The following is a 60,948-nucleotide window of genomic DNA, read 5'->3' as shown; positions in this document are numbered from 1 at the left end:
TGAAACATTCTCAGCAGTTTGGGTGTGTGACGCTAAAATACGGGACAAACCGCATGGCGTATGGATTTCATACGGAATGCAATGTTTTCCCTTGATTACGGGACGATTCCTTATTTTACAGGATGTTTGGCATATTTTGTTAATTAATTTGACCTGATACTGCTTCATCATGTGGGTGACTCTCTCTCTCTCCACTCACTGTCATAAATCCCCTCAGTCGATGATGGCGGCAACAATGGTTATCAGGAGTGGGGAATGGCAAAATTCAAGTGATAATGCACCAATTACAACAAAGAATCTCCAGTTTCACAAAACAGCATCCAATACAGTTACTGTAAAGGGAAACTGTGAAGAGTTCGAATCCAGGGCGTGCTGAGTGATTCCAGCCAGGTCTCCTAAGCAACCAAATTGGCCCAGTTGCTAGGGAGGGTAGAGTCACATGGGGTAACCTCCTCATGGTCGCTAGTATGTGGTTCTCGCTCTCCGTGGTGTGATGTGCCTGGATGCCTCCACATGCGCTACGTCTCCACGGTAACGCACTCTACAAGCCACGTGATAAGATGCGCGGATAGACGGTTTCAGACGCGGAGGCAACTGAGATTCGTCCTCCGGCACCAGATTGAGGCGAGTCACTATTCCACCATGAGGACTTAGAGTGCATTGGGAATTGGACATTCCAAATTGGAATTTTTTTTTTTTATACAAAAATGAAATCAATTAATTAATGCTTAATCTTAAGGCACTTCTTAACCTCTTGCTCCAATAATTAAATCAACATTAATTCATATTTTATTCAGGCAACGTTTAACTACTACTATAGTAGAATAATAAGAACTATAACAGATGTTACATTACAAGGGCATTTTTTAACCCGACATTTTGGATTTCGATTTTTGGATTTTCGATTGCATTTTTATATAAGTAGGCTATAGCAAAGTAAGTATACACACAATCGTTTTTTTATTTTTTATTTTTAATTTATTTATTTATTTATTTTGTTTGTTTGTTTTTTTTATCGATAAAAAAAGAACATTAATCGCCGCAAAATAATTAAAGAACCAATATATATACAAAGGCTATGCATAAGGGCATATTAAGTTACTGATAAAAGAAGAGATAGCAGTTGTAATCAAAGTGTCGTTTAAAGACAAAATAAAGTATAATATATCGTTTACTATAATGTATAATGTATAACAGACATGCACAACTAGAAAATAAGACGAGGTCAAAAGGCCATAGAAATGTGTTATTTTATAGCATTATTTACACAAGTCAAAGAATCAGAGAAACACACAAACACGCACTCTGCGTAGCGCTCGTGACACGCGATGGGAGGAGACGCTTGATAGGCATCTCAAATGACTGTAGTTTCTTCTCGGGCTTCCGTATTCTTTCGCTACTACCATCAACCAACCGGCCGAAGCAGAGGAACAAGCAGAATGTCTCATCAAACCGGCATCCAGGGTAAAATCCTTTGCCATCTTTTATTAGCGATTCAAATAAGCCGGACGTATCTTATTGCATGATTGATGTCACGCACATTTCTGTATTTGATGGTAGTTTTAAAATACAGAAAAGCTGTTGTGTTCGTCGCTATAGACTGAAGTACCTCAAAGAGTTTTATTGGAAGCTCGCTATAAACAAACCAGAGCCAGACACTGAATCTGTGTCAAGTATGCTCCGCTTTTGTTGCTCTAATATGGGAATGCAAATAAAGCCAGATTGGCTGTGTGTATTTTATCATCATACTGCAATTCAGGATTGTGCACTCATAAGGAAGGCAGCATGTCTCAAAGGTCTATTGGTATTAACTGTGCCACCTTAATTCGAAGCTATTTACATTCGGATTGAACTGCAGTGGCATTGCGTTGCCAAGACAACAAGAGTATGGGATGCACAGAATCAACCATGCTTAAGGTTTGATGATACATCCATAATTATGCTTGTGATTTCAGTATAATTTTTGAGAGAACATACCCGAGGAATGGACTGAGGTCTCCAAAACTTCGGTCTGTTGTCCTAACAATGCCTCTTTAGATTGGATTCATCAGCCAAATTTTACTTCACTCATCCAGAGATGGTCCACTTTGTCTTGGACCAGAATAAATGGTCTCATTGTCTTGCAATATTCACTCTGTGCTTTCTGTTCTCAGCTACCGGGGAAGTGAAAGAAATCTTTGCAAAGGCTCGGAATGGTGACTATCGGCTGATCAAAGTAGCGATTGAAAATGGTGAGATGACAGTTTTACATACAGTGGCCTCAGAAAATGTTTGGACACTTAAAGGGATAAAATGAAAATTCCCTCATCATTTACTCACCCTCATGCCATCCCAGATGTGTATGACTTACTTTCTTCTGCTGAACACAAATGAAGATTTTTAGAAGAATATCTCATTCTCAGCTCTGTAGGTCCATACAATTCAAGTGAATGGTGACAAAAACTTTGAAGCTCCAAAAAGGCATAATAAAAGGTAACAAAATGTAACTCCTTTTCCCCCATAAATCTTGACATCTGTAGTCTCCTTGGCGATCATGATTTCAAGCTCGATGACACTTCCTACCGCTGTCTAGCGCTTTGCGTGTGCGTCAAGCGTTAGAAAGTGTAATCAAGTTTGAAATTATGATCGTACCTAGAGACTGCAATGTCAAGATTTACAGTAAAAAAGGAGTTATGTTTTGGTCTGATCTCACCCAAAACTAATTTGGATCACTTCAGAAGACATGGATTAAACCAATGGAGTCTTATGGATTACTTTTATGCTGCATTTATGTGCTTTTTGGAGCTTCAAAGTTTTAGTCACCATTCACTTGCATTGTATGGACCTACAGAGCTGAGATATTCTTCTAAAAATCTTCATTTGTGTTCAGTAGAAGAAAGAAAATCATACACATTTTGGGTGTCATGAGGGTGAGTAAATGATGAGAGAATTTTCCTGAACTATTCCTTTAAGTCACTAACTTTTCTAAGCCAAGATCATTTTTAGTGGCTGCATGAATTCGGGTCAGTTTTGAACAATATCTATTTTGTTATAATCTGAAACCATACAAACTTCTTTTTGTCGGTGTTTTGTTTGTAAATTGTATTTGTGTTTCTATATGTCTTTAAAAAAAAGCCAAAAAATGTCCTTTGTACGTTTTTGTGTATGGCTTAAGTGTCTACATACTTTACAGGGCCACTGTATATTTGCATATTGGAGCACAACCATTTTTAGGAGCTGTACTAGCTTATGTTTTTGAAAAAAAAAGAAAAACAAAACATACTGAAAATACTACATTACAAATTACATTTCAAAGGTAACTGAATATCTGAGCGTTATTGCCCATGCATGGTAACAGGACAATCACATATCGCACTTTCCTCTGTTGGGTTCCTGTAGAGAAACTAGTTCTTGGCGGATGCAAACGAGCTGCCAAGAAATGGGACCAAGAATGGGACAGCTATGTTCTACCACTTGTGGAGGATGACATGCCCTCATACCTTCTCTACAGGTTGGACACCACCAATAACCAGGGTTATGAGTGGATCTTTCTGGCCTGGTCTCCAGACCGCTCTCCAGTGAGTGCTTTTATACCTATCAGACCTGTCTTACCGCTGCAGTCAGATTGGGTTTGAATCCTGTTGTCCCCCTGTAGCTCATACAAGGCCTTTGGAAATCACAAGATGATACAGCTCGATGCATTTTAATCCATCCACTGCATATATAATACAACTGAATTAAAGCTGTTTACTTTAGATCTGGTTGCCAGTTAAGCCTGTCCACATTAAACCAGTCTATAAATATGCTGTAATAACACTGGATTTGTAATGCGGTATAAATATGGTCATTAAAGACCCTATGAAATCAAGATTTTAGTACACGTTTGTAACATACTGGTGTACTCCTAAATATTTAGAAAATTCACTTTATCATGTTGAACCACACAGACTTTTTAATTTTTTTGTCCCTTCCCCTAAATCCATCTGTACCTGTCTAGCAAGTTACAATTCAAGGTTCATGGCTGTGATGTAATGAAAACCGTTTGGCTATTTAAAAAGTAAAGATCTGCAGTATATCCCATCCCAGCTTCTTATTTCAATAGGAAATGCGTTGTCAAGAAAACTGCACTTGGAAAGCAATTTCATTGGGTCTTAGATACAGTAACTGTGTTATAACAAGTTAGTGTATCTAAAGTGAACCAAGGATATATTGTGATCGTTTCCCAGCAGAAAAAAGCACAAGGTAAGATCATAGAATGAAAACATACGTTCAGGCAAAAGCTCTGGATTTTTATCTCATCTCGTTTTTTCTCTGTATATAATTTTTTTTATAAAAAGCTAGGGTGACCTGATACAGAAGACCAACAGTTGTGGTTCTGTGATAGAAATTTGCAATTCTAATTCTCTCCCTTTTTAACGTTTAACCACCAGAGTCTCAATCGCACCCAAATCAGTCGTTCTGTCACACTGATCTAGAGTCAGAATAAATTGCATAAACCGAGACCAAAAAAAAGATCCTTTTTTAAAAAAAAAGATTTAAGATCCTTAACAAGAAGCCTGCTCTATCAAGACCACTCATCACATTCTTTTTTTTAATAGAATATTTTCTAAATGACCCATCATTGTCTTTCCAGGTTCGACAAAAGATGTTATATGCTGCTACGAGGGCTACGCTGAAGAAAGAGTTTGGTGGTGGCCACATTAAAGAGGAGATTTTTGGCACTCTAAAGGTATAACAGATATCTGATGTCATTCTTAAAAGCAAATCCCTCTATGAATGTATCACTGCCATATGTGTCCCTACTAGTGGTCGACCGTTATATCGCCGAGGCCGATATTCTGACTTTTTTAATTATCGGCATCAGCTGATAAATTTTCCTGTTTGGCCGATTTGTTTTTTCTTGAGAGCACCGAAATCACCTGCTTGCATGTGTAGTGACTGAGACATGTAAACGACCAGTCACGGTTCGTTTTGTTGTTACGTGCCATCCTGTTACTACAATAATAGACCGGTGTGCCACACAGTGTTATTTAAACAGTCCAAATATCAGAACCGCGGCACACGCATTTGAGCTCATAATGTTAAAGTGCTCGCCTGTTTCATTCTCCCTCTCCCTCCTCAACAATTCCCTGTAACTTTTAACTGTCTTGTCTAATGATAAAAAGGCAAATATCAATAAAACTAATTTCATATATTGTCTGCAAATATGCACATATCTCGTTTAAATAGATGTAATAAACCAATCTCACAACTTCAGCAGGTCCAGCATCCTGTGGAGCGCTCATATATTTACCTCTAAAGCACGTATTCTGTCAGCGTCTCCTCAGCAGTTCCCTGTCACCTTAAACTTTCTTTTCTAATGATAAAAGGCAATGATATCAATCACACTTCCATTATATACCGTTTGCAAATATGCAGATATCTCATTTAAACAGATTTTTAAACAGTAATTCATGAACCTCACGAAAATCCAGCGTTTTCTTCTGATCGAGCGTTCATCTATTATCTTCCTCTGAAGCGCGTATTCTATCAGCTAGAAACAAAATTTCAGGATCAGGATCAAAAGTTCCTCTGATTCACAAATCAGTGATGATCAGTGAACACAATGCAAGCAGGCGATCCAGGCTGTTTAAACTGTCAGAAGATTGCTGCTGCTCGCATTGGATCCGCACGAGCGTGTTAGTGCAACCAAAGTCTTTCTAGCAAGTCAAGTCCACTGTCGGCCATGTTTGGAACGCTCTCGGGAGGCTATTTCCAGTCATGACAGTGCAGCTCCAATCTACTTGAATGAGGAAAGACCGAAATCTCCAAAACGGTTGGTCAAGATTACGATCAAAGAACATATTTCAAATCAGCAGTAATATCTGACAACACTGGTATCATAAATGGTGCTTCTTTACCTTTGACCGTTGGGCGCGAGAGCTTATTGGTTGAGCGTTCCAATTTCTCCCTTTTATTTTAATAGAAGTGGTCCATCTCTGCTAAATAGTCTCTGGTGCAACTTCAAGGTAAAAGCGCTTCACATGTGCTATAAGTAAATGTCTTATTCACTATGCACTGTATGTACAATTGTATTGATTCGGTTTTTTGAGAAAATGCGATTGCTAACGTGGACATGCCATCCATGGTTGTGAAAATAAATTACTAAAATTTGATGACAGAAGAAACTGCTATCTACCATTTAAAATACAATATAATTTTTTTAGATTCTTTTTTACAAAGTTTTATGTGAAATTGAGTAAATATAGTGCTAAATAAGAGCTAAATTCAAAAACTAATATCGGACGACCACTAGTTCCACTAATGAATCTCTCTGCCCAGGATGATGTCTCTCTAAACGGGTATAAAAAGTACCTCACCTCCCAGACAGCGCCTCTCCCCCTGACAGCAGCAGAAGAGGAACTAAGGCAAATCAAACTCAATGAGGTAATGCTAGCATCAACATAAGTGCCACATGGGTGTACATGTAAGGCAAGCACTTTATTAAAATAAGGCAAAAACCACAGCAGTCGGAACAGTCATGTCAGGCTCTTGTGACCTCAGGCAAAAAACCAACCAACAAACAAGTATGTAGTAAAATGAACCTGCCTTACAGGAAGTGTTCCTTACAGGATTTTGTTTTTGCCAAAATATACACTGTATGTATGTATGTATGTATGTATATATATATATATATATATATATATATATATATATATATATATATATGTACTGTGCAAAAGTTTTAGGCAATTGTGAAAAATTTTGCATAGTGAGGATTTCTTCAAAAATAGTGCCATAATTAATTTTCATTTTTCAATTAACATCATCCAAAGTGTAGTAAACATAAAAAAAGCTAAATCAATATTTGGTGTGACCAACTTTTCCTTCAAAACAGCACCAATTCTCCTAGGGACACCTGGACACAGTTTTTCTTGGTTGTTGGCAGTTAGGATTTGCCAAGTTTCTTGGAGAATTTACCACAGTTCTTCTATCTATTTAGGCTGTCTTAATTGCTTCTGTCTCTTCATGTAATCCCAGACTGACTCAATATTCAGTGGGGGTCTCTGTGGGGCCAGTCCATCTGTTGCAGGGCTACATTTTATTCTGTTCTATATGCAGAAGAAATGTCTGGGTGTATAAAATGTATATTACCTGTTGACATACTACAGCTAAAGATATAAATAACCATCTTAAGACAAATGTTTTTGTTAAACATCTTATGTGCCCAAGACTTTTGCACAGTACTGTACACACACCGATCAGCCACAACATTAAAATCACCTGCCTAATATTGTGTGGGTCCCCCTCGTGCCGCCAATACGGCGCCAACCCGCATTCTGAGATGCTGTTCTTCTCACCAGAATTGTACAGAGCGGTTATCTGAGTTACCGTAGACTTTGTCAGTTCTCTTATCAACAGGGCATTTCCGTCCACAAGAGTTGCCGCTCACTGGATGTTTTTGTTTTTGGCACCATTCAGGGTCAATTCTAGAGACTGTTGTGTGTGAAAATCCCAGGAGATCAGCAGTTACAGAAATACTCAAACCAGCCTGTCTGGCACCAGCAATCATGCCACAGTCCAAATCACTGAGATCACCTTTTTTCCCCATTCTGATGGTTGATGTGAACATTAACTGAAGCTCCTGATCCGTATCTGCGTGATTTTATGCACTGCTGCCACACGATTGGCTGATTTGGTAATCGCATGGATGATTGTTAGTGCCAGATGGGCTGGTTTGAGTATTTCTGTAACTGCTGATCTCCTGGGATTTCCACACACAACAGTCTCTAGAATTTACTCAGAATGGTGTCAAAAATAAAAAATATCCAGTGAGCAGCAGTTCTTTGTATGGAAACGCCTTGTTGATGAGAGAGGTCAACAGAGAAAGGGCAGACTGTTTCGAACTGACAAAGTCTACGGTAACTCAGATAACCGCTCTGTACAATTGTGGTGTGGTATGCTCATATATAGCGATATCAAAACTATTATATGCAAGTATACACTTTTTTATATGATAAATTTATCTGACAACCATGTCATAGTTTGTGGCAAAAGTAACCATTAATGGACTTATTATGAAAAGGAATATATCAGAATGTTGAATTTATTACAAGCGGTCATAGTAATTGCGCAATTGTAACTCTTGAAAAATAAATGATATTATTACTCTGTATCTCAAATAAGCGCATACTTCAAACTAATGAGTAGTAATATTACAGAGTAGTTTTTCATCTGTATATGGTACTGATTCTTTAATCTGTCAGGTATAATGTCAAGTTTTAGTTGTATTTACATTATAATTATCAGTCTTCAACTAGATACTCATGTTGCTAGATACATGATTTTAATTATGCATTTTAAACATAAGAACATTTGAAATTATCTTTTGTGTTACATTTGCCCCCCAAACTCACAGCCATGATAACATTTTATATGGTAGTAACAGTGACAGCTGAACAATCTGTGGTTTATGTAAAATTTTTACTAGCAGCCCAGAAGTGACTGTTAACTAATAAAATGGATATTAGTTTGAATTAATCAAATTAGTTTGAAGGGATCAAAACAGCAGAAGTAAAATGCAGAATATTGGAACATTTGAAAAATAATAATATATATATATATATATATATATATATATATATATATATATATATATATATATATATATATATAAATTAAAACCTCAATGATGGGATTGCACAACTCATTCCTAATGAATCAGTTAACAGCCATCGTGACTGCATTAGTGACTATAAGTCAGTGTGTAAATATTGTTCAAGGTTTTTGTGTTTAAATGTGTATTTACAGCTGCAGACAGACATCCACGTTGACACAAAGCAGCAGACTCTTCAGGGTGTGGCATTCCCCATGCAGAGAGAAGCTGTTCGGGCGCTGGAGCAGTTCAGGGAGAAGAGGATTAACTACGTTCAACTGGTACATCAGGCCTTTTCTTTACACCCACCACTCCCAGCAGCTCCATACTATAGCATCTTATCCATCCTTTTCATGCTTTGTTTTCTGTTATTCACAGTCAATACAGATATTGCTCTCACCTGAATTGCCTTATGGCAATAAAGCCATGTTTATTTAAGAACCTGTTGGGTTGACCCCTAACAATATAACCCCTAACTTTATGTGACACAAATACCTACAGTAGTTCTGATTAAATATTCACAGAGAGTTATTGATTGTGTCCATACCCTTAACAGGAAATCGATTTTTCTAAAGAATCCATCAAGTTGTCCAGCACAACACCTACGGAATTGAGAGACCTGCCGAAAAGGATCCCTAAAGACGCGGCGAGATATCACTTTTTCCTCTACAAACACTCCCATGAAGGAGACTACCTTGAGTCCACAGGTAAGAGGGGCATGTTAGATGTTCATTGTAATTAATTAAAATGTAAAATGTGATTTTAGTTACATTTTATTAGGCTATTTTACATATTCATATAGGATGTAATCCATAAAAGGTGCAGCAGAGTTTATTGCTGTTTTAGGCCCTGATTTACTAAAGGTAAATGTGTGTGTAAAAACATGTGCAAACTTAATAGCATCTGCAAAAAAGGTCTGAACTGATCTACTACCATAGTCTTCTAAGGATTGCATCCTTGTGTTGTGCAAAATAGCAAGTCTTGCCATTTTTTTGGCGTTTCCCCGAAATGAATATGCAGTTCCGAGGCGTGCCTCCAAATGCACATAATAAAGTATGGCGTCGATACAAATTAATCAGATTGCACCCACAAAGGGTTTCATCAAGCCTGAAATTCATTTCAGAAACGGAAACTGCAAGAGCAAATTAATATGAATAAATGGCAGGTATCAATTTTAGAGAATAATAGAACAACCCTTGATGACACATTAATGTGAAGGGCTTTATTTTGTTTTTTGTTTTGTTTGTTTGTTTGTTTTTTGGTTATTTAAGAACTCAATATCATAACTGATAACATACTGATGATCATACAACTCCTATAACTCTTAGAGAAAAAAGCCTTCTAACAATTTATGTCCAAATTATTTTGTATTTTAATGTTTTAAACATTGTTTCTAACTGGCGAAATATTGTGAAATATTTTAAAGGGACAGTTCACCCAAAATTCTCATCATTTACTCACCCTCATGCCATCACAGATGTATATGACTTTCTTTCTTCTGCAGAACATAAAGATTTTCAGAAGAATATTTCAGCTCAGTAGGTCAACACAATGCAAGTGAATGGTGACCAAAACTTTGAAGCTCCAAGTTATATTATATAGGAGTTATATTTTGCTCTGTTCTCACATGTTTGCTTTTGAAGACATGGATTAAAACACTGGAGTTTTATGGATTACTTTTATGCTGCTTATATGTGCTTTTTATAGCTTCAAAATTTTGGTCACTATTCACTTGCATTGTATGGACCTACAGAGCTGAGATATTCTTCTAAAAATCTTTGTTTGTGTTCTGCAGCAGAAAGAAAATAATACACATCTGGTATGGCATGAAGGCGAGTAAATGATGAGAGACTTTTTATTTTGGAATAAAAATTTGGGTTATATCCAGTGCTCGATTGAAGTGGGCTGGCCGTAGCGCACCAGTACGGCGAACAAGTGTGCCAGGCTCCTGCAAAATGAGCAGCGAGTGCTGGTTCTCTCCTGCACAGCCTCCGTGTCTCAACTTTAACATGGTCACGATATTTGCGGTTTGAAATTCAGATTTCATTTTAGTATACAACAGTTGTGCAAAGGCTTAAGGTATACATAATATTGAATTTTTTTCTTTGTTATTTATGAGTTAAAGAGAAGAGTGTCACACTTGTTTTCATCAACTTCTCTTAGACTTGCTAAATAGCAGGGATTTTATAATATTGAATAATACTATAACTAAATGTATTATGAATAAATGCCATATTATATTAAATAAATATATAATAGTATTATTTTGTAAGAGCCGTACTGCAAGTGAGCATGCATTTGGTGCAACTGACAAACAAAAGCCTCTTTTTGGAGTGTGTCCAACATATTTGCACATGTAGCTATCTGCACAGTTTTAGCAAATCACCCGCAATACGCACACACACACTATTCGATAGACTGCACAAGCAAATTAGCACCCGTTATTTTGGCTCTTAGTAAATCAGGACCTTAGTTTCTAAAATAGGTTTTGATGGGTTTATAAATGTTTGTCTGTGTGTGTTTGCTTGTGTTTTTGCAGTGTTCATCTACTCAATGCCTGGTTATAATTGTAGCATCAAAGAGAGAATGCTGTACTCAAGCTGCAAAAATCCTCTCATAGACACAGTGGAGAAAAACTTAGGCATTGAAATCGCTAAAAAGGTAAACCTATATCATTAGCTGGGTTTCCATTCACCTATTTTTATGCAAATTTTGGGATATCGCAAATAAAATACGCTAGCAAACATGAAGATCGTCAGTGTTTTATCTGTGCACTCTAAACCGCAAGCAATTTATTACATTTAATTAAAGACCCTGACTGGCTTTAAGTTCCAGTTCCATTTCTATTTTGTGTCAATTTTCCCAGAAGTGACAATTTTGTTCTCTTAAACACATGGGATTTGCTTCTTTATTTGCAAATAATTTTTGTGATATTCAGATTTTGCATATAAAATAAATTCATAACTTGGATGAAAACATAGCTAATGATATAATTTTACAATTTTATGTATATACACTACAAGTCAAAATTTTGAACACACCTACTCATTCTTTATTATTACTATTTTCGACATTTTAGAAATAATAGTACATTTTCATTTATTCATTTAGCAGACACTATTATCCAAAGTGACTTACAAATGAGGAATACAATGGGAGCGATTTATCCTAAAGAGAGCAGTAATAAGAGAAGTTCTGTAATACAAAGTTACAAATTGCTCTGTGAAGCACAAGTAGAGAGGAAGGAGAAAAACAGTGATAAAATAATTATTTGAGAGTTTGTTTTTTTAGAAAGAAAGAAGACAGTTATTGCATTAGTAGGAGTGGGTCAAGTGCTCGCGAAAGTGATTCGTATTTAAATTTATTTAAAATTGGATAGAGAATCAGCTGCTCGGGTGGGGTTTGGCAAGTCGTTCCACCAGCGAGAAACAGTTGAAGTGAAAGTTAGTGAACATTATTTTGTGCCTCTGTGAGATGGCACCCTGCGGGTGAATGGTGTGTGTAGATGGAGGGTGCGAAGCCAGTGGTTGCTCTGTAAGCGAGCATCCATGCCTTCAACTTGATCCGAGCAACCATTGGCAACCAGTGCAGATCGATGATGAGAGCCATGACGTGCACTCTCTTGAGCTCACTGAAGACCGATCGTGCCACCACGTTCTGGATCAGTTGCAAAGGTTTGACTGTACATGCAGGAAGTCCTGCCAGAAGAGCATTACAGTAGTCCAGTCTAGATATAACAAGAGCCTGAACAAGGAAGTGTGTTGCATGCTCATATTTTTGGGGGTTTGATTTTTCATGTCGTTATACGGAGCAAATCTGCATGATAGGGCTGTTCTTGCAGTGTGGTCTGTGAAGTTAAACTGATCGTCAAATACAGCCCCAAGATTTCTGGCTGTCTTGGATGGTGTTATTGTTGAAGAGTCTAGTTGAATGGTAGTCATAAAAGCTATTAAATACAGTAACTATGAAATTGAAGTATGGGAATTATGTAGTGACCAAAAAGGTTAAACAAATCAAAATTACCAAATTAAAGATTTTTAATTCAATTAAATGCGTCCAAACTTCTGACTGGTAGTGTATATATTTGTTACCATATTATATAATTGTTGAGCAGGCCTACATAGTGTTGATGCACAAAATTTAAAGGTGAACATTGTCCCATCATTTCATAATCTATTGCTCATGTAATTCCCTTTCTAGTTGGAGATTGACAATGGTGATGAACTGACTAGTGATTACATGTACGAAGAGGTCCATCCCAAGCAGCATGCGCACAAGCAAGCCTTTGCCAAACCCAAGGGGCCAACTGGGAAGAGGGGTGGTCGAAGAATCACACAGGCGCCAGGGGATGGCGGCAATAACAATTAAACCACTTCCACCGCCTATTCCGAGATTGACAATGGTACATTCCACCTAGTCAAATGAAACCCTGTCCTTGAACCGAATCTCCAGTTTACCTTGATTCAAGTAGACCACAGCCCTGTAGACTGATCTATGCACAAAGTAAAACACTAAGCCTGTGAAATTAAATTTTGTAGCTTGCAATATGAAGAAGACAGATTGTGGTACACAAGACTGTATTCACCAAGCTTTCACTTGCATTCAAGGATGCCATCTGTGATGTTCCTGGAAATAGTTTTAACACTATTACACTGTTTACTTTTTTTAATATTGTTGAAATAGACACTGCATCTAGGGCTTTCTTTCCAGAATTATACATTGATTGCTCTAAAGGATGATTTTCGAGAAAAACCTTCATGTCCTAGAGACTGATTTCCCATAAACAGATATTTAGTCTAGCCCAGATATAAATTGCACTTTCAACGGTAGCTTTCCAATAAAATTTCATTTTAGCTGAGGACTAGGGTTAATATTTGTCTGACAGATTAGCCTCAGAATAGGGTAGTATATGTCAAGATTAGGCTTTATTAATATTTGGAAAACTAGCCCTGAAAGTTAAACAGTCTTAATGGCAGGTCTTAACTTGAGTCCATGAATCTTGCCCTATGTGATTTAACAACCCTGATCAGGAAGGGCAGAAGTTCAGCTATGTTTTATGAGTCCCAAGCATTATTAATTAACTTTCTGATTTATTAGGTCATAAAACAGTTTGATGTTCCAGTTGAAAATCAGAGGGCTTTCTTAAACAGTGACCAGAGAAGTTACATCAGAACTAAGTTTATCAGTATTCTGACTGCCTCTGAAGCAATTTCGATGAAGGATTTACCGAAAGAGAAGTGCTGAAAATTTTGCAATACCTTTATACCTTTTTTAAATGTATATTAAGTCTTAAAAGTTAATCTTGTGATTTTTAATGGAGGAATGTTTAATTATAGAGAGAGGATTATAGAGTTTGTAGAAGAACCAATCATAACACAGAAATCAGAAATAATGATGCGCTCTGCATCTTAGCTATTTTCACGTTCTTTTAGTGAAGACTAAACCTGCAGAGATACTATTTTTCTAAGCCTGTACGACTGTATTTCCAGATAATGTTGTTGTCTAACATATTGAATTGAGTGTCCATGGTTTCAAGGGTTTATAGCCATCTTTTCTGTTTAAGCAAATGTTTACATGTCAACTAATGGCTGGCCTTTATTATATGCCATTTGCAACCGCTTTATTTTAATTAGCATCTCATTTGGGCTGCTGTTGAAGCCACTCATAAGGGAAGGGAATACATGACCCAGAGTACCATCTACTGACTTACAACAGGCAAACCACTACTAACATGTCTCCTATGTGAGGGTATTATGAAGTCTTCAGGAACATTGTAGTTCAAAGTCATAAATGTCTTTTTTCTATGCATTGTGTAAGAAAGGGTGAGAGAAAAATAAAAAAAGATTTGAAGATACCTATAATGTTGGAGTCGTTTTGTCAACTTTTCCTGTTTTAGAATTTGTGTGCTACGATTATACATTGCTGCTGGGGCATTTTCTCACTTGTGTTCAGTGAGCTGTATATTATAGACCTTATTTAGAGTAGCACCATATGTGAGTGATAGACTTTCAATCTCTTCAATGACACCTGCTGTATCTTTATGGTCCTAGAACTTGTTTTTTATGTGTTTTGCCTACTGACATTTTTGGAAAGATGTATTTTCATGTTTTGTCAGCTGAATAATTAACACAAAATTAAACAACTGTATAGCACATTGAAGAGACTGTTTTCTTCACATTCTTTACAGTCAAAAATCAAATATGGCGCTGCTTAATAGCTTTTTTGTTGTGAAGACTTTCAAGATTTGTACCTAAACAGAAATGGATTTTCTGTAATAACTAAACTTACCCTGATAAATAGTCATTGGAGTAAAAGGTGTGCTATAGAACATTTAAAGCTATGTCTTCCAACATTTAGGAAAGAGATTCGAAAAAATACTAAAAATTAGTAAAAATTATTTCCCCTAATAAGTTCTTTCTTTGGTCACTATTTCCTCATACACACGTTTTATGTGGTGCGGTACCTTTAAGAGACTATAGAGCTGTAGCACGTGCTGCGGAAGGACAACATAAACTGCACGCGGGTGAGTGAATGAAATATGTTTACGTTATACTTTCGCGTGAATTTTGTGCCAATTTTTATTATGACGTAACAACGTTAAATGCGCCTTTGTAACAGAGCTTCGTACGGTTCTTATGTGATACTTTTAACCTTAAGTGTGTTGAAATAGATAAGACATGCACGTTGTAATGTGTTAGTTAAAATGTTTTCATCAACTATTTTAATTTCATTGTGTTTTTTCTATCATGTGTTTATACAAGTTAATAAATCATTTAAATAATGATACAGTTACTCGAGTGACTTCATGACTAAGTGTGTTTCATGTAGTTTATATGTATATATATATATATATATATATATATATATATATATATATATATATATAATGGAGAGGGAGACTCTCCTGTGCTTTATATCAAATCATGAAGGTTTCTATGGAACTATTAAAAACTCCCCCAAAGACTTAGTGGTTATTGATATCCATGGACAACCTGTTAACAGTTCAAATATTAAGGAAGAACCCACAAAAAGACCCTCTCAAGCAAGTCAAGCTACAATTGCATGGAATTTTAAACAGTCTACACCAGATGACACAGACCTTTTAAATCAGGATTGTTTTAATCTGGGTATAATTCTGGGTCCAGCTATGAACATAGAGCTGGAACAATTCACTAACAAAATGAAAATAGGAGCCAGTCTGATTGAAGATGGTGAGCAGAAAAGCATGGACTTGTCTTTGGGTAGTTTTCCTGATACGCTGCGGAGAGTTGTTGTCCATAGATCAGTACGGCACAACTTCCCCTACCTGCAGAACATGACCAACCAATCAGAGATTGGGTCTTCAGAGATTGGAGTCAGAAAAGACCCAGATTTCAAGGAGCTCTCAAAGTTGGTCTCTGAAGGAGAGGCTGAGGAGTTTCTCAGGTTCACTGATGCCAAAGTGCCTGGCTCTGTGTTCACCTTCCAGCCCGATGACAACAAGGAGCACCGGAATTCAGTTCACCATTTTGTTAGAAGGTGGTTTGCGAAGCTTGTGGAAACCAAGAGCTTCAGCGACCAGCAGAAGACTTCCATTACAGTAAGACTCAAGGAGAGAAGCAAGCAACCCAAGAAGAGGACAATAACAGACTGGGAAGCAGCAGAAGAAGAGGTGATATTATACACTGGTGAGCATAGACTGGTCAGGAAGATAAACATCACATGACCAACATCTCTTCTTATCACATAAAACGTTCTATGCAAAATTGGTTGTTCTGTTTTTCCTCAGCTTTCACACTGCGCAAAGAGGACTTGGAAACTTGGGGCCATCAGCTACATGAAAGGGTGTAGGTTTGGTTTGAAAGTTGGTAGGGACATATTTCAAGGATAATATTCAAAATATTGGTATTAAGAAAATGCGAGAAAGTCAGTCTGGTAATATAGGCAAAATAACATTATTACCTCATATTACAAGTCTCATTTCTTATTTCTCTGCCCCACCATACTAAATATTAGCCTCTTTTTAAAAAGGAATGTCTAAAGAATAAACAAATTAAGAACTGACCACTTGGAGGAAATGTGATATGCGATAAACTTGGATAATATGCAGCGACATGCGATAAACCTAAGTTTAATGGGTCATAAAAGAAGATTTACCTCAAGAAAATAATACCCAAGGGACATAAAGTGACATCCTGTAAAATGTATTATCCACCATTAAACAAATGGAAATCTAAACAAAGGGTAAATGAACAATTTACACGTGCAAAATGGCATCACAAAATAAACCAATTATGAGGAGAATGGAACATTGACATTTTGCCCCACTTCTTGCTTTCCAACTTCCCTTACTCCCACATAAATGTTTCTTCTTATTTATATGTACTTACATTTTTATCTGAAAAAGTAGGCCTGCTGAACAAATTAGGCTTTAGGCTGAGCATACTGTGACCGGTATGCTAAGCCTGTGACTGGACAGCCGCGACTTGTGAGCTCTTGGCCGTCTGAACACTGCTTTTTGCTTGGCGTTTTATGTCACGCTGTTTATCCGTGATCCGCGCTGTGAGAGCTGCAGGTCGTAGCTGTTTGTTTCATCACTCCAGCAGGGACCTCTTGTTTGGACATTTTATCTTTCCACTTTTACTCATTCTGTTTGAACTGTATGGTGGATCACACTCCTGAATACCGTACCATCATTGGTACTATTGATGACCATTGCATGACACAGTAACGTGTTGTCAACATGGCAGTGCCCATGAGGGGGTGACCCGCTCCATGTAAAATTAAACAGCTTTTATAGGGTTTCTGATATGACTAGAGTCTTCATCTTACTTGAGTGTACATCATTTTCAACATATTTCTAAAAAATTATATTCATGTATTTATGTGTAAAACTTTTTTGATTAGCAAAAACTTACCTAGTGCACATTTAATTGACAAAACATGATTTTCCAATCTATCCTGATGCTCTTCTCCAATGTGCAAAAAAAAAAAAAAAAAAAAAATTTATTGGGAGTTATACCAGCATCTTAAAATCCTGCACCTCTGACACAATCGTTCAAATTTTAAGGTGTTTTCCTCGAGAGGACACTTACCAGCCGAAAAGCCGAATTCTCCATTGGGCTGCATGCAAAAACTCGGGACGTTTTTCTACTTTTTGCCAGGAAACATTTTTACACAAAAAGTATGCTTGTTTAAATTTACTAATTTCAAGGATTGGACATAAGATACCAATTGAAATATGCCAGCGTAATTTCCAGAAAATTATTTTTAAAACATCTTGCAAATGACTGTGAGTGGTGCATCCTGAACAGCGCTGAGAAAAGTAACAGGTGCCACATGACAACATCATTTATGCGCCTCTTCAGAAGAGGTTGGGCAATAATTTGCACATTAATAAATATACTAAGGACATTTAATAGTTGTTAAAATAAAAATAAAAACATAGTATAAAGTTTAAGTATTTTTTGTATGGTAATATTGCCCAAATGTTGGTCGGGACATTTCTGATTTTCTGAAAGTTGATAGGGAGATGTCCCAATCATCCCTACCTAAAATTACGCCTTTGGCTACATGGCTGCAGTACTTGGAATACTTCCGTCTGATTTTACCTATGCAGGAATCAAAGACAAACAAGCCATCACCTACCAGGACATGATGGTGAAAAAGATCTCTCCAGAGCAGTAAATATACAATACACCCTTACTAGACCTACCAGGCAAAGAGATCAGCCAATTAGCTGCAGTCACTCTAGACTTTGAGCATGCAAATTTATTTTCGGACACTGCAATGGACAGGATATGCCACACACAAGAGCTTTTGTTAAAATATACAATCTACTAACTTACTGCAACAAATAAATTACGCACCTTTGAAAATATTGTTTGAATCACAAAGGGGTCAGTGTGTTTATTTGAAGTTTCAATCTTCTGTTGGTCACACCACGTTTTCTCATCATACGAGCCCACAGGTCAGAGTTAAGCAAAAAATGAATTTTAGTGCACAGCAGAATGCAAAATGTATTCGCATGAGCTATATATATACACACACACACACACACACACACACACACATACTGGCAGCCAAAAGTTTGGAATAATGTACAGATTTTGCAGTTTTGGAAGAAAATTGGTACTTTAAATCACCAAAGTGTCATTCAACTGATCACAAAATATAGTCAGGACATTACTGATGTAAAAAACAGCACCATCACTATTTGAAAAAAGTCATATTTGATCAAATCTAGACAGGCCCCATTTCCAGCAGCCAACATTCCAACAGCACGAGTAATCATGCTAAATTGCTAATTTGGAACTAGAAAATCACTCGCCATTATATCAAACACTGCTGAAAGCTGTTTGGTTCGTTAAATGAAGCTTAATATTGTGTTTGTTTTTGAGTTGCCACAGTATGCAATAGACTGGCATGTCATAAGGTCAATATTAGGTCAAAAATGGTAAAAAAAGAAACAGCTTTCTCCAGAAACTCATCAGCCAATCATTGTTTTGAGGAATGAAGGCTTTACAATGCTTGAAATTGCCAAAAAACTGAAGATTTCATACAAAGGTGTACACTACAGTCTTCAAAGACAAAGGACAGCTGGCTCTAACAAGGACAGAAAGAGATGTGGAAGGCCAGATGTACAACTAAACAAGAGGATAAGTACATCAGAGTCTCTAGTTTGAGAAGTAGACTCCTCACATGTCCTCAGCTGACAGCTTCATTGAATTCTACCTGCTCAGCACCAGTTTCATGTACAACAGTAAAGAAGACTCGGGTGCAGGCCTTATGGGAGGAATTGCAAAGAAAAAGCCACTTTTGAAATGGAAAATCAAAAAGAAAAGGTTAGAGTGGGAAAAGAAACACAGATAATTGGAAAAGAGTGTTATGGATCTTAACCCCATTGAGCATTTGTGAGATCAGCTAGACTGTAAAGTGCATGAGAAATGCCTGACAAGACAGCCACATCTATGGCAAGTGCTACAGGAAGCGTGGGGTGAAATGTCACCTGAGTATTTGGACAAACTGACAGATAGAATGGCAAGGATCTGCAAAGCTGTCATTGCTGCACGTGGAGGATTTTTTTTTAATTTTTACTTTTTTTATTGATTCATAAATTAACACAAAAAATACAACAACATTATATATATATATTGAATCAATCACTTTAAACATTAAACCCCCAATATATCCCCTCCCCCTACCAAACTCCCACCCCACGAACACCCCTGTGGTCAATAGAATATAGACACACACACAGAAAAAAACACAAAACTAAAACAAAAAATAAAATAAAATACATTAATCAAGTATAATTTAAAAAAACTCTAAATTACTCCCTCCTCAAGATTCCCCCAAAAATGCTAAGTAATTGCCCCATTTCTTATTATAAGAATCCCTAACTCCCATCCTTATGCTCGACCCCTCCTCGAAGGCAGCCACCCTCCCCATCTCCACGCACCACTCCAGGAACGAGGGTGCTCCATCCGACTTCCAACTCCTCAAAATAACCTGCCTACCAATAATCACACTGGTCAAAACCCAGTCCTTCATGTACTTATCCCCCAAATCCATGACCTCCCCATCTCCCAAAATACAGAGTCTGGGGCAGAACAATTTTTTTCTTACGACACCCCCAAAAAACATGGGTGGTGTCTCCATCTTCAGAATGGTATTGCCAGCAGATGGGTGTGTCCTTAAGACCAAGCCAATACACTCTAGAGGGGGTCCAATAAAATCTATGTAAAATCTTAAATTGAGTCCTAGCCCACACTCCCTCCTCCAATAACAAATTTAAATCTTCCTCCCATAATCTTTTGAGAGAATTTAAAGCTCCGTCCCCCAGACTCTAAATTAGCAGGGCAATCACCACTCCCAAAAGCAGCAATCACCACTCCTAGAGTATCTGCCTCTCTAGGGGGGTGCGTGCTACTCCCAAAAACAGTGCAGAGCAGGTGACGCAGCTGTAAATACTTATAAAATTGAGATCTGGGAATCCCAAAATGTTGAATAAAATTTTCAAAAGATCTCAATACTCCACTCTCATATAGGTCACCAAGTGTATTAACTCCCCTCACAATCCAATCTGACCAACAGAAAGGGGACTTATTAATACATAGTTTAGGGTTCAGCCATATGCTCGAGGCTACGTTTAAATAAATATTAGAATTAAACACTCTGGACACTTTTGTCCATATCAATTGCAAATGCAAAATAACGGGGTGCGACTTAACCTGTCTGGCTAGTTTAATCGAAAGGCTTTGCAGTGGCGAGATAGGGGCAAGAACTTCCTTTTCAATACAAAACCAGGGAGGGGCTCTCTCAGGTGGAAGCGATCAATGAGCCAAATGTCTTAGACCGAATGCATAATAATAAAACAAAATCTTGGGTAGGCCTAACCCACCATTGTCAATCAGCCTATGTAACTTATTAAAATTTAACCTGGGACGCTTACCATTCCAAATGAAGGACTTTGCTATGCTATCAAATTGCTTGAAATAAGAGAGGGGGACATCTACAGGAAGAGACTGTAGCAGGTAGTTGAATTTTGGAATACAATTCATTTTAATAACATTAACCTTCCCAATCATCGATAAGTGTAATGAAGCCCACCTGTCCACATCATTCGAAAAACTTTTTATTAAGGGATCAAAATTAACTCTGACTAAATCAGACAAATTTGCTGGGAATAAAATTCCCAAATACTTAATTCCCTGTTTGGGCCACTGGAAGGAACCCGGCTGGAAGGCCGTTACTGGACAGTACGCTGTCAAAGCCAAAGCTTCGGATTTAAACCAATTGACTTTGTATCCTAAGAATTTGGAAAAGGAGTTAATAATTCTGTGGAGGCAAGGCATAGATCTAGAAGGGTGGAGACAAATAATAAAATATCATCTGCGTAAAACAGAAGCTTATGCGCCACACCTCCCGCAATCCCCCCTGGAAAATCATCCCCTTTTCTTATCGCGGCTGCTAATGTTTCCAGGGCAAGACAGAACAATAATAGGGAAAGAGGGCAACCCTTCCGGGTGCCCCTATCCAGAGTAAAATAATCTGAAATTAACCCGTATGTTTGTACCACTGCTATAGGGTGTCTATAAAGTAACTTAATCCAACCAATAAATGTACTCCCGAACCCATACATTTCCAAAATCTTAAAAAGATAATCCCATTCTACCATATCAAATGCCTTTTCTGTGTCAAGTGAGATGGCAGCGACCGGAGATTGATCATTCGCTGCTGACCACATGATATTAATGAGATGCCTAATAGTATCAGAAGAGCTACAGCCTTGAATAAATCCCACCTGATCTATATGTATAAGTGATGTCATAACTTCACTTAATCGATTAGCCAGAATTTTGGACAACATTTTTACATCTAACTGGATCAGGGAAATTGGGCGGTAACTTTTACACACACTTGGATCTTTGTCCTTTTTAAGAATCAGACTGATCCGGGCTTGCATCATGGTTGGAGGAAGCTTTCCGTTCTTTAATGATTCTGTATAAACTTCTGACAAAAGCCAGTTGGAGCCAGTTCTGTAGCATAAGATTTGAAAACTCAGAAAAATTAAGGCCTTGCCTGTAGGCCTTAATTACCTCATCAAGGTCCTCCAAGGTTATCTCAGAATCAAGATAATTTTTTTGCTCAGTCGTCAGTTTAGGGAGATCTACTGGTTCCACAAAGTTCCTAATATCTTCATCAGTAGACGAAGACGTGGAACTATAGAGATCAAAGTAGAATTCTTTAAAAGCATTATTAATATCAATGGCCGAGGTAAATATTTCACCACCAGCGGATTTCACTGAGGGAATGGTAGAAAAAGACTGTTTATATATCTAGCCAAAAGTTTTCCTGCTTTATCCCCCGACTCAAAGTATGACTGTCTTGCCCTGAATAACCAAAACTCCACATTCCGCGACAAAATAGTATTATATCTATATTTCAATCAGGTCAATTCTCTGAGGCCATCAGATGACATACGGCACTTCAGCTCTGCCTCGGCACTTTTAATATTTCCTTCCAACTCCACGAGTTCTTGTGCTTTGGATTTTTTGGTGAATGAGGCATACTGTATGATCCGACCCCTAAGAACCGCCTTAAGTGCCTCCCAAGCCACATCCACAGAGGATAATGAGGACCAGTTGGTCTCCATATAAACATTGATTTCAGTCTTTAACATTTGTTGGAAATCTGGATTTTGCAAAAGGGACACATTAAGGCGCCAACTATATGATTTCTTTTTCTCTGTATATGGCAACACCTCTAAACTCACCAGGGCATGATCTGAGACTAAGATATTTCCAATTGAGCAATCGACAACAGATGAAATGAGGGATTTGGATATAAAAAAAAAAAATATCTATTCTAGAATAAATCTTATGGACTGATAAAAAAAATGTACAGTCCCTACCAGATGGGTTCAAAAGTCTCCAAATATCCGTAAGACCAAGATTTTTACACATCCTGTGAAGCGTCAATGTTGCTCTAGGGGGTTTACACACTTTTGCTTCACTGTGATCAAGGACTGAGTCCATCAAAAGATTAAAGTCTCCTCCCAATATTATATCATGAGGGGTGGCAATGGCATGCAACATCCCTTCAAGATCTATAAAAAAGCCCTGATCATCAGCGTTAGGTGCGTAAATATTAACCAAAATCAACCTTTGCCCTTGAATTTCAGCTAAAACAATAATGACTCTACCTAATTTATCTTTAGTCTGTTTGAGACATTTGAATTGTAAATGTTTATTTACCAATATAATGACTCCTTGCAATGACTTGAGCCAGCACTAAAAAAAACATGTCCACCCCATATTTTCCAAAATTTTTCAGCTTCCTGCGGGGAGAGATGTGTTTCTTTGAGAAACACTATATCATATTTCTTACGTTTAAGAAAAGAAATAACTTTCATTCTTTTTATGAGGTGCCCCAACCCATTCACATTCCATGTGGAGAGAGATAGTAAACTCATATTAATATTTGACATTTCGATATAGTAGAAAAAATAAATTGTGTGTCAAAAACAAAATTATACAGACCACATTCCCCATTAGTGAAACAATCAAACCCCGAACTTCCCCCTGAACAAAAACAGAAAAAAGAAAAATGTGCGCATTAACCCCATGCACGAAAGCACCAACCAGCGACTATCCCTCTAAACTCAAAAGGTCCGTGAACGCCCACGAGCCCCCATGACAACTTTGCCATCGGATTGCTCAATTTAATTACATAACAGAAAATACTTTGTAAAATAAACCCCAGCCAATAGGAAGAATGAACACAAAGAACGTTTAGATTCATTCACAGAACTGTCTCAAAGGTGAGACTTCCACAAAACAAATTCCAGCCGATATAAAACCGTTCAGATTCCTCGGACAGACAAACGAATGTTCAATGAGCCAGCTGTAATAAGTTCAGCGGATGACATAATCATTCCAATGTCCCATAAAAATACTCAACAAAACAAACTCCAGCCAGCAGGAGGAATAAGCACGAAGAATGAACAGATTAATCCACAGCTGTTCCAAAGGAATGTTATTCAATAGAACAAGCTCCAGCCGCTAGGCGGAACCAATACAAAAAGGAACAAAACCGGCATCCCGGTTCCCCAGATGGTGGAGTCAATTCACTCAGAGGCTGCATAAAAGTATATACCATGACTTACACAATCCGTCAACTTTATAAAAGACATCCTTTATGTAGATATTTTGTGGTCAACCGTAGTGTCCACTCTCAAACTGGCCGGGAACTTCAATGCAAATGTAATCTTTCGTCAATGCAAAAGTTTCTTTAAGGAAAAGTGTTATTCACAAAACAAACTCGGGAAAAGCTTGTCTAGGAATTTCACCATATGTCTGCCCTCCTCATGCTCAAGAATTCCAACAATTCAAACGTTATTCCTGCGGCTTCTATTCTCAAGATATTCAAGCTTTTCAAGGAGATGTTCCAAATCAAATTCATATATATATATATATATATATATATATATATATATATATATATATATATATATATATATATATATATTATAGTGATTTTTGATTAGTTCTAAACCATTTCAGGCTAGATATCTAAAAAAAAAAAAAATTCTGTATCCAGTAATCGACATCTTAACTGGTCAAATTGGAAATCAATTGGTCAAAATGTTTGGGTATCCTGCCATTATTTCTGCTTTCTCTTTTTTTTTATATAATATTAGTGGGTTGAATATGCTGAAATGTCTATTCTTGTTGACTATGTTCCACTCCACTTGAAGATGTATTAAACATATATAAAGTATATTGGCAGGTTGATGGAGAAAGTTTCAGAGTTTGAGAGAGGGGAATGCAGCTCTCGCATATCCACCCAGTGTCTGAGCCTCACAAACTTGGCAGACTCCAGGGAAATCACTTTGATCTTGTCATAAGAGACCTGAAGCCTCATAAGAAATGTGGTCACTGCGCTACACAAGCTTTTAAAAGATTATGTGTGTAAATTAATTTGCATTCACTGAAAAAAAGAAATGGGTGAAAATATGGGCAAAAAAACAGAGTATATACTTTTCTTTTTTTTCTTACAGAACAAAGGCTTTGTGAATTATTATGGGTCCCAGCGGTTTGGTAGTGGTTTGTGTGTCCAAGCAGACCAAATAGGACTTGCACTCTTGAAAGAGGAAATGGTACTGACCTAATGATGTCTCTACATGGAGCACTAACTTTTCATTATAAAGGCTTAAGTGTGTTTTGAACAGGAGACTTCTGTTAAGCTGTTCTTCACTCCAGAAGATGGCGATGACCTTCAAAACAAGGCAAAGCGTCACTTTCTTTGCACAGGTTTGTATTGGACTTTCTCCGATTATTAAGTTTGTGCCTGTGGGTCCCTATACTTCAGAACAGTTTTTGTTCTCCAAGTTGTTATTTGTAGCTACTGACAAGTAGAAGTTTAAAGAGATAGTTCACCCTAAAATACTAAATGTCTTCATTTACACACCCTCATGTTATTTCAAACCCATACAACTTTCTTTCTTCTTGGATCACTAACATAGTTGTTTGGCTGAATGTTAGGGATTAACAGCCTTCATTAAGTTTACACCTCTCTCTTCAGGGAATGCCAAGGAGACCTTGGCACTGATGCCAGCTTACAAAGCCAGAGAGCGGCTGATGCTCCATGCACTACACCGGTATGTGAGCGGACGTGAGGGCTGCACGTGTGGCTGGTTCAGTTTACCTCACAGCACTCCACTCCTACTGCAGCAGAATGTGGAAGAAGCAGCTGCATACAGGCTCCAAAAACTGGGCTTCAAGCAAGTCCAGGGAGATCTGGCATGGGGTGCATGTGAGAAGGGGCTCGAAGATGCCACAGAGGAACTGAATGCTCCACAGTTTAGGAACCATTGTTTCAATGTCAGTAATGAAGCATAGTAATATATCTTAATCAAAAGGTCACGTTCCAAATGATATCAAAGGCAAGGCTCTTTCTCTCTTCAATTGTACTTTGTTTTTTCTCTGTAGGTCCACACTGTGACCTGAAGAAGAAAAGGAAAATGTTTTCTCATTAGACCAGGTATTTATTCAAACATCTCTATTCCTGTAGTCATCTCTGTTAACCCCTCCCCTCTTCTCCTGTCTCTTCCACTAAGACTGTTCCTTGCATTGTCTTCTGTTTCTTTGTCTAACACCATGTTATAAGATGTTATGCACCCTTATGTTTCTGCTGACTCTGTTGTAGGTCATTCTTCCGATGCCAGGAAATACTGTGAAGTACCCAGAAAACCTACTGGGCCAATGTTATCAAAACAGATTAGCTCAGGACAGCTTGGGGTCATGCCGTTTCAGAGTGACTCTTAAACTCAATGTCCCGGGATGTTATCGTCCCCTAATAGCAAAGCCGTAGATGCAGTCCGCATCTCTTACAGCTTGCAGGCTGCAGAGGAGCCAGAGACTATGTGCCAGAAAGACAAGTCTTGGGCACCCAGTATATCATTAGCCTTTGACTTGGATGCATCCTGTTATGCTACTGTGCGTCTCAGGGAGATTATGAAGTTTGATGTTTCATAGTTCATCGACAATGACAAGATAACAGTCATATAGGATGACATGTTCAGAAATTATTTTGTGCCATGCGTAAATGGCCACTAGATGGAGGTGATGTGCAGCAAAACACTGACAAGAAAAGAATGTTTATTTTGGGGTTTTGTCCAGACAGCTGTGCATCTCATATGACCTGTTCTGTTTTAGTTAAAAAAACAAAATCAGTCCTATTATGATTTACAAGTTGCTGGTTCATCCCTGCGTGAAGCGAGCCATGTCATCACTGCCCCTAAGCAAGGCACGTAACTCTTCTAACCATCTAAAATGTATTACGTTCATGGTAACATCATTATGATTCAGTCAAAGTCTCTTAAGAATGAGACTCATTGGCCTATTGATGGATTGGATGGAGAGCTTACCTCATTCACAGCACTTTTTTGATAACCTACTCTAATGTGCATCAACCAGTGGCTCACTGGACTAAGCAAGTTTAAGGTTTGATCCTGGCCTAAACTGGCCAATGTACACTAAACATGAGGGGGGCTGCCTTAGTAGTGTTTTCCCCCCACCTTTTCAGAGAATTGACCACAGGGGGTTATGTGTCAGGTTGAGAAGAATTTGATTTTTTTTTTTTAAGTAATTCGGAAGATGAACTAACTAATCGAAAAAATTAGCACCCTTGCTGGGATCTAACCAGTGCTCCTTCTGTCACAATGTCATTGCCTTTGATCTTTGCACATCAAAACAGGTTCTGTTATCTTCCTTGCCTAAAGTAATTCTGAAGATGAACAGCTAGTCTGAATGATGTTGCTTTTGTTGGGGTTCAAACCCATGCTCCTTCAGGTGTAAGAGTGTTGCCTTCCATGCTGAGCTACCAGGTTTACACAGTGATACAACTTCTGTGGGACTGCTGAAGTAATGCTGAAGATAAACCAACTAGTTTGAAAACAAGAGCATCCTTGCTGGGATTGAACTGGTGTTCCTTCTGTTACAATGTCATTGCCTTTCATACTGAGCTAACATGTTTGCATATCAAAACAGGTTCTGTGAGTCCCCTTGTCTAAAGTAACTCAAGAAGATGAACTAACTATTCAACTAGAACCCTGTCACTCTTGATTTGGTTACCATGCTTCTACCTTTGAGCCACTGGAACTTGCAAGTTGAAGACAGTTCTCTTGGCATATTTGTCACTCAAAATTGATGAGCATGGCATGGAATATTAGTATCTAACTTAGTAAATGAAAGAATAACTCCTTGGCGTTTGCATGCAGGTCAGCAAGCCAGTTGACAACCAGTGTTGTTTAGGAAAAGGAAACGCAACATTTCCAGAAATTACTAAGATCTCCTGAATGCGCGATTTAAATACATCAAATCCACCATGTAGAGACAGCATATAGTCAAGTTACAGAAGGTCTTTAGACATTGAAGTCATTTATATGATTTTTACCATGTTCTTAATGCCAGTCATACCCTGAGCGTATGACTTTCCTTTTCCCTCGAAACATTTCACATTTGGAACAAAGCCACATAACATCTGACAAAACACTGGACTAAGTGTACATAAGCACAAGTAACATTAACGAAACTGTACATGTTTGAGTAATTAGTATTCTGGGGAAAAGACACCAAGTTAAAAACAGCTTTATATTAAACTGTTCTGTGAATATTTCTTTCGAGTAGCTATTTTATTAAGTATGTGCCTGAAGGTGTGGCTTTATAGATATAAGACCTGCCTGTGCTCACAGTTGTGTGGTCAGTCTGGCTGTGACTTTTGTAGAGGGAAGTTTATAAAAACACAGGCTCTCATTCATAAGTAATGTAAACACCCCAATGGCCTCTCTAACCCCCTTTAAATGAGCGCTCGCTCTCTTTCTGACTTGTCCTTCTCGAAATTTCTCTTTAAATTTAAGTCTTTTCTGTCTCTCATTCCTAATCTTTTTTAGTCATCAGCTGAAGACACTTAGAGTCAAAGTAGGCCTCAACATTAGTGTTAACTACCTTTAAATTACAGTATAAAACTCCAAAGGATAGCATAAAAGGACTTATGATTATGTGCCTGGTTCGTAATGTTCCTTTCCCAGTCATCTTAAGTTATAGCATTCAGGCATATTGTGCTTTCATCAGTTCAATCTCAACACTGAATCCACAGAAAGTGATTCATGTATTTCTGGCCTCTTGAGAAAGCAGGGTTCTTTGTGCCCTGAAGGATCAGCTATGGTAGTCACTGTTTAAATCTGTCAGAATGGGGTATGTTGTTTATACCCCAATGTCAGCTGCGGTAAGCAACTGATGAGCAAGCACAGTCTTCATTTGGGTTTGGATGTTAGATTGTTTGGAGCTGAAAAACAATGGTGTCTGTTTTGTTTTCATAAGAATCCGGATGTTGACATTGAAACCACAGTGTCTTCACCACCACTCCTCTCCTGCTTTATGAGATTTCCTGAACTTGGCTGGAAGAGAAATCTGAAGTTAAAAATTCATCAAAACGAATCTGGACACAGGGAAGTTGCATGAAGAAATGTGGTCATCTTTCACCCCGAAATCAAAAGGAAAAATAATAATATTTTACTATTTTTTTGCATTGTGAGATTATTTTCATGACAAACACATTTTCCCCCAAATTGGCATTACTGTAATGAGAAAAAAAACATCATTTTCAATAATGTAAATCAGTAATGAAAACCATCCTTTCCAGACACCATTAAAAAAAAAAAAAAAAAAAATTATCTATACAAAAAGCATGTATTTAATATTTAAATTTAAATTCAGCACATCAAATACTATCTATTTAATATAATGGTATAAAATAGTAAAAATATATAATACTTTGCAATACTAAATACATAATTTTTCCCCATTACTATTAGAATGATTGTTTTTTTTTTGTTTTTTTTTGTTTGTTTAGCAAAAAAACACATTTAATTACATTTTATATATATTATTTTATTTTTTTATTAATGAAGTGTGTTCATTTATTAAATATATTATTCTATACAATCTAAACACTACATAATTTTTCCCATTACATTAATAATATATATATATTTTTTAATCTAGGTATGTACAGTATGTATGCCATTTCTCCTATCCCTTTTAGAGGTGAAATATTAACCTGACATATCTTGACAGCCCATGACCCTGTAGGATACGCGGCTATAGAAAATGGATGGATTTATTGACAGTTTTTGTGAGATTCACCCTCACATTCCAATACTAAATTCTCTCAGTGGTCACATGAAAGTGCACACAAATGTGTTTGGTGTCACTTGGCGGGGCAAACATTGATCTGTGGAAACCACTAGCTAAATTATCAGAGGCAGTGGAGATCGAGAGCAATTTTTACAGGCAATGTTTCCAGTGTTTTAACATTTCGGAGAGACTGGGCCAACTGAAATAAACATGTCATCAATTAAGCTCACAAGTTTGTAGTGATGCTGTTTTGTTCATTACATTAGTACAGTCTATTGACACTATTTACATGTATCATAATGGGGTTTTTTTTGGGGGGGGGGGGGGGGGGGGTTAAATCATGTTTGGCGTATGAAAGTGCCAAGATGGTTTCCAATTGGAATTTTTACTGGATAGTTTGAAATTAAAAGCTCTTGTAAAAACGATTGTGTGCTCTGCTATGATGAGGAGTTATTTGGTTGTCATGGCGAGGGAAAGCTCGTTATTTTTAATGGTTCTAACTCTGCTGCAGAGCCTTAAGCAACGGCACTGACAAACTGCCAACCTCAGCAAACTGCTCTGTGTGGGGCAAGTTATGTGTGAACACACCATATGCAGACATACTTGATAACATGGGTGCACATGGATGCCTTCAACACATCAACTCCAACTACCTTATAACTGTTCAGGCATTCTCTGCATGCCAGAGAAACTAGCATGCAGCCATCTTTAAAATGTTGTCTTTGATCTTCCGGTCTAGCGTATTCTAAATAGGTTTCTATGTTGTTGATGTCTAAGTGTAATTAGCAAGCAAAGTAGAAAAAGTTAAAAGTTAGTATTATAAAGTAGTCAGGAGATGCCATAGCAACAGAAAGCAGAGCTGGGAGAATTTAAAACAAGAGTATTTCATTCATAAATACAGTTGTGCTCAAAAGTTTGCATACCCTGGCAGAAATTGTGAAATTTTAGCATTGATTTTGAAAATATGACTGATCATGCAAAAAAAAAAATTCTTTTATTTAAGGATAGTGATCATATGAAGCCATTTATCATCACATAGTTGTTTGGCTCCTTTTTAAATCATAATGATAACAGAAATCACCCAAATGGCCCTGATCAAAAGTTTACATACCCTTGAATGTTTGGCCTTGTTACAGACACACAAGGTGACACACACAGGTTTAAATGGTAATTAAAGGTTAATTTCCCACACCTGTGGCTTTTTAAATTGCAATTAGTGTCTGTGTATAAATAGTCAATGAGTTTGTTAGCTCTCATGTGGATGCACTGAGCAGGCTAGATACTGAGCCATGGGGAGCAGAAAAGAACTGTCAAAAGACCTGTGTAACAAGGTAATGGAACGTTATAAAGATGGAAAAGGATATAAAAAGATATCCAAAGCCTTGAAAATGCCAGTCAGTACTGTTCAATCACTTATTAAGAAGTGGAAAATTCGGGGACCTCTTGATACCAAGCCAAGGTCAGGTAGACAAAGAAAGATTTCAGCCACAACTGCCAGAAGAATTGTTCGGGATACAAAGAAAAACCCACAGGTTTCAGGAGAAATACAGGCTGCTCTGGAAAAAGACAGTGTGGTTGTTTCAAGGAGCACAATACGACGATACTTGAACAAAAATGAGCTTCATGGTCAAGTTGCCAGAAAGAAGCCTTTACTGCGCCAATGCCACAAAAAAGCCTGGTTACAATATGCCCGACAACACCTTGACATGCCTCACAGCTTCTGGCACACTGTAATTTGGAGTGATGAGACCAAAATAGAGCTTTATGGTCACAACCATAAACACTATGTTTGGAGAGGGGTCAACAAGGCCTATAGTGAAAAGAATACCATCCCCACTGTGAAGCACGGTGGTGGCTTACTGATGTTTTGGGGGTGTGTGAGCTCTAAAGGCACGGGGAATCCTGTGAAAATTGATGGCAAGATGAATGCAGCATGTTATCAGAAAATACTGGCAGACAATTTGCATTCTTCTGCAAGAAAGCTGCGCATGGGACGCTCTTGGACTTTACAACATGACAATGACCCTAAGCACAAGGCCAAGTTGACCCTCCAGTGGTTACAGCAGAAAAAGGTGAAGGTTCTGGAGTGGCCATCACAGTCTCCTGACCTTAATATCATCGAGCCACTCTGGGGAGATCTCAAACATGCGGTTCATGCAAGACGACCAAAGACTTTGCATGACCTGGAGGCATTCTGCCAAGACGAATGGGCAGCTATACCACCTGCAAGAATTTGGGGCCTCATAGACAACTATTACAAAAGACTGCACGCTGTCATTGATGCTAAAGGGGGCAATACACAGAATTAAGAAATAAGGGTATGCAGACTTTTGAACAGGGATCATTTCATTTTTTTCTTTGTTGCCATGTTTTGTTTTATGATTGTGCCATTCTGTTAGAACCTACAGTTGAATATGAATCCCATAAGAAATAAAAGAAATGTGTTTTGTCTGCTCACTCATGTTTTCTTTAAAAATGGTACATATATTACCAATTCTCCAAGGGTATGCAAACTTTTGAGCACAACTGTACATAAGATTCTACCTTCATTGTGGACATACTGATATGCCTTTGTGCTCATGAAACTCCAAGAGACAACACAAACTCATTACAAATATCTCTGTACGACACCTCTGACCATCTTCTCATTCACCCATGGCATTATTGTTAAGGTAAGCAGATTTTTTGAGTCTTAAATCGGGATGGGGTGATATTATGTTTTAATACACACACACACACACACATATATATATATACACACTGATCATGTAGGTCCCCCTCGTGCCGCCAAAACAGCTCTGACCCGTCGAGGCATGGACTCCACAAGACCTCTGAAGGTGTCCTGTGGTATTTGGCACCACGTCGATAACATCAGATTCTTTTAGTCATGTAAGTTGTGAGGTGGGGCCTCCATGGATCGGACTTGTTGGTCCAGCACATCCCATAGATGCTCAATCGGACTGAGATCGGGGAAATTTGAAGGCCAAATCAACACCTTGCACTCTTTGTCATGTTCCTCAAACCATTCCTGAACAATTTTTGCAGGGTACATTATCCTGCTGAAAGAGGCCACTGCCATCAGGGAATACAGTTGCAATAAAGGGGTGTATGTGGTCTGTAACAAACTTTAGGTAAGTGGTATTTGTCAAAGTAACATTCACATGAATGCCAGGACCCAAGGTTTCCCAGCAGAACATTGCCCAGAGCATCACACTGCCTCCACCGACCTGCCTTCTTCCCATAGTGCATCCTGCTGCCATCTCTTCCCCAGGTAAATGACGCACATGCACCCGCCCATCCACACGATCTAAAAGAAAATGTGATACATCAGACCAGGTAACCTTCTTTCATTTCTCCATGGTCCAGTTCTGACGCTCATGTGCCCATTTTAGGCCCTTTCGGCGGTGGACAGGGGTCAGCATGGGCACTCTGACCGGTCTGCGGCTACGCAGCCCCATACGCAGCAGGTTGCAATGCACTGTGTGTTCCGACACCTTTCTATCATGGCCAGCATTAAGTTTTTCAGCAATTTGTGCTACAGTAGCTCTTCTGTGGGATCGGATCAGACGGGCTAGCCTTTGCCCCCCATGCGCATCAATGAGCCTTGGGCGCCCATGACCCTGTTGCCGGTTCACTGGTTGTCCTTCCTTGGACCACTTTTGGTAGGTGCTAACCACTGCATACCTGGAACACCCCACAAGACCTGCCATTTTGGAAATGCACCGACCCAATCATCTAGCCATCACAATTTGGCCCTTGTCAAAGTCACTCAGATCCTTTTTGGCCGTTAAAATACTCACTTTTTCAAATGTATTGCCACAAGACTTAAATAATATGTGTGTTAACATGATTAGTGTGATAAAATCACTTACTAACCTTTTCTGTGTAAAGATATAGCCAATTTTACAACTTGTTTGCCATGATGATGTAATGTCAACAAACCCTAAAATGACTGTAAAAATGACCATTTAATCAACTTTACAGCTAAAATAATACATGAATTTTAACAGAAGAATTAATGTAAGTGCTTTTATAAATTTATAATCTTCACATTTCTGCTTTTAAACATTCCAAACATTGGCCCCATTCACTTCCATTGTAAGTGTCTCAATGTAAACTCGATTTTTGCTTTTTTTTTTAAGAAAAGGAGGGACGAGTCTAAATACATTTTTGTAGTAGGCCTAATCAACATTATGCCACAAATGCTGTTGATTGAGCTTAACTTGTATTGAACCCTGAATATTCCTTTAACTATAACGGACTATGTGTGATGCTGTCATTTGGGCTGATGTGAGTTTGGGGTTCAGGGGTTAGAGAATACAGGACCGGTGGAGTAAAGGAACAGCTGGGATGGAGACTTTAACAGGATCAGGGAATAATAAATGTCTCTCAGCTCCACTCTACAACCATCAGTCCTTAGCAGATGACACTTTCATCCATCACTGACAATGAAAAGATACCCAGAAAGCCCTGCAGTCTCAGACTACTAGCTTTCATAAACCTGTTCTCTTCTCCATCTCTTCCTTAAATAAACAGAGCAAGGTTGTGATACTACCACAGACCCACAGTGTTCTAATTTTTTAAAGATATCAACCAACCAATGGATCACCTATAGTTGTCCCTGATTATAAAGCTTGGACAGGAGAAAGTATTTCAACCTTAAAACAAATTACACCTTTCAGATTCAAACTCATGCATAAAATCATGCTCATACTACAGGCCAAATTCTGTGCACATATGTTGCCCTAAAATAGGCTGTTGAGCTGCAGTTGATGACATACATTAGCCCAAGAAAACCCTCCTGGATCAGCCTGACAGGCACTGGGAAGGATCTGCCCTGATGTCCTTTCGGCAGGAGGATCCTGTTGTTGCTGCAATGCATCTCTCATGCTCCAGTTCTCAGGGAACGTGGGCAGAAAAGATGTCAGAGGAGTCAGGGTACAAAGTACATTGTGCAAGACTGTAAGTATCCTATATAAACTCTTAAAAGTATTTGAAGTGTTGGGCCTCATGTGCTCAGATAAGAGACAAAGGCAGGCTTACACACAGTCATAAAGCCTGACTGCGGCCTGTAGGATCACTAGAAGCCTCAGATCCACAACAACGGTGCCAAAATCAAGAAAATAGATTATCCAAAATAGATTACAGATCCCATGAAGCCTTGTTCACTATACAACTATGTGTGACATTTGGCAGGAAGATAACTTGGAGATAGAGCCTGCTTTGACCCTAAGTTATCGTACCAGCGGAGACACGCATTAAATGGGCAGACACCATTAACCAGTCTCTCTGCCCACATTCGTGGCCACATTCTCTGGCCGGAAACCTCGCATGACGTACTCTCCACGAGAGCCACGTCCGCCATTTTGTGCCGTCCTTCTCTCCTTACACACACAAACACATACATACTGTACCTTCCTCTCATGTATTATAGGCTTATTTGTTACCATATCTAATCATGTTACTGTTTAGTTTGTAGTTGGAAGTCGGAAATTTATCGACTGCATTGTATTGATTATTAATTTATATTAATGCATCAATAAAATGTGTTATACTTTAAAGAGAAGTGTTTTGGTATTGTTGTCAAGGGATGGCAGGGGATGGCAGTGCTCAGATTCAAGCCTTCATTGTTTACCTTTTGAATGTTGATGTTCTCCGGATGTTGACTTTTCTAAGAGAACAATCCTATACTGAGACTGTTAAACTGTCTGGTTATTAGTCCCTGATTGCAGGGTGGTGCCCCAGCAATATTAATCCTTATTAATATTCCATTGATTTTGATCATTTATAGTTATCTTTGATGATTGTTAATTTGAAGGATTAATAAGCTAATGTTAATTCTAATCAATGTTCTATTGATTTTAATAATTGTTAATTATCTTTGATAATAATTAATATTCTACTGAATTTGATAATTGATAGTTATCTTTGATGATTGTTGATTTAAAGGATTAAAAAGCTAATGTTGATTCTAATCAATGTTCTATTGATTTTAATAATTAATAATTATCTTTGATAATTATTACTTATTGCTAATAACCAAACCCACTCCTGAACGAAGTGCCCAACAGAAGACACTATTTTTCATCATTCTGAAGCAATACTGAAATCTTTGATTTAAATGGCTCACGTCAATTACATCAACAAGGGGCAGACTGTCATTCTTACAGTTCAACTCAAACCATGTATTATGTTTTGCTATTTCATATGGCATTTGGCGAGTGTTAATTCTGGACCCTTGATAGAAAGAATTAAAAAAGGACTAATTTTTGAATATGGTAACATTATTTAACATTACTAAAAAGGATTTCAAACTATGTAATGAGGTTGTGTGGGCCTCAAAAAACCTAATTCATGGCATAAAACTTACTTGAAAGCAGCAGAATTGACTGTTACTCCTAGAATGTCTTAATACCACTTATTAAAAACATTGTCCTGGATGACTTGATTTGCTAACAACTGCAAGATAAAAGCAAAATGATGTTGGTTATCTCTCAAGTGCATCCACATCACATTCTCTGCCACAGAGATTTTAGATTTAAGTACAAAATAAGACAGAGACAGAGTGGATAAACACATATCTGGGCCACACATGAAGAAAGCAGTTTCACTACAGATGTATCAGCTGATAAGATTTGTCCTTTCTGTGACTGGTCCCTCTTACCACTAAAGGGAATGCTCATCTAGCTCTATTGTTGAGCCGCTATCAGCTTTACGCTGCAGTTCTCCTCTGAGTGGCTGCGGTCAAAGTATCCTTTTGTTGCCACCTTTTTGATTCACACAGAGCAGGTAAATAGTACAAATAACCTCTACTGGGTGTTCCTGAAAGAGGAAGAGAGTACAAACAAGTGTACTGAAAACAATATCCATCAGGGATCGTCCTGAATGTTTTTCTCTTTCTCAAGGTCAATGTCCCTTTTTTTAAAATAAGATTGCTTTTACACTTGGTTCGATTGCTTGGTCCAAACCTGAGTTTGATTCTGTCCTCCTCAACAAACCCCAACCCCAACCACCCCCCCCCCCCCACCCTCTTACATGAAATGCACCATAGACCACCTTTTTAAGAAGAATGTGTGGTTCATTGGTGCACATTCAACTTCGCGAAACCACTTTCGCACCAACCAAAACCAAACTTTGCTTTTAAAAAGCGATAGTGTAAAAGCATCCTAAGGGACCAAACGTGTTCTTGCGTTAAAGAATGCAGGTCTTTAGAGACGCGTTTTTAAGAGTTGAAGTTATTTTTACATGACGTGACACTTTTGCACGAAATGCTGAAAAACAGCAAGACGTCGTAAACGGCAACTGTTGTAGATGTCGTCTAGTGCATGTTTCCATAGCAAAACAAAGAAAAAAACAGCACAGACGGATGCAGAAACATGTTCAGAGTAAGTGGCCCTTCAATCTCTCAAACAAGACTGGGAGCCATGTTCATTTCCTCAACACTACAAAACCCACACATGACAACAAAAGTGATAAAGGTTAAATCGCGTTTGATGTGTGGAGACAGAGACAATGATACTCGTTATCGTTGGCGCTGGTCTCCACCTCTGAATTGGATCAGGTGCTAACAGGTTGACATGAGGGTAATTTAAAGCTTGTCTAGTCTAATTAATGAGCATTCATACAGATCAAATTTATAGACTATATTTTGTAGCCACATGATAAATTTTACTGTTCTGCTGAACTGTAAGACTGTTTGGCTTGGCTCTTTGCCTGAATTAAAAGGGGTTTGGAAGGAAAGGAAGAGAAATAAAACTCTGACATCAAATCCTTATACATGAGGTCAATGGGTCTTATGAGGTCAATGTCAAAATTGTCGTCCCATGATAAGAACTCATATGCAGAGGCCAGATATATCTCAACATACAGTGAGGCAGCATTTTAATGCCCTTACAAAAGCTTTGTGATCATTTTGTGAGCTGTGATCTTATTAGGCATGTGGCCCAACATTTAATTCTACCTCTGAGAGTGCAGAAAATCATATACATATTTCGTTTTTTGCCTTGTTTTCCAGAACAAATATCTAAACATACTTACATGAATTTTCCAGGTTCAATGCAAGTTAAATCGACAGAATTTGTGGCAAAATGTTGATAACCACAAAAATACATTGTGATTTTCCCCTTATTTTCTTACAAAAAAAAATAAAATAAAAGTCACTGGGTTACAGTGAGGCACTTACAATGGAAGTGAATGGGGCCAGTCCGTAAGTGTTAAAACATTTCAAAGTATAGACACAAGACATAGACAATATGTGTGCTAAAATGATTTTATAATATAGTGATAAAATTGCTTACTAACCTTTTTTTTCTGTAAAGTTATATCCAATTTTACAACTTTGTTGGCATGAAGATGTAATGCCATAAAACCTAAAACCATGATTTAAACAACTTTACAGCTCAAATAATACATGAGTTTTAACAGAACAATTAATGTAAGTTCTTTTATAAAATTATAAGCTTCACATTTCTGCCTTTAAACCCACCAAAAATTGGTCACATTCACTTCCATCGTAAGTGCCTCACTGTAACCTCGATTTTAGCTTTTTTTTAAAGAAAAAGAGGGTCGAGACTAAATTAATTTATGTGGTAATCAACGTTATGATACAAATGCTGTCGATTAATCTTAACTTGTACTGAACCCAGAACATTCCTTTTAAACAAGGTAAATGTACTTGAAGTAAAATTGCACAAGATATTAAGACTATTAAGAATTAATCTGAGCATAATTTAAACTAAATTAGTGAGGGTTATGCTTGAAAGACAAAAAAACTATTTGCCAATGGGGTACAAAAATAAGCAATTCAAGATACTGTATATTCTTTGAAAATAAGTCTCATTAATCTAGTAATTAAGTAAATTAATCTAGTTTTAAAGATGTTTAGATATTTTTAGCAGAAAACAATGTGAATATAGGCTACTGACTAATAAAATGAGTTTTTGCAGTATACCGTTAGGACTGCCATGGTGAGCTGACAGGATATGTGTTTTTTCATCTCTTGCTGTTATCAAAATTGCCTCACCAATGGAACAATGTTCTTTGGAAAGGCAGCAATGTACAATGATAAAAGTACAATGATAAATAGTCTTTTCCTTTTTTCTTTTTTTATCACCTCAGTCCAGTATTAAAAGCTTGGTCTAAATTTAGTCTCCAAAGCAGCCAGACACAGAAACAAAGTGTTCTCTTTTGCTTGAATGATTATCTCCATCTTTGAATCTCCTGCTTGGCGACCACTTCGAACAGAAAAAAATAAATAAAAAAAATGAATTGCCCTCTAGAAGTACATTTAACTAAAGAAGTAATTAAATCTCAGTTTAGGGCCTGCCACAATGCAGCTCTTAGCAGAGATTGTTATCTTCTGGGATGTGGACGGACCTCAAATGCTTATTGAGCTGTTATATAGGGGGAAATCCTTCTAACTGATGAGACGTTGACAATGACAGAGCGCTGTGGTCTTTCCACATTCTTTACTACAGCCATATAAACACTGTGTGAAAACAGTACATCATTTTACCAATGACAAAACTACAAGTGACAAGATGGGAATTGGTCTTCTGTACCCCACATTATGGTACTACCATGTTTTTTTGTTTGTTTATTTGTTTCTAATCATGGAAATACCATGTTTTATGGACATGACCCACGTTAGAAGTATGCTTTTTTGGAAGTACCATGTAAATACCATGGAGCATGGATTTGACTGAGACCACAAAATCTAATTTCAAATGTAAATCAAAGAGAAGTTCTGATGCAAAATGACTGGTTTCCTTGCCTCACTGAAGTACACAATATGCTCTTTGAAGCATTCTCTAAAAAAGTTATTCAGTTTGAAAAATGCTAAATGGAAGCTTTTTCACTAGCAGGCTTGTAACAGGCTTGAAATTTAGCAGCGTGTAATGTAGACTAAAATGTGACAAGATCTCTTTGTATGATTGAATGAACATTAGATTATATTGTTTGGGCTTTTGAATAACACACTTTTTCTCTTCTTAATATTATCTGACATATTGACATTTAACATAATATTGTCTCTCTTTGACACGAAGCACGGTCTCTCTCACAATCGACAGAGAGATCATTATCACTGAGCTCCGGATTAAGCCAATGCAACAGGCTATAGTTCTCTTTAGTGCTCAGGGCCTGTGCAGAACAGCTCGCTGACGTCTTCACCAACATTTTCAACCTCTCCTTGGCCCAGGCAATTGTCCTCATCTGCTTCAAAACAGCCACCATTGTACCAGTACCAAAACATGCTGCTGCAGTGGTCCTCAACAACTTCCATCCCGTTGCTCTTACTCCCATCATCGCTAAGTGTTTTGAGAGGCTGGTCCTCTCCCACCTGAAAACATGCCTGCTCCCAACACTGGACCCATATCAGTTCGGCTACAAACCCAAGAGGTCAACTGAGGATGCTATCGCCTCAGCTCTTCACTCCACCCTGACTCACTTGGACAAAAGCAAAACATATGTCAGGATGCTATTCATTGATTTCAGTTCTGCCTTCAATACTGTGATCCCATCCAAGCTGATCTCCAAGCTCACTGATCTTAGCATCAGCACCTCCCTCTGCAAATGGACCTTGGACTTTCTCACTAACAGACCACAGTCTGTTAGGATCAGCAACCACAACATCTCCACCCTCACTTTGAACACTGGTGCACCACAGGGCTGTGTGCTGAGTCCAATCCTCTACTCCCTCTTCACCCACGACTGCATACCTGAGCATGGCTCCAACTCCACAATCAAGTTTGCAGATGACACCACGGTGGTAGGCCTGATCAGAGCCGACGATGAGACGGCCTACAGGGAAGAGGTACAGCGCCTGGCAGTGTGATGTGCCAACAACAATCTCGCACTCAACACCCAGAAGACCAAGGAGCTGATTGTGGACTACCGGCGGACTAGGAAGGGCCACACATACACTCCCATCTGCATTGATGGGGACGAAGTGGAGTGTGTGACTAGCTTCAAGTTCCTGGGTGTCCATATCTCTGAGGATCTTTCCTGGACCTACAACACCTCCACTCTATATATACATATATATACATATATTATACCTCATTCTGTACAATGCACCTTCGGTGTTTATACTTCTTCATTTGCACCTTGTACTGTATTCATGGACATTTGCATTGAGCTGGTCTCTGCTTCTCTTCCTCATAACTTTGCACTCCATAAAAATCTTTATTGTATATACTCATATATATATACATATATATATATATATATATATATATATATATATATATATATATATATATATATATATATATATATTTATTTTTTTTTGTTTTGTTTTTTTTTTTTATTTTATTTTATTTTTACATACTGTACATATTGCTATTTGCACTTCTGGTTAGATGCTAACTGCATTTCATTGGCTCTGTACCTGTACTCTGCACAATGACAATAAAGTTTAATCTAATCTAATTTAATCTATCTAATGTAATACAAAGCCTTACGCCCTGTATCTGCCTGGATCAATGCATTGACTCTTTATGCAAAAGCAGAGGGGCTGAGAGTGGATCAAACGGCCCACATTCCCACACCGCCACTTGGTTGTTCTGCAGGACAGCACGAGGTCCTGAAGCATGTGAATCTGTTCACACGCCCAGCAACACAATCAGCCTGTGATCTTATGACCAGGGGCGTGTTTGTAGCAGCACTGCCGCCGCTCACACAACGATGAGATCTCTGTGAGAAAAGATTGGAATGGGTCCCTGAGGAGAACAGCTGAGGAAGGGGAATGCTTTGTACAAGATACACAGATACACTTGAAAAGTGAAAAGACGGAGTGCTTATCCACAGAAGAGATAAAGTTTTGTTGCTAGTAAATACACAGAGAGCATTACCGTCATGGCATTGCAAACCCATATGACTTTCTTTCTTCCATGGAACACAAAAGGAGATGTTCATGCTGCTTTTTCTCAAAAAGGACAATAAAAACATCATAAAACAACCTAAAAAGTAGTCCATACAACTAGTGCACTATAAGTCTTCTAAAGCCAAACAAAAGCTTTTTGTGAAGAACAGACTGAAATTTAACTAATTATTTGACAAAAATCTCCCCCTCCTCCATAACTTTAAAATCTAATTTGCGCACATGCATAATCACTCATTCAAACGCATCAAGATGTATCGTGTCAGGTTTGATGTCATTGAAACAGAACGCCATCACTTTAAGGATGTATCATAACTGAATGCAATGTGCGAAGTTTGAATATGCAAAATTGCTAATGAGATTTGAAAGGGAACAGAAAGATTATCAGTGAATAACATCCAAAAAATAATAATTCAAGATTTATTAGTGACTAAGGTCTTAAATTTTGGTCTGATTCTCACCCAAAGCTATCATATCGCTTCAGAAGATATGTATCAAACCACTTGAGTCGCACTAATTACTTTTATACTGTCTTTATGTCCTTTTTGAAGCTTGATGTTTTGGACCCCATTGACTTACAATGTATGGGAAAAAACACCTCATTCATTTTTCATATATCGTCTTGTGTTCTGCAAAAGAAAGAAAGTCATACGAGTTTGAGACAGAATGAGAGTCAGTAAATGATGAGAAAATATTGATTTTTGGGTGAATTACTCCTATAAATTTGTTCTGTTACTCAAAGAAAGCTATTGTATGACTTCAGATGAACTTGGAATATAGTGCACCAGTTGTCTGGACTACTCTAATGATGCTTTTTAATTCTTTTTGGCACTTTACAGTCCTGTCACTAAATGTTTTCATTGTATGGTGCAACGTAAATAAGAAATCTTATTTTGTGTTCCACAGAAGAAAGAAATCCATATGGAACAACACGAGGGTCAGTAATCGATGACAGAATTTTCATTTTTCATTTATATTTTCCTCTCACAAATGCAAGCAGACAGGGGCTTAAAGCCTAAGTGCTTCAATGCAACATTCTCATAAAAACCTCTCCACAAGCTAATGAGTTCGGCCCTCCTGTTTATGATCTGTGGCTGGACTGAAGTTTGTATGCATTCTATGCAGAGACCCACAATTAAAGCCATGCCTTCCAAATCAGTTTACAAACCACATTAAACCAGGTGATTAACAGCATGTGCATCAGAAAAGTCTCTATCCAAAATAAAATGCACTAAACATATAAGTAAAGTTTTGTCATTATTTTAAAATCTATATTGGGAAATTTGCTCAATTAGATCATAATTTATAATGCAAACAAGCCCGTGTTTAATTTAGTTAGGGAAGACTGAGTAATTATGTTGGCTGCAGTGGATTAAACACATGTGGGCAAATTATTTTAGATGACTGTCATTAAGAAGTACATAGACGGGATAATTAAAAGACGCTTACAGGCGTTACATAAGGTGAACTTTTTGCGGGGAAAAAAATCTGTTTATTTAATGTGAGGTTTTGTGTTTTATTTTATTTTTTAAGGCTTCCCTTCTGAAAAGACCAGCTTAGCTAGCATGTAATTCCCCAAAATGGTCTAGGCTGGTGGATGCTGGTTTGGTGCAAAACTTAGAGACCGGTATGTTTTTTTCTGGTGTGAAAGTGATGTGACCCCCCCCCCCCCTTTCAGGGTGGGCTTGTGCATTAGTGTCACACCCTCAAGCTCAGCTGAATGGCCTTAAAACTGCCAAACAATGAGTCAGATTGTGTTCGCCATTTGCGGATTTGCAGAAATGCGCCTAAATTAGCATGTGATAGTGATTTAATGATCAACACTTTCCCTTGTAGTGCGTGTGAATGGACTGGTGGGCTTACACAAAAGCAGCTTCATGGATCTGTCATTAGCACACTATTACTGTTGCTTTAATGGGGGCTGTGGGCCGGGCTGCATTATGAGCTGAAGTGAAAGAAAGAATGGATTTCAAAGCAGACACTTATCTGTGCATCCAAGAGCTGCAAGTTAACTGCATAATCTGAACTTCTTTTGTTAAAAATCAGTTTTTTTCCCCTAAAACGTTCTGGACTGCCATCATCAGTAATGAAAAGAGATTAGGGATGGCAATGGAGCATCAGTTTCAAATTTTTGGATGGACAGACGGACAGACAGAGAGACAGACAGACAGATAGACATATACAGTAGACAGACAGACAGACAGACAGACAGATAGATAGATAGATAGATAGATGGATGCTCTTTGGAACAAGCATTTTCACTAGCTGACTTTTGGACCCAACTTTATATTCTATATAAGCCTATGAGCCAATACACATTACTGCAAGTATCCAAGCATATTTTCAGTTGGTCTTCCCAAACAATCTGGATGACTTCACTTTATTTTACTTGCAAACTCACAGCCATATATTAGTGACTGGAGGAAGCACATGCCACAACAGCATAGCAATTTGTCCAGTGCTGAGCCAAATGATAATGGCAGCATGTTTCTCATTTCTGACCTCTGAGAACATGCAGCTACATCTGTGATCAGAGCCCAAACTCCACTCACATGATTCATTTTGGCTCCAGGCTTCCATTCCAAGTCAGATGTAAATCAAAGGTCAGTTATTTAGAGATACATTAAAGAGAATCTGTCTTTAATTAAACAAACCCATCAAAGCTTTGTGGTGGTGTACCTGGGTTTTGTTCCCGGAATGCACTCTGGCATGTTTCTCTGAACTTATTAACATCACAGACACTGTACTAACCTCCCTCCAGCCCTAGTCTGTCTGTCTCTCTGAGTTTTAAAAGGGTTGTTCACCCAAAAATTTAAATTTGTTCATTGGTAAGTAACTTACCCTTATGTTGTTACAAACCTGTATAACTGTGTTTCATGGAACACAAATGGAGAATGACAGTTTCAGTCACAGTTCACTTCTGATGCATCTTTAACAAATAAAATAAAAGCCAATAAAAGTGAATGGCGACTGAGCCTAACATTTATCTTCTTTTGTGTTCCAAAGAGGAAATAAAAACAATAGGTTATTCTTCGTAACGCCGGTTCTCTGAAACATCGAGTGGAGAGATCTACCTATGGGAAGGGCATCCGTACCTGACCTCTGGCTAGACAGCCAGAAGTGCGTGTCCTATGCCAGGTAAGGCCCGCCCCTTACCTGGGTGTAAATAAGGACCTGCATGCACTGCTGTTCCTCAGTAAGTATATTCGCTTCTCGTGCAGCAAGCTTGGTGGATCTCTCCACTCATGTTTCAGAGAAACGGGGTTATGAATAGTAAACTGTTGCTCTCTTTCATCATCTCGTGTTCAAGATCCACCTATAGGAGATATGGACAGCTCCCCAGTTGCCCAATACAATCACAGTGAGGCCCTGTAAGCCAGGGGGCGGTCACCTCAGAGAGGTGGTGCTTGACACGTCCCATAATCACGTGCCTGATAGCCCTGAAGCACAAAAGTGGTACACAGGCAGAAGCGTGAATAACATGTTAGTGACACAAACATGTAAATCAGCCTAGCAGCATACATACAGTGAAGATGGCACCCGGGCAGGATTATAAATAACATGCTTGGTGACATGAGTGTGCAGAGCCTGATGGCCCAATCTCCTTTTTTTTTTTTTTTTTTTTTTTTTTTTTAGAAAAAGAAAAAGAGCTTACGGGGAAGAGGCTATGAAGAGCCCACCCCCAGGACAGAATGAGCTACCGGGGTCCTGGTAACATCCAGCCGGTAGTAAAGAACAAAAGTGTGCTGGCAGCAGAACAGATGTCCTGCAATGAGACTCCCCTAAAGAGACGCCAAGAGGTGGCTATGCCCCTCGTGGAGTAGGCTCTGAGGCCTCCTGGATGCTGCACTCCCCTGGATTCATATACCAAAATGATAGCTTCCACAAGCCAATGTGAGAGATGTTGCTTAGAAATGGGATTCCCCGTGTGAGGGGGAGCCCAAGAGATGAAGAGCTGATCTCTCTTCCGAAAAGTACTGGTCCTATCCATGTACACCCGAAGGGCATGCACAGGACACAGAGCATTCAGCCTCTGATCCTCCGCAAAGGAGAAAGAAGGAGGGTTAAAAGTGGAAAGCTCCATTACCTCACAGGTGAACGCTGGGAAGCATTTAGGCATAAAGGCTGAGTTGGGCCTAAGAAAAACCTTATCCCCACTAAGAGATGATATAGTGCACGAGGAATAAACAGAGAGTGCATGCAAATCAATGACACGTTTAGCAGATGCAAAGGCCAGGAGCAAAGCTGTATTAAAAGACAACAGTTTTAGGGAAATGCTTCCCAGGGGCTCAAAAGGCTATTGAGAAAGAGCCTCCAGCACCATGGAGAGGTCCCACTCAGAACAGTTCTCCTAGTAACTGGGAGTGAATGGCGGGCGCCCTTCATAAATCTACGAATGAGGGGGTGCTGCCCCACCGCTGTGCCATCAAACCCAAAATGGCAAGCTGAAATAGCTGGCAGGTAGACCTTAATAGTGGAAAAAGACTTACCCTTATCCATAAGGTCTTGTAAAAAACACAAAATATCAGAGACTGAACACTAATTTGATGTGGAACGGCACCCATCACACCACACTTCAAACACTCGCCACTTACAGTCATATAGGGACCATGTGGAGGGGGCCCTAGCATTCTGTATAGTGGCAACCACACATGGGGGAGCCCCATCATGCTCAAGTTTGCCCTCTCATGGGCCAAGCCCAGAGAGCCACCCTGTCCGGGTAAATCTCCCCGTTCACTTGAGACAGGAGGTCTGTGCGTAACGGAAGGGGCCACGGCTGGGCATGCAAAAGAGGAATTATACTGTCAGCCACGGTAACTTGGGCCACCTGGGTGCTATCAAAATTAAGGACAGGCTCTGCTCTATCACCCTGGCTATGGTGGGGCTATCAGGCACAGTGGAGAAAATGCATAGAGCAGCATTTTGGGCCACGGATGGGCTAGTACGTCCATGCCAAGGGGCGCATCCTCGTCCTTTAGCGAGAAGAACATAGGACAATGGGTGTTTTCGTGCAAGGCGAAGTGATCTACGGTTGCCTGACCGAATCTCTCGACAGCATGCCCACTATCTGAGGGTGGAGGCACCAGTCTCCGTAGAGTGGGTTCCCCCTCGACAGAAGGTCCGCACCCCTGTTCAGAAAGCCTGGAACATGGGTTGCACGTAATGACAGGAAGTGCCAACTGCTCCATACTAAAAGCCTGTGAGCTAGAGCGTGAAGCTTGGGAGAGTGCATGGCTCCTTTGCGATTGATTTGTTCCACCGCTGTGGTGTTGTTGCAGTGAACAAGTCTATATATTTTAGGATCTTTAGACCCGTTATTCTCAACAGGGCTAAGCCCGCCTCCGCACATAGACCACCCTTGGACCTGCCTTGATAGACAAAATGAAGAAATTTCCTGTGTGGGGAATAGATACTTATATGGAAAAAGGCATCTTTCAGATCGACTGATGTGAACCAGTTGTTCTGATGAATTGAATGAGAAAGGGTGCCGTACTGAGAGAAAACCTCCTTTTTTTGAACAGGTGAACTAGGAGGTCAGAACTGGAGTCCGGGGGCTGACGGCCCAAGAACGTGGACTCATTGCCCCCTGTAGCCGTGCATCAGGCCGGCCGTTTCTGTTTGGAGTCGAAGGGGGTGGGGTTGGGGGGTTTCTTGGCCATGGCCTCGATGAAAAACATTCTCCCCCAGCGCTTGGCAGAGGGAAGGTTGCTATGTTGAGGAGGCGGTTTGCTGCAGGCTTTTGCCTTGCCTGAATGTTGAAAATGACGCCCTGTGGCAGGGGGGTTGGGTGGCCGTACGGGGGGGCGCCTGGCATGGCACCGCTTTCCTAGGAAGGCATAATCTGAATGCTTCATCCTACTTTTCCTTATCGTCGCAGCGCTGTTTCATCATAGTGACGGCAGGGCCAAAAAGAGCCTGACTGGGCTCTACCGGGGCACCCGCAATGCGCTGCTTCTCGCTGTCAGGGAGGCCCAACAGATTAAGCCAGATCACATGTTCTCCAACCACCAAAAGAGCCATAGGACGCCCACAGGCTTGGATGGCCTGACAGGCATTACGGAGGATGAGATTGTTCACCGTAACAATCTCCTTCCATAGAGAGGGCAAGGGAGACCCTTTCTCTGATTGATGCCCCATGTCGACTAGGAGTTCAGCCTGGTCAGCAAAGAGGAGAGAGGAGACGTTGAGGGCCCTGACAGCCAAGGCCGAGGCTTTATAAGAGACCTGGTGAATGGAGGCAGAAATATTTTCCATTTTGCTGGGGAGAGCAGGCTTGGGGGCAAGCAAGCCACCTTGGGAGGGGTTAAGATGTCTGGCGATTGAGAGCTTGATGGCAGGGTGGTCACCCATGCCGAGAGCCACCATATTCTTAACTTCAAGGCCCGTGAGACCGTGTTTGAGGTTGAGCGGTTCTCCCCAACAATGCCTCATGTGCTTAGCACACAGAGGACAGAGTTGTTTCTTCAGGCCAGAAGGGGGTCCCAGGAGTTTCCCATCATACACATCCCTCTCTTGGTCAGTGGCATTTTGTAAGGCCGGCCATTCGACACTGAGATGAGCAGCTGCTCGCTCACAAAATTCGATGAGGACGGATTGAGGTAAGGCTGCAGGGCCATTAGCCTGGGGAGTCAGGGAACATGGGATGGCCTCCTCATCCTCCGAACCCTCGAGAAGGCCCGCATCATCCTCATCACCAGAACCGGCTGGCTCGTTGGCAAATGAGGGATCGCCTGAGAAAATGACCTTGGGGAACGCAGGGTTGCTTTGTTCAGCCCAGCTGAGAGAGGCCGCATCCCTGGAGGCTCCCGGGAGCACGTCGTCATTATGTTTCCCCCATCAGAGTTGGAAAGTTCAAGGTCGGTGCACCCTGTAGCGGCCACCTTGAGCCTCCGGCGCCAGAGTTTTTTGGATTTTTGGAATTTTCTGGGAATTCTAGAGCCTCCTCTGAGTCCTATGCAAATGACACAGAAAGGACGAGGGTCTCTGGCGGCAAGAGGGCGCCACACGTGGCCGAGCAGGCATGCAACTGGTTGTCCCCGGGGGTAGCCGTGGATTTATAAAGTGCCATAATAGAGAAAAACACAATAAAATCTGTGGTGGGCAGCCATGGATCAGGGGAAAAAGGTGAGGGAGAAAGGCAGGCAGCCGTGGATCAGGGGAAAAAGGTGAGGGAGAAAGGCAGGCAGCCTGAGTAGTAGGAAGCGAGCATGGGAGGCTTGCATCTAACCTGGCTGAAGCAAGACATTCATGTCTGGAGGAGGCTGATCTTAACAATGTGTCCTCCTGTAGACAAATAGTGAAAGTCCAATAATCTAACCAAGCTGAGAGTGAAAAACAGAGGTCGCGTGAAGCGAATGTCAACTGAGGAACGGCAGGCATGCAGGTCCTTATATGCACCCAGGTAAGGGGCGGGCCTTACCTGGCATAGGACACTTGCTTCTGTCTGTCTAGCCAGACTTGGTGCAATTGGATGCTTCTGCAGAGGTCAGGTACGGATGCCATTCCCATAGGTGGATCTCGAACACGAGATGATGAAAGAGAACATACTGGTTTAAAACAATATTGAGTTCTACAGCCCCACACTGAGAGCTTAAATGCCTCGTAATGCATAACTGTATGAAAGCCTATTTAACTTTGTGATTTCTATATTTCATATACTGTATGTAAGCCTTCGAGAAAATAATTTCATCCCCCTATAATGTCTTAGGCTGAGTCTGACACGTCTGGCTCCCATGTCGTCCCTGGAATTGTATTAAGAGGACATTTTATTCTCTGGTTCCGCAGGTTATAATGAATTCAGTTTGAAAGCTTCACATGAAAACTCCAGATATGATCAATGCCAATTAAAGCAGATTAGGTGATGTGCCTGTACTAAAGGAACAGAATGGCATTAACTGGCTCCATTACATGTCTGTACAGTGTAAGCCACTCACTTTAATGTATCCATTTGCATAATGTGCAGCAAATTCCCCCGTGTGGGTGTCTTATCTGCTCTAACCTTGTAAAAGGTTGTCAACTCTTTAAACATGCTTAAACCCAGCAAAGGTATTTGTGCATCTGAATTAAATTTTAGACTTTAATTTGGCCGACTTGGGAGACGGTTGCAAATGTGTACCTACAGATGCAACATTACTTACTAAGAGGCAGCTGTTCAAGAGGAGTATCCATACGTGAGGTTGCAACAAGGCTGTTCAACATGCAACGTTCCATATGCAGGAGAGCCTTCTTATATACAGTTAAAGATAAAAAAATATTGAAAATAGATGGAAAGAATTTGATTATGACTGGAGAAAAAAAAAAGAATACAAGAAATAACGTATATTTATATATGAGATGCTGTTTTACGAACTATTATAGAAAAGTCAGAATGTCTGGATCTGGAGTTTATAGCTATTAAAGGAAATTATAGGTGAAATTTACCAGTTCAGTTTGTGGTTTCGTCAATAATTTTACTTTTGAATAAATAATGTATAAACCTACATGATTAAAATAATTAATTGTTCAATAATTTTTTATTCGCTTATAAATGTATCTCTTTTAATATTAAACAGATTTCCAAAATTGTCTGAGTGTAATATCAATGTGTAAAAACTGATAATTTGATGCCTGCAACAACCTTCTAAAAATAAAATTATATTGAAATAGAATTATTAATAAACATATTCCTATTTAACACATATTAAATTTACACCAACTGGCCACAACATTAAAAACCCCTGCCTAATATCGTGTATGTCCCCCTCGTGCTGCCAAAACAGCTCTGACCCATCGAGGCATGGACTCCACAAGACCTCTGAAGGTGTCCTGTGGTATCTGGCACCAAGACATTCACCGCAGACCCTTCAAGTGCTGTAGGTTGCGAGGTGGGGTCTCCATGGATTGGACTTATTGGTCCAGCACATCCCACAGATACTCAATTAGACTGAGATCTGGAGAATTTAGATTCCAAGTCAACACCTTGAACTACTTGTCATGTTCCTCAAACCATTGCAGTGTGGCAGGGCGCATTATCCTGCTGAAAGGCCACTGCCATCAGGGAATACCATTGCCATGAAAGGGTGTATGTGGTCTGTAACAATCTTTAGGTAAGTGGTACATGTTAAAGTAACATCCACATGAATGGCAGGGTTCCCAGCAGAACATTGCCCAGAGCATCACACTGCCTCCGCCGGCCTGCCTTCTTCCCATTGTGCATTCTGCTGCCATCTCTTCCCCAAGTAAACGACGCACGCGCACCCGGCCATCCACATGATCTAAATGAAAACATGATTTATCAGACCAGGCCACCTTCTTCCATTGCTCCATGGTCCAGTTCTGGGTCACCAGTTGTCCTTCCTTGGACCACTTTTGGTAGGTACTAACCACTGCATACCGTGAACCCCCACAAGACCTGCCGTTTTGGAAATGCTCTGACCCAGTCGTCTAGCCATCACAATTTGGCCCTTGTCAAAGTCACTCAGATCCTTACGCTTGCCCATTTTTCCTACTTCCAACACAACTGACTGTTCACTTGCTGCCTAATATATCCCACCCCTTGACAGGTGCCATTGTAACACGATAATAAATGTTATTCACTTCACCTGTCAGTGGTTTTAATGTTGTGGTTGATCAGAGTAAATGTTAAAGTTATTTAATAATAGCTGTATATAGTAAATTAAAATATAATATAATATAACATAATATAATATACAAAAATTCTAGTTAATTGTTGAATATTAAGTAGCATGTCAGAGTGGCCTAATTAATACCTAAGGCAAAACTTCACCATAGTATGATTCCGAATTTAAACTGCAGACATTGTATGTGCAAACAGCGTATTTCCCACAAATCCGTGATTCTTCCACCAAAATTATTTTATTTTAAGATTTTTTATTACTTTTTTATATTTTATTTTATGAAAATAATAAAAACTGCAAATTGTTCAAGAAAAAGGGTTTTCAAATAGGCTAATCACATTTTTGTAATGTCATTCAGTACACTAATGCTTTAATTAAAACTAGCCTATGTCTAAGTATAGTTGTTGTGTTGACGTGTGAAACATGACAATCTAAAATGGCTTTTATACAAATTTATTGAGGTTGTAGAACACAAAAGATTTGTCAGTTTTTATGTTTTCAGTCCATGGGCCATTGCAAAAGTGACCCACATGTTTTGGATTAACATTTAAGTTTATGCAAGAAAGAGTGCCATTATGATCAATTTGTGTGCAAATTGGAGTTTCTGAGGCAAAACCAACTGGAAAACCTGGAAATGGAAAACCTGAGCAGGTCAGACCTCTGAGAGGCCCTGTGCACACAGCCACCCTGTAATTATTGCCCCTGATTCTACAGAGCAAGGAATTGTGGGAAGAACACTTTTGTTGAGGATGCCCCCCTGTTGATTTGCATGGCTGACAGAAAGAGATTGATTGATTGCAGTGGTAAATTAATCTGTCCCAGGACCCTTTAAGCACATCGCTCCGCAGCACACCGGGGAAGCTCTGTATCATAAGGACTATCTCCAGATTGCAGGGCCACATCAGAGTAATTGGAGGTTGACCTTTCTCTGTGTCTTACTCAGTAATAATCAATACTGTCCCCTGCCATCCTATAGGTAATATGAGATGATGAATTAATTATAAATTGACCTTCTTTTGTGGATTAGTCACAGACACAAGACGGAAATATATTGGAGGATGAATCTTACGAGATCTGAAAGGACACTTGCAATTAGGGAGTAAGAATCGACAAGTGTTGTGCAAGAGAATATGGCTATTATATGTATTCAGTTGAATTACTTGCAAATGTCCTTGTTCCCTAAACTTTACTCTCTCGGACTCTGATGGATGATTAACTTCCAAGGTGCCCCAGGGTTGGCCGAGCAGATGGAGTGGATAAAAAGTAGATTACTTCCAGTGAATTTCACAAAAGACTAAAAAGATAGTTCACCTGAAAATGAAAATTCTGTCATCATTTACTCACCCTCATGTTGTCCATAATCCATCTTTCTTTCTTCATTGGAACACAAAAGGAGAAATTTGAAGAATGTTCATGCTACAATTTTTCTGTGCAATTACAATGAATGGGGACAAGGGCTTTCAAGCCTCAAAAGTGACACAAATGCAGTAAGTACTGTAGTATCATAAAAGTAGTTTAAATGACTCTATATGTTTATATTGAGCTATATTACAAGTTGTTATTCACTGAAAATCTTGACATCTGACCTAGCTCTACTTGGCATGTTCATGAGAGTTCATGAGGGTTCAGGAGAGAAGAAGCGATGCCCAATTTGTAAACGAATCATGAAACGCATCAACCAATTCATTAAAAAGATCCACTTAAAAGAATGACTTGTTCACAAACCTGATATTGCTTCTCTCATGAACCTTCATAAATGTGTCATGGGGAGCTAGAGTGGATGTCAAGATTTTTAAGGAATAATCTCAATGTTCCTGACACAAAGCTTTCATATGACTTCAGAAAACTTGGAATATATTGCAAAAATCATACAAGCCACTTTTATACTTTTTAGGTGCTTTTGCTTTTTTTCTGAGAATGCAAAGATTGAAGATTTATGGCTCCAATCACAATTTTCTCCTTTCGTTTTCCATGAAAGAAAGAAAGCCATATGGGCCTGGAATGACATGAGGGTGAGGGAATTATTTCTTGGAATGAACTAGGAGTGTCTGCTCTTTTTTCTTTACATATGTCAGTTGTCTGGCATCCTTAGACTCTATTGTGATATGAGCCAGTGATTTCATGGGCTCTCTCTCTCTCTTTCCCTCTTTACTATAACTATTCTCCATGGAAAGGATGAAAAAATCCCCCCTCCCCACACACACACACACACACAATCAGTCATGTTGTCTGTTCAGTTGCCAGACGTGAGAACCGTGAGTGCTTAGATCTTTATCTCTATTAGAAGCCTGGTCTCTTTGCTGAAATGTTCTGTCGTTCTCTCTCTCTCTCTCTCTCTCTCTCTCTCTCTCTCTCTCTCTCTCTCTCTCTCTCTCTCTCTCTCTCTCACCAAGCAACATATGTGTTGTGGTCCTGTTTACACTGCTTTATTCTCCCTCTTCAGACAAATCTCCTGAAACGAAGCGAAACGCAAACTCACCGGAGGTCCTGTCACCCGATGTTTGATAAGATGGATCAGTCTCCTTTCCTATCTGCTCATCTCGGGTGGATGTTCCCTGATGTGCTATGGGCTTCTGAGGGCCAGGGTTTTTTCTGGAGGGGGGCAGGTTCAAATATCCCCCACCCTTGTCTTGCCCTCCCTGTCTCAGGGCTGTCAAAACACTTTGGCAGCTGCTTCCCACACTGGAGACAAAACCTCATCGAACTTATAAATCACATGAGCCATGTCACAATTCAGTCCTATAGGGCAAATATTGTTCTATGATGTATTGTAAAATGTACACAAAATGTATATATATATATATATATATATATATATATATACAGGTGCATCTCAATAAATTAGAATGTCGTGGAAAAGTTCATTTATTTCAGTAATTCAACTCAAATTGTGAAACTCGTCTATTAAATAAATTCAATGCACACAGACTGAAGTAGTTTAAGTCTTTGGTTCTTTTAATTGTGATGATTTTGGCTCACATTTAACAAAAACCCACCAATTCACTATCTCAAAAAATTAGAATATGGTGACATGCCAATCAGCTAATCAACTCAAAACACCTGCAAAGGTTTCCTGAGCCTTCAAAATGGTCTCTCAGTTTGGTTCACTAGGCTACACAATCATGGGGAAGACTGCTGATCTGACAGTTGTCCAGAAGACAATCATTGACACCCTTCACAAGGAGGTTTAGCCACAAACATTCATTGCCAAAGAAGCTGGCTGTGCACAGAGTGCTGTATCCAAGCATGTAAACAGAAAGTTGAGTGGAAGGAAAAAGTGTGGAAGAAAAAGATGCACAACCAACCGAGAGAACCGCAGCCTTATGAGGATTGTCAAGCAAAATCAATTCAAGATTTTGGGTGAACTTCACAAGGAATGGACTGAGGCTGGGGTCAAGGCATCAACCACACACAGACATGTCAAGGAATTTGGCTACAGTTGTCGTATTCCTCTTGTTAAGCCACTCCTGAACCACAGACAACATCAGAGGCGTCTTACCTGGGCTAAGGAGAAGAAGAACTGGACTGTTGCCCAGTGGTCCAAAGTCCTCTTTTCAGATGAGAGCAAATTTTGTATTTCATTTGGAAACCAAGGTCCTAGAGTCTGGAGGAAGGGTGGAGAAGCTCATAGCCCAAGTTGCTTGAAGTCCAGTGTTAAATTTCCACAGTCTGTGATGATTTGGGGTGCAATGTCATCTGCTGGTGTTGGTCCATTGTGTTTTTTGAAAACCAAAGTCACTGCACCCGTTTACCATGAAATTTTGGAGCACTTCATGCGTCCTTCTACTGACCAGCTTTTTAAAGATGCTGATTTCATTTTCCAGCAGGATTTGGCACCTGCCCACACTGCCAAAAGCACCAAAAGTTGGTTAAATGACCATGGTGTTGGTGTGCTTGACTGGCCAGCAAACTCACCAGACCTGAACCCCATAGAGAATCTATGGGGTATTGTCAAGAGGAAAATGAGAAACAAGAGACCAAAAAATGCAGATGAGCTGAAGGCCACTGTCAAAGAAACCTGGGCTTCCATACCACCTCAGCAGTGCCACAAACTGATCACCTCCATGCCACGCCGAATTGAGGCAGTAATTAAAGCAAAAGGAGTCCCTACCAAGTATTGAGTACATATACAGTAAATGAACATACTTTCCAGAAGGCCAACAATTCACTAAAAATGTTTTTTTTATTGGTCTTATGATGTATTCTAATTTTCTGAGATAGTGAATTGGTGGGTTTTTGTTAAATGTGAGCAAAATCATCACAATTAAAAGAACCAAAGACTTAAACTACTTCAGTCTGTGTGCACTGAATTTATTTAATACATGAGTTTCACAATTTGTGTTGAATTACTGAAATAAATGAACTTTTCCATGACATTCTAATTTATTGAGATGCACCTGTATATATATATATATATATATATATATATATATATATAGGATCTTGCTAATATGTTCTGTAAAATATATTTATAAATATTTGTTGTTATTTATTTTTCAAGATATTTTTATTGCATTTTTTACATGTATATAATTTTAATATATATATATATATATATATATATATATATATATATATATATATATATATATATATATATATATATGGTATATTTGTTTATTTAAATTATTAAATATATTTATGTGTATTATTTATATTATTATTTATTATATATTAAATAGATATAAATACTATGTTTATATATATATATATATATATATATATTTAAAATCAAAATAAACAAATATTGTCTAAAATGTATTTAAAAAAAATGCATTACAGCAATAATAGAAAACAGTTGCCTTATCCCAATGTTTTGACAGTTTTTCTTGCATTTATAGCACATTTTGTAATATATTTTGACATTTTAATGCAAAAATAAAGTGTATTTTCTATTTGGCGACTATAAATTTCTTTCAAAATCTATTTTCTTTCTACCCATGCAACAACATAGGCTATGTTTTAAATATATTTTGGCCAGAACAAACATAAAATTTTACCATACGCGCTGGAACGCATTTTCCGGTCTGAGAAGTGCGGAAAATGGCCTGATGGAAGTGATGAGTTGAATACTACGACTTTCCTTTCCTTTGACATAAATTTTACCTCATTCTTCTGTGACAGTTCATCTTACCTTTTTTCTCTCTGTGTTACAGTTACAGCTGTGTATCCGGTAGGTCCTGAAATGTTCCAGCGAACCATTTCTCACTGTCGTAAATTTAGAGGGGAAAAATTTATGTTTTATTCAAAAGGAAGAGCATGCGTTGCAGATGCTCATAAATTTCAGACTCATGATTTGTCTGGATAGTGGAAAGTTTTTATTAAAGTCAGGAAATGATTAGCTTATTCTTTCCTGGTGAGTTTAATTTCCTTCTAGCTTAAATACGGTTATTGAATGTGCATTTTGAAGAACAGAAGTTTATGATTGTGGATTATAAATATGATGTTGCACTATATGGAAATAATAAATTTGAGAAAGGAGCCAGTTCAGTCATAATGACAATTGTACGGTATATAAACAGCCGCTTACCTCCTTCCTCTCGACTCTTATTACAGTATACCTTCACCCCAACTCCCCCTTTTTGTCAATTGCTATTTCCAGACAAGTTTAATTTCCTCCCAGTCCCAATACTGTTAATGATTATAATCTGTGCTTTTACAAAGGATATTTCTTTGGATAATAAAGATCAACTTGCAATGTATATGAAATAATTAGGCTGATTACTCTCAAGCTATGAACACAGAGCAGTAATACATAAAGACACCAACATGCATGAATGCATATGCACACAAACACTCACACTCCCTCCATTCATGTGTTAACTCGTTGCATATTAAAGTGACAGAAAAAATTTATGATAGAGCGGTGTGTCTAAAGGCATGATGGTCTGTAAGAATTCAGCTGGCGGCTGTGGTTGTCCCAGTTTACCTCTGTTTGAACCCTGATCAGGGCAAAATTATTAGCAGTGACCATTATGAAAAGCATTATAACGAGATATGCTGCCTTAATACTGCTGCCTCTTAGAGGGCAATAAAACATTCTGTGTAATACTGTGTAATGCTAAATTTCTGTTAACAAAAGACGATAAGTAAATTTTGTAAATGTTTTTTTTATTTTTATTTTTTAGTTTGTAACCACCATTTTGCTTCTGACTTTCCAACCTGCATCCTTCAAACCCATTTACCTTGCTCAACCTCTACTGCTCTGAACATTCACCGCAAAGCTTTTCTTCCTTGTGCCCAATTAGGCTTACACACTGCTTTCCCATGTCGGGTTAACCTCTTGAATTTACATTAAGCTAGTGCACACACCTCATCTGACTCTCCTGGCTCCAGAGCTCTTGCTACACTGCTCTAAGCTTTTTATGTCTGTCTGTCTGTTTGAACAAGACGTAGATGACGGCGTCTGAAGTCTGCTTGCTTGTCCCAATTCTTCTCTGGCTCTGTTGCCCTCACGGTTCAGCTCCCCAGGTCAACTAAATCTTCACGTAGCCTGGAGGGTGTATGAAAATGTCCCAAGAAATAAAGGCAGTATATCTACGGGATGTTAAAACCAAAAACTTGCCAGAGTCAAGCACACTCTAAAATAAAAGATTCAAGTTTCCCTTCCTGCCTGATATTATCTGTGGTTTAAATCCTTAACCTGATGGCTCCACTGAAGCGGCTTTTCCAGCATTAGCTTGCCGTGTTGTAAAGCTTGGCCAAAGGTATTTAGTCATGGTTCATAAAAGAGATTTGACAGGTGATAGGGCCGCTGAAGATGTGTTTTGTTGGAGCAGAATGAAGCTTCCACCAAAGGAGACATTTCCTACATGACCACATTCCTGAGGTTTTAGATGTGATCAAATGTTACCCTGATACCCTGTGCCATACCCCTTTAAACAAAAGAGACATAAGATAATTAACAGGGATTCAACCAGGGAGCAAAATACAGGGAGGTTTTGGGGGGGGGGTCTGACATCAGTGATTAAGGCTTGAACTCCCCAACAGGAAATCAAAACAGAAGGATGGGGGGTCTTAAAAAGTACATATACTAAACTTCACACTTTAATTCTACATATTACATTAGATAACTTTCAACAATGTTTACACAACATTTCGTCAACCACAAAAGACAGATTACAATTTAAGAATGCTTTTTTTTAAATTTACTGTAAACCAAATAGATGCTAGCAGAAGTCGGTTTCACCTTATGAGGTAACCATAGCAACAGAAGGCTGATCAAGCACTTTCTGTTATGATCAGTATTGACCAGTACATAATTAAAACTTAAGTATTGTCATTACTGGGTGTTTCTTCAATTTAGGGCTCTTTCATGTCACAGGGGTTGATTTTTATTAAAATTAACAAAATGCAACTTTTTTTATGTTGTTATATGAAGGTCACATTAACTTTCAAATAGCAAATATATCCCACCCTAACTTAAAAACATTTTACCAGGACTTTATGATTTATTTTTGGTACTTTTCAAATGCCTTTTATGTACAGATTTTACTGTTTTAGCCTTGTCCCAGACCCATACTTTCAATATTAAACTATGGAAATATATTTTTAAAATATGTTAGAAAAGTTATTTCAACTGTCCCACAGTTTTGTTGTCATTTCCACCACAAAAAACTTCTGTACTTGTCAGTCAAGTCTAAAAAAAAGTGACAGTGAAGAGCATGCTTGAGATTAAATATATTTCAAGATGTCAATATGGAACAAGTGATGTTTGAATAAAACAAAGATTTCATGGAATTCAAGGTAAATATCACTTGTTAGCAGAATATTTTTATTGGGCGTCATTTCCAATCAAGCTGCAATTTTGCGGAATTATGCAAAACGTGTAAAAATATTCTTTAATTGTGTATATTAAGGATTCATTAAATGTTAGCTATGAAATCAACCATAGCAAGCCAAGAGTGTCAAACATTGTGGTTAAAAAACTTTAAAAATGCCCTTTCCAACACAGTCAATTCCACCACAGAATTCTATTAAACACAATACAGAATTTGAGATGTGGTGGAAATGGTCGGAATTTTATTGACTTTACTAAAAAAATAAAAATAAAAATAAAAAATCTCCTGTCATGCACTTACATCACTGTTGGACAAATAAAAAAATAGTGAGATTGAGATTTTTTTAATTTTTTTATAAGACTTCCACAGCACTAAAAGTGCCTGAAGATGAAGAAGCACCCCACTATAGATTGACATATCCCAAGTATATCACAAAAATGCAATTGTAAAGTACTGGCTAATGTTTACAAAGTCTTTAAGTTGATGCTTGGCTAACTGTGCTAGTGACATCAAAGTACAGATTATGCCTCGAACATTGCATAAATGTAAATTCCTTTAAAAAAGTTGAATCCCTGAAATTCATAGCATTATTCGCACAGTTTATTTAACTTGTGCAATTATACCAAAACCCAAGTGCAAACCATTCCTAGATTGCAGTCATCTACAACAGATGCAGGCCTGTAAATGTAGTTTCTCAGTATTTTTTAAAAGCATAATTACATTTCATACTATCTAGGTTGGAGCCAGACTGTGTATAGGACCTGTTTTCCAGTCTAGTCATGCACAGGGTTAAATCTTCAGACATCGACCTTGAATACAAGGGGCTCAGGATATGGCTTTCCTTGACCTACACAAAGGTTAAAATCTGTTAAAATTGGAGGATCCGATGTGGTGAATGACAGCAATCGAATGCTCTTTCTCTCTCTCCAGACTCAATACTAATTCCAGGGTTAACAGGATGTAAATTGCATCGCCATGACAACTACGGTGGTCCACTCAGTTTCACGTTCCATTCCAAGAATGCCAAACAGTCAAGCAGACTTCAGATGAGGATCACAAGATGACCTCAGGAAGAGGGCCAGGACCTTTATGCTAACTCAGGCCAAGTGGATCTTAATGGAAGGCACCATTTAGGTCCATTTAAGTCCACTACCCCTGCCCAATATACAGTACTGTGCAAAAGTCTTAGGCACATAAGATGTTTCACAAAAATATTTATCTTAATATAGTTATGTATATCTTCAGCTTTAGTGTGTCAATAGGAAATATACATTTTAGTTCCCTATCTGTCACTCACTCGACGTTGTGTCAATGTAGTGACACTAGGGGTCACTCTTGGCACTCTTGACACCTCTGGTCTTTGATAAAAGGCCAATGAAAATTGGCGAGTGGTATTTGCATGCCACTCCCCCGGACATACAGGTATAAAAGGAGCTGTTATGCAACCACTCATTCAGATTTTCTCTTCGGAGCCGAACGGTCATGCTCACTGAGCTGAATTTTACTGTTCATTCACCTCTGCTGGATCTGATGGCGCATTTCAGTGGCTTCTCCCTCCTCTGCACTGGTGCACTGCAGAGAACGCCCCTGGGTGCTTCGGCAGAAAAAAAAAGAGAGTATATTTTCTGAAAGAGCTTTTTCCTCTAAAAAAGTATATTTCTCTAAAAGAGCGGCACACACGGAACGTCTTTTTGAAGACGCATCTTTTAAAGATGGCTTACCGATTGTGTGTTATTCCTGGTTGCGGTCGTTATCTCTCAACTTCGGATGGTCATGATCGCTGTCTTTCATGTCTGGGCGCGACCCACACGGAGGCAGCGTTTGTGGATGATTCATGTTCTCATTGCGAGAACATGACCATGGCAACGTTGTG

General features: G+C 38.9%; 1 protein-coding gene and 1 pseudogene across 1 annotated transcript; both read left to right on the top strand.

The window, feature by feature from the left end:
* Positions 1 to 1,389: 1,389 nt before the first annotated feature.
* On the top strand, positions 1,390 to 14,468 carry LOC127436920 (twinfilin-1-like). The gene is made up of 9 exons (XM_051691442.1): positions 1,390 to 1,464; positions 2,154 to 2,231; positions 3,379 to 3,557; positions 4,613 to 4,708; positions 6,301 to 6,405; positions 8,770 to 8,895; positions 9,171 to 9,321; positions 11,154 to 11,275; positions 12,815 to 14,468. The coding sequence occupies exons 1-9, from the start codon at positions 1,440 to 1,442 to the stop codon at positions 12,980 to 12,982; spliced, it is 1,050 nt and encodes a 349-aa protein (XP_051547402.1). The 5' UTR covers positions 1,390 to 1,439; the 3' UTR covers positions 12,983 to 14,468.
* A 1,032-nt stretch (positions 14,469 to 15,500) lies between these two features.
* Positions 15,501 to 26,634, top strand: LOC127436914 (pseudouridylate synthase PUS7L-like; annotated as a pseudogene).
* Positions 26,635 to 60,948: the final 34,314 nt, after the last annotated feature.

Source organism: Myxocyprinus asiaticus, chromosome 47 (assembly GCF_019703515.2).
Source record: "Myxocyprinus asiaticus isolate MX2 ecotype Aquarium Trade chromosome 47, UBuf_Myxa_2, whole genome shotgun sequence".
Classification (NCBI taxonomy): Eukaryota; Metazoa; Chordata; class Actinopteri; order Cypriniformes; family Catostomidae; genus Myxocyprinus; species Myxocyprinus asiaticus.
This window is presented reverse-complemented; position numbering and strand designations above follow the sequence as displayed.

Bases quoted from the DNA above. Each gene is read 5' to 3' on its own strand.
- LOC127436920 (XM_051691442.1), top strand. From the start codon at position 1,440: ATGTCTCATCAAACCGGCATCCAGG. The intron at 9,322-11,153 runs GTAAGAGGGGCA...GTGTTTTTGCAG, and splicing joins AGACTACCTTGAGTCCACAG to TGTTCATCTACTCAATGCCT. The intron at 11,276-12,814 runs GTAAACCTATAT...TTCCCTTTCTAG, and splicing joins GCATTGAAATCGCTAAAAAG to TTGGAGATTGACAATGGTGA.